We start from the raw sequence: 72,089 nt of genomic DNA, 5'->3' as shown, positions 1-72,089 counted from the left end.
TTTAACCCTTTCACTACTATAGGATTAATAATGGATAAGCATCTTATTGACGCCTCTCCATTATTAACCGGGCTTAATGTCACATTGACATGTGATATTAACCCCTTATTACCCCATATCCCACAGCTACTCGGGAGTGGGAAGAGAGGGGCTAAGTGCCGGAATTGACGTATCTTACTGATGCACTATTTCTGGGGCAGCTGTAGGCTGGTATTTGTAGCCAGGGAGGTGGGAAGTAATTGATTGCAGCTATTTATTCCAAATGATATGCAGCCAAATATTAAGCTGACGGTGCCAACAATTTTGTCTGGCCCATTTTGGGGGATCTGTGTGAAATTATAACCAATTTGCTTTTTTTCTCTGTTTTTTTTGTGTTTGTTCCAATACACAAGAATTAAATAAACATGTATGTGACAAAACGTGAGATTGCAATAATTTTCTGGGAGAAATACTTTCTTTTCTTGAGCAATTTTAAGTTTGCTAAAACTTTTTGCCATGCCTGTATACTGACAGTACTGTGGTTCTGGTGCAGTTTTCATGCTCTGCTATTGGTTTTGATTGTGTACACATGTACAATCGGTAACTTTGCAGATAATGAAATTCATATTAATTATGTTGCCATCTGACAAGTTAAAGATTATTATTTCTGTATTGATTTTACCAGCATCAATAATAAAATTACGCACTGTAGCATGCTAAATACTGACAATGTTTCATTTACTCACTGTCAGGATTTGGCTCTGCTTGCCATTTCCAGTACTAGTCACATGACCACTAGCGATGAACGAATAGTGAAATATTCGGATTCGGGAATAACAAATCCAATGCAAATCAATGGGAATGCCAAATATTTTTCTGCTGGACCAAACAAACAGGTCCGGGGGCCTGAGAAAAAAGCTGAAATGGATGGGAAAGAGCTAAAATTAAACGGAAACAGCATGGAAAAGATGCTTGCATGCCTTTCTGACTCACTTTTGGTATATGGGAATAATGTTGTCAGACTATCGTGCCAGTTTAATGGATTTATAAGAAGACCTACGAAACGAAACCTAAAATTTTTTTTTAAAGGGAAAAATGCTAATAAACCCTTTTTCCTTCATAATCACATTTATATAACACAAAATAAAAAAAAGTAAAAAAAAATTATGCCTCACCTTTAGCATATGTTCACATGGAGCGTTTTGGCTTTAGTTTTTCCTTTAACATTTGTGAGAGCTCTCACTCCTACATTTGGGAGGTCCCTCCTTCATTCCAAATTGTTAGCTAGATAGTGGACTACAAACTGTATTCCCCATCACTTTACAATGCCAGCTTAAACATGTCCATTTGAATCTTGGGCTTCACCAGCCGCTGTGTGCTGGGGCAATGAACTGGATGTGGTTGCTGACTGTTGTGTATGTGCAACTTCAGGTTGTGGGCACTCATTCCTGGAGAGCAGATTGGGAATGGCGTAACACAGGGAAAGTGCCAGTGGTTTCACCCTCAGACACAGATTTTGTACCCAGGCATTCCTCCCACCTACTGGGGTGCTGCGTATGTGACCAGTATATGGCGTATGCTAACAGAGGTATTATGTCGAATTTCACTTTATAAAGGAATGTGTGGGTAAGATTTTCAAACTAGCAGTTTATATATATACTAGACTGTGGCCCGATTCTAATGCATCGGGTATTCTAGAATATGCATGTCCCCGTAGTATATGGACAATGATGATTCCAGAATTCACAGCAGACTGTGCCCGTCGCTGATTGGTCGAGGCAACCTTTATGACATCATCGTCGCCATGGCAACCATTATGACATCTACGTCGATACTGTGCCCGTCGCTGATTGGTCGAGGCGAATTCACGGCAGACTGTGCCCGTCACTGATTGGTAGAGGCAACCTTTATGACATCATCGTCGCCATGCTGTGCCCGTCTCTGGCGACCTCGACCAATCAGAGACGCGGGATTTCCAGGACAGACAGACAGACAGACAGAAAGACAGACAGACAGACGGAAAAACCCTTAGACAATTATATATATAGATTGTTGTGAACTCTGTTTTTGGGCTCCTTCTTGTGGTCACAACTGGTACTGTGTGAGTGCTGTCTTTGGGCTCCCTCTGGTGGTTCTTTGTGTCATTCTGCAGGTCTGAGGCTGGATTAGCTGTCTCGTTATCTGTTAGCTGGTTCCTATTTAGTTCACCTGGACTCTCAGTTGTTGCCTGCTGTCACTGTCAATGTCCTCAGTGCTATTTTGGAGCTCTCCTGCAGTCCTTCGTTATCAGTCTCTTCAAGAGAAGCTGAGTTTTGCTTGGTTCATTTTTTGACCATCAGTGGTCATATGTATCTTGGTTTATTTTTGTTTCTTGTCCAGCTTGCTAATATGTGATTTCCTTGCTTGCTGGTAGCTCTAGGGGGCTGAGTTTCTCCCCTCACACCGTTAGTTGGTGTGGGGGTTCTTGTATTCTCAGCGTGGATATTTTGCATAGGGTTTTTTACTGACCGCACAGTTCCTTATCTGTCTTCTGCTATCTAGTATTAGCGGGCCTCATTTGCTGAATCTGTTTTCATTCTACGTTTGTGTTTTCCCCTTACCTCACCATTATTATTTGTTGGGGGCTTCCTATATATTTGGGGTGATTTCTCTTGAGGCAAGTGAGGTCTTACTTTCCCTCCAGGAGCAGATAGTTTCTCAGGCTGCGTGGAGACGTCCAGGATTTTTAGGTACGTTCACCGGCTACCTTTAGTGTGTTGGTTAGGATCAGGTTTGCGGTCAGTCCAGTTACCACCTCCCTAGAGCTCGTGTCTATGTTCATTAACTTAGCTAGTCCGTTTGGTGATCCTCAGCCACTAGGATCATAACAGTACAGCAGGCCAGAAGTGTTTAATGCATCGCAGAAGTGGGATAAGAGAAGCCCTGAGTACAATTTTTTTTTTCCTCTCTATCTTTGCTGCAGTCTGACCAGCTTCTCTCATCCCCTTAATCTCTGGGTGGTTTTGTGTTCAGCTGCAGACATGGATATTCAGAGTCTGACTTCTAGTGTGGATCATCTTGCTGCAAGGGTGCAAAGCATTCAGGATTTTGTTGTTCATAGCCCTATGTCAGAGCCAAAAATACCTATTCCTGAGTTGTTTTCTGGAGAAAGATCTAGGTTCCTGAATTTTAAGAATAATTGTAAATTATTTCTATCTTTGAGACCTCGTTCCTCTGATGATTCCGCTGAGCAAGTTAAAATTGTTATCTCCTTGTTACGTGGCGACCCTCAAAATTGGGCTTTCTCTCTGGTGCCAGGAGATCCTGCATTGCTGAATGTGGATGCGTTTTTTCTGGCACTTGGACTGCTTTATGAGGAACCTAATCTTGAGAACCAGGCAGAAAAGGCCTTGCTGGCTCTTTCTCAGGGCCAGGATGAAGCTGAGGTGTATTGTCAAAAATTTCGGAAATGGTCGGTGCTTACTCAATGGAATGAGTGTGCCCTGGCTGCAAATTTCAGAGAAGGTCTTTCTGAAGCCATTAAGAATGTTATGGTGGGGTTCCCAACGCCTGCAAGTCTGAATGACTCAATGGCTTTGGCCATTCAGATTGATCGGCGTTTGCGGGAGCGCAAATCTGCGCACCATCTGGCGGTGTTTTCTGAACAGAGACCTGAGTCTATGCAATGTGACCGAGTTCTGACCAGAATTGAGCGGCAAAATCATAGACGTCAAAATGGGTTGTGCTTTTACTGTGGTGATTCAACTCATGTTATCTCAGCATGCTCTAAGCGCGTTAAAAAAATCGCTAAACCTGTCACCATTGGTACTATACAGCCTAAATTCATTTTGTCTGTTACTTTAATTTGTTCTTTGTCATCCTACTCGGTTATGGCTTTTGTGGATTCGGGTGCTGCCCTGAATCTGATGGATTTGTTGTTTGCCAGGCGCTGTGGTTTTGTCCTGGAGCCTTTGGAATTCCCTATTCCACTAAGGGGAATTGATGCTACACCATTGGCTGAGAATAAGCCTTAATATTGGACTCAAGTGACCATGTGCATGACTCCTGTGCATCAGGAGGTGATTCGCTTTCTTGTGCTGCATAATTTGCATGATGTTGTTGTGTTGGGTCTGCCATGGCTGCCGGCCCATAATCCAGTTCTGGATTGGAAAGCTATGTCTGTGTCAAGTTGGGGTTGCCAGGGGATTCATGGCGATGCTCCTTTGGTATCAATTGTTTCTTCCACTCCTTCTGAGGTCCCTGAGTTTTTGTCGGACTACCAGGATGTATTTGATGAGCCCAGATCCGGTGCCCTGCCTCCTCACAGGGATTGTGATTGTGCTATAAATTTGATTCCTGGTAGTAAGTTCCCTAAGGGACGACTTTTTAATTTGTCTGTACCAGAACATGCCGCAATGCGGAGCTATATAAAGGAGTCTTTAGAGAAGGGACATATTCGCCCGTCCTCCTTCCCTCTTGGTGCAGGATTCTTTTTTGTGGCCAAGAAGGATGGTTCTCTGAGACCTTGTATAGATTATCATCTTCTAAATAAAATCACGGTCAAATTTCAGTATCCTTTGCCATTGTTGTCTGATCTGTTTGCTCAGATTAAGGGGTCCAGTTGGTTCACCAAGATAGATCTTCGTGGTGCATATAACCTTGTGCGCATTAAGCAGGGGGATGAATGGAAAACAGCATTTAATACGCCCGAAGGCCATTTTGAGTACTTGGTGATGCCTTTTGGACTCTCTAATGCTCCTTCTGTGTTCCAGTCCTTCATGCATGACATCTTCCGAGAATATCTGGATAAATTTATGATTGTGTATCTGGATGACATTTTGGTCTTTTCTGAGGACTGGGAGTCCCATGTGAAGCAGGTCAGGATGGTATTTCAGGTCCTGCGTGCTAATGCCTTATTTGTGAAGGGCTCAAAATTTCTCTTCGGAGTACAGAAGGTTTCCTTTTTGGGTTTTATTTTTTCTCCTTCTACTATTGAGATGGACCCAGTCAAGGTCCAGGCTATTCATGACTGGACTCAGCCTACATCTGTTAAGAGTCTTCAGAAGTTCTTGGGTTTTGCTAATTTTTACCGTCGCTTCATTGCTAATTTTTCTGGCGTGGTTAAACCCTTGACGGATTTGACCAAGAAGGGTTCTGATGTGACTAATTGGTCTCCGGCGGCCGTGGAAGCCTTTCGGGAGCTGAAGCGCCGGTTTTCTTCGGCTCCAGTTTTGTGTCAACCTGATGTCTCTCTTCATTTTCAGGTCGAGGTTGATGCTTCTGAGATTGGAGCAGGGGCTGTTTTGTCGCAGAGAAGCTCTGATTGCTCTGTGATGAAGCCTTGTGCTTTCTTTTCAAGAAAGTTTTCGCCTGCCGAGTGGAATTATGATGTTGGTAATCGGGAGTTGTGGGCTATGAAGTGGGCATTTGAGGAGTGGCGACATTGGCTCGAGGGAGCTAAGCATCGTGTAGTGGTCTCAACTGATCACAAAAATCTGATTTATCTCGAGTCTGCCAAGCGGCTGAATCCTAGACAGGCTCGTTGGTCGTTGTTTTTCTCCCGTTTCGATTTCGTGGTCTCGTACCTGCCTGGTTCGAAGAACGTGAAGGCTGATGCTCTTTCTAGGAGTTTTGTGCCTGACTCTCCGGGAGTTTCAGAGGCGGCTGGTATCCTCAGAGAGGGAGTGATTTTGTCTGCCATTTCCCCAGATTTGCGACGAGTGCTGCAGAAATTTCAGGCGGATAGACCTGACCGTTGCCCACCAGAGAGACTGTTTGTCCCAGATAGATGGACCAGCAGAGTTATTTCCGAGGTTCATCCTTCGGTGTTGGCAGGCCATCCTGGGATTTTTGGTACCAGAGATTTGGTGGCTAGGTCCTTCTGGTGGCCTTCCTTGTCGCGGGATGTGCGTTCCTTTGTGCAGTCCTGTGGGATTTGTGCTCGGGCTAAGCCTTGCTGTTCTCGTGCCAGTGGTTTGCTTTTGCCTTTGCCTGTCCCGAAGAGGCCTTGGACGCACATTTCCATGGATTTTATTTCGGATCTTCCAGTCTCTCAGAGAATGTCTGTCATCTGGGTGGTGTGTGATCGTTTTTCCAAAATGGTCCATTTGGTGCCCTTGCCTAAGTTGCCTTCCTCCTCCGATTTGGTTCCTCTATTTTTTCAGAATGTGGTTCGCTTGCACGGCATCCCTGAAAATATTGTGTCTGACAGAGGATCCCAGTTTGTGTCCAGATTTTTGCGGATCTTTTGTGCTAAGATGGGCATTGATTTGTCTTTTTCGTCGGCCTTCCATCCTCAGACGAATGGCCAAACCGAGCGAACTAATCAGACCTTGGAAACTTATTTAAGATATTTTGTTTCTGCTGATCAGGATGATTGGGTGACTTTTTTGCCATTGGCCGAGTTTGCCCTTAATAATCGGGCTAGTTCTGCTACTTTGGTTTCGCCTTTTTTTCTGCAATTCTGGTTTTCATCCTCGGTTTTCCTCGGGTCAGGTTGAGCCTTCTGACTGTCCTGGGGTGGATTCTGTGGTGGATAGGTTGCAACAGATTTGGAGCCATGTGGTGGACAATTTGAAGTTGTCACAGGAGAAGGCTCAGCGCTTTGCCAACAGCCGTCGCGGTGTGGGTCCCCGACTTCGTGTTGGGGATTTGGTATGGCTGTCTTCTCGGTATGTTCCTATGAAGGTTTCCTCTCCTAAATTCAAGCCTCGCTTCATCGGTCCTTATAAGATTTTTGAAATCCTTAACCCGGTGTCATTTCTTTTGGACCTCCCAGCGTCGTTTGCCATTCATAACGTGTTCCATAGGTCTTTGTTGCGGAGGTATGTGGTGCCTGTGGTTCCTTCTGTTGAACCCCCTGCTCCAGTGCTGGTTGAGGGCGAATTGGAGTACGTGGTGGAGAAGATCTTGGACTCTCGTAAGTGGAAGGGCTATGGTCAGGAGGATAATTCCTGTGTTGTCGCCTCTGATGTTCATGCGGCCGATTTGGTTCATGCCTTCCATGTGGCTCATCCTGATCGCCCTGGGGGTTTTGATGAGGGTTCGGTGACCCCTCCTCAAGGGGGGGTACTGTTGTGAACTCTGTTTTTGGGCTCCCTCTTGTGGTCACAACTGGTACTGTGTGAGTGCTGTCTTTGGGCTCCCTCTGGTGGTTCTTTGTGTCATTCTGCAGGTCTGAGGCTGGATCAGCTGTCTCGTTATCTGTTAGCTGGTTCCTATTTAGTTCACCTGGACTCTCAGTTGTTGCCTGCTGTCAATGTCCTCAGTGCTATTTTGGAGCTCTCCTGCAGTCCTTCGTTATCAGTCTCTTCAAGAGAAGCTAAGTTTTGCTTGGTTCATTTTTTGACCATCAGTGGTCATATGTATCTTGGTTTATTTTTGTTTCGTGTCCATCTTGCTAATATGTGATTTCCTTGCTTGCTGGTAGCTCTAGGGGGGTGAGTTTCTCCCCTCACACCGTTAGTTGGTGTGGGGGTTCTTGTATTCTCAGCGTGGATATTTTGCATAGGGTTTTTTACTGACCGCACAGTTCCTTATCTGTCTTCTGCTATCTAGTATTAGCGGGCCTCATTTGCTGAATCTGTTTTCATTCTACGTTTGTGTTTTCCCCTTACCTCACCATTATTATTTGTTGGGGGCTTCCTATACCTTTGGGGTGATTTCTCTTGAGGCAAGTGAGGTCTTACTTTCCCTCCAGGAGTAGATAGTTTCTCAGGCTGCGTCGAGACGTCCAGGATTTTTAGGTACGTTCACCGGCTACCCTTAGTGTGTTGGTTAGGATCAGGTTTGCGGTCAGTCCAGTTACCACCTCCCTAGAGCTCGTGTCTATGTTCATTAACTTAGCTAGTCCGTTTGGTGATCCTCAGCCACTAGCATGTTTGATTACTAATATTATTATTCTGTGTCAGGCTGAAATCTGAATAAGTGTGTGTAGTGTCATGGTTCCCAATGGCAAGGGAACGTCAGAGAACATAAATAACAGAACAGCTCTTGGGTGATGGAATCTCGAGCTGACCGTGAGCTAAACCTACCACACAACTAACAGTGGCCGGGTGCCGTACCTACGTTTTATCCCTAGACGCCTAGCGCCAGCCGGAGGACTAACTAACCCTAATAGAGGAAAAGACAGACCTGGCTTACCTCTAGGGAAATTCCCCCAAAAAGGAGACAGAGGCCCCCCACATATATTGACGGTGAGTTCAGAGGAAAAGACATACGCAGTATGAAGGTAGGTTCAGCAAAGCGAGGTCCGCTTACTAGATAGCAAGAAGATACAATAGGGAACTTCACGGTCAGCTGAAAACCCTATTAAAATACCATCCCGAAATTACTTTAAGACTCATGTGTCAACTCATGACACCGGAGTGGCAATTTCGGCCCACAAGAGCTTCCAGCTACAGAAAAATAACATAACTGTGAACTGGAACAAAAATGCAAAACAAACTTAGGACTAAGAGTCCAACTTAGCTGATAGTAGTCTAGAAGCAGGAACATGCAACAGAAAGGCTCTGGTTACATTGATGGCCGGCACTAGAATAACTGAGCAGCAAGGCTAAATAGGATACTCCCATATCCTGATGGAAACAGGTGAACAGAGGAAGTGAAGCACACAAGTCCAGTACCACCAGTGACCACCGGGGGAGCCCAAAAACCAAATTCACAACAGTACCCCCCCCCCTCAAGGAGGGGGCACCGAACCCTCACAAGAACCACCAGGGCGATCAGGATGAGCCCTATGAAAGGCACGGACCAAATCAGAGGCATGAACATCAGAGGCTGTCACCCAAGAATTATCCTCCTGACCGTAGCCCTTCCACTTGACCAGATACTGAAGTTTCCGTCTGGAAACACGGGAGTCCAAGATCTTCTCCACAACGTACTCCAATTCACCCTCAACCAACACCGGAGCGGGAGGCTCAACGGAAGGCACAACCGGTACCTCATACCTGCGCAATAATGACCGATGGAAGACATTATGGATAGAAAAAGATGCTGGGAGGTCCAATCGAAAGGACACGGGGTTAAGAATCTCCAAAATCTTATACGGGCTGATGAACTGAGGCTTAAACTTAGGAGAAGAAACCCTCATAGGAACAAAACGAGAAGACAACCACACCAAGTCCCCAACACGAAAACGAGGACCAACACGACGACGGCGGTTAGCAAAATGCCGAGTCTTTTCCTGGGACAACTCCAAATTGTCCACCACCTGTCCCCAAATCCGATGAAACCTATCCACCACAGTATCCACTCCAGGACAATCCGAAGACTCCACCTGACCGGAAGAAAAACGAGGATGAAACCCCGAATTGCAAAAGAAAGGAGAAACCAAAGTGGCAGAACTAGCCCGATTATTGAGAGCAAACTCCGCCAACGGCAAAAAGGCAACCCAGTCATCCTGATCCGCAGACACAAAACACCTCAAATAAGTCTCCAAGGTCTGATTAGTTCGCTCAGTCTGGCCATTAGTCTGAGGATGGAACGCAGACGAAAAAGACAAATCAATGCCTATCCTAGCACAGAACGCCCGCCAAAATCTAGACACGAACTGGGTCCCCCTGTCAGAAACGATATTCTCCGGAATACCATGCAAGCGAACCACATTTTGAAAAAACAGAGGAACCAACTCGGATGAGGAAGGCAACTTAGGCAAAAGCACCAAATGAACCATCTTTGAAAAACGGTCACACACCACCCAGATGACAGACATTTTCTGAGAAACAGGGAGATCAGAAATAAAATCCATAGAGATGTGAGTCCAAGGCCTCTTCGGAATAGGCAAAGATAACAACAATCCGCTAGCCCGAGAACAACAAGGTTTGGCCCGAGCACAAACATCACAAGACTGCACAAAAACTCGTACATCTCGAGACAGGGAAGGCCACCAGAAGGACCTAGCCACCAAATCCCTGGTACCAAAGATCCCGGGATGACCTGCCAACACAGAAGAATGAACCTCCGAGATGACTCTACTGGTCCAATCATCAGGAACAAACAGTCTACCAGGCGGGCAACGATCAGGTCTATCCGCCTGAAACTCCTGCAAAGCCCGTCGCAGGTCTGGGGAAACAGCAGATAATATCACCCCATCCTTAAGGATACCTGTAGGTTCAGAATCACCAGGGGAATCAGGCTCAAAACTCCTAGAAAGGGCATCCGCCTTCACATTTTTAGAACCTGGTAAGTATGAGACCACAAAATTAAACCGAGAGAAAAACAACGACCAGCGCGCCTGTCTAGGATTCAGGCGCCTGGCAGACTCAAGATAAATCAAATTCTTGTGATCGGTCAATACCACCACCTGATGTCTAGCCCCCTCAAGCCAATGACGCCACTCCTCAAAAGCCCACTTCATAGCCAAAAGCTCCCGATTACCAATATCATAATTTCGCTCGGCGGGCGAAAATTTTCGAGAAAAGAACGCACAAGGTCTCATCACGGAGCAGTCGGAACTTTTCTGCGACAAGACCGCCCCAGCTCCGATCTCGGAAGCATCGACCTCAACCTGAAAAGGAAGAGTAACATCAGGCTGACGCAACACAGGGGCGGAAGAAAAGCGGCGCTTAAGCTCCCGAAAGGCCTCCACAGCAGCAGGGGACCAATCAGCAACATCAGCACTCTTTTTGGTCAAATCAGTCAAAGGTTTAGCAACATCAGAAAAACCAGTTAAAAATCGACGATAAAAATTAGCAAAGCCCAAAAATTTCTGAAGGCTCTTAAGAGAAGAAGGTTGCGTCCAATCACAAATAGCCCGAACCTTGACAGGATCCATCTCAATGGAAAAGGGGAAAAAATGTACCCCAAAAAAGAAATCTTTTGAACCCCAAAAATACACTTAGAACCCTTCACACACAAGGAATTAGCCCGCAAAACCTGAAAAACCCTCCTGACCTGTTGGACATGAGAATCCCAGTCATCCGAAAAAATCAAAATATCATCCAGATACACGATCATAAATTTATCCAAATATTCACGGAAAATGTCATGCATAAAGGACTGAAAGACTGAAGGGGCATTTGAAAGACCAAAAGGCATTACTAAATACTCAAAATGGCCCTCGGGCGTATTAAATGCGGTTTTCCACTCATCCCCCTGCTTAATTCGCACCAAATTATACGCCCCACGGAGATCAATCTTAGAGAACCACTTAGCCCCTTTTATTCGAGCAAACAAATCAGTAAGCAGTGGCAGAGGATACTGATATTTGACTGTAATTTTATTCAAGAGTCGATAATCAATACACGGCCTCAAAGAGCCATCTTTTTTAGATACAAAGAAAAAACCGGCTCCTAAGGGAGATGAAGAAGGACGAATATGTCCCTTTTCCAGGGACTCCTTAATATATTCTCGCATAGCAGCATGTTCAGGTACAGATAGATTAAATAAACGACCCTTTGGAAATTTACTGCCCGGAATCAGATCTATGGCACAATCGCAATCTCTGTGAGGAGGTAGTGAACCAAGCTTAGGCTCCTCAAAAACATCACGATAATCAGATAAAAATTCCGGAATCTCAGAGGGAATAGATGACGAAATGGAAACCAAAGGTACGTCCCCATGAGCCCCCTGACATCCCCAGCTTAACACAGACATTGCTTTCCAGTCAAGGACTGGGTTATGAGATTGTAACCATGGTAATCCGAGCACCAAAACGTCATGTAGATTGTACAACACAAGGAAGCGAATCATCTCCTGATGGTCTGGATTCATACGCATAGTCACTTGTGCCCAGTATTGTGGTTTATTACTAGCCAATGGTGTAGAGTCAATACCCTTCAGAGGTATAGGAACTTCCAGAGGCTCTAGATCAAACCCACAGCGCCTGGCAAAGGACCAATCCATTAGACTCAAAGCGGCGCCAGAGTCGACATAGGCATCCGCGGTAATTGACGATAATGAACAAATCAAGGTCACAGACAGAATAAACTTAGACTGTAAAGTGCCAATTGAAATAGACTTATCAACCTTTTTTGTACGTTTAGAGCATGCTGATATAACATGAGTTGAATCACCACAATAGAAGCACAACCCATTTTTTCGCCTAAAATTCTGCCGTTCGCTTCTGGACAGAATTCTATCACATTGCATATTTTCTGGAGCCTTCTCAGAAGACACCGCCAAATGGTGCACAGGTTTGCGCTCCCACAAACGCCGATCAATCTGAATAGCCATTGTCATGGACTCATTCAGACCTGTAGGTGCAGGGAACCCCACCATAACATCTTTAATGGCATCAGAGAGACCCTCTCTGAAATTCGCCGCCAGGGCGCACTCATTCCACTGAGTAAGCACAGACCATTTATGAAATTTTTGGCAGTATATTTCAGCTTCATCTTGCCCTTGAGATAGGGCCATCAAGGCTTTTTCAGCCTGAATCTCTAAGTTAGGTTCCTCATAAAGCAACCCCAAAGCCAGAAAAAACGCATCCACATTGAGCAACGCAGGATCCCCGGGTGCCAATGCAAATGCCCAGTCTTGAGGGTCACCCCGCAGCAAGGAAATTACTATCCTAACCTGCTGTGCGGGATCTCCAGCGGAGCGAGATCTCAGGGAAAGAAATAATTTACAATTATTTTTGAAATTCAGGAAAGGAGATCTATCCCCGGAGAAAAATTCTGGTATAGGAATTCTAGGTTCAGATATAGGAGCATGAATAACAAAATCCTGTAAATTTTGAACCTTCGTAGCAAGATTATTCAAACCTGTAGCCAAACTCTGAGGATCCATTTTAATCAGGTGAGATCAGAGCCATTCAAGGATTAGAAGGAGAGAGAGAGAGAGACAAAGGCTGCAATTAGAGCAGAAATGCAACTAAGTCAACTATAGAGCAAGCTCAGAGGAAAAAAAAAAAAAAAAATCTGCAGACTTCTTTTTCTCTCCTTTCTTCTGCCAACGGTTTTAACACTGGGCCGGCCATACTGTCATGGTTCCCAATGGCAAGGGAACGTCAGAGAACATAAATAACAGAACAGCTCTTGGGTGATGGAATCTCGAGCTGACCGTGAGCTAAACCTACCACACAACTAACAGTGGCCGGGTGGCGTACCTACGTTTTATCCCTAGACGCCTAGCGCCAGCCGGAGGACTAACTAACCCTAATAGAGGAAAAGACAGACCTGGCTTACCTCTAGGGAAATTCCCCCAAAAAGGAGACAGAAGCCCCCCACATATATTGACGGTGAGTTCAGAGGAAAAGACATACGCAGTATGAAGGTAGGTTCAGCAAAGCGAGGTCCGCTTACTAGATAGCAAGAAGATACAATAGGGAACTTCACGGTCAGCTGAAAACCCTATTAAAATACCATCCCGAAATTACTTTAAGACTCATGTGTCAACTCATGACACCAGAGTGGCAATTTCGGCCCACAAGAGCTTCCAGCTACAGAAAAATAACATAACTGTGAACTGGAACAAAAATGCAAAACAAACTTAGGACTAAGAGTCCAACTTAGCTGATAGTAGTCTAGAAGCAGGAACATGCAACAGAAAGGCTCTGGTTACATTGATGGCCGGCACTAGAATAACTGAGCAGCAAGGCTAAATAGGATACTCCCATATCCTGATGGAAACAGGTGAACAGAGGAAGTGAAGCACACAAGTCCAGTACCACCAGTGACCACCGGGGGAGCCCAAAAACCAAATTCACAACAGTGTAGCATATTAATGCACTGAGGTTCCACAATGTCCAAGTGCAGACCCAAAAATCAGCAGCAGGCTCACAGATCCACACTTAAAGAGACCGTGAGAGGCCGACCCGAGTATAAGCTGACCCCCCTAATTTTGCCACAAAAAACTGGGAAAACGTATTGACTCGAGTATAAGCCTAGGGTGGAAAATGCAGCAGCTACCGGTGAATTTAAAAAATAAAAATAGATGCTCCATACCATTCATTATGGCCCCATAGCTGTGCCATATAGTGCTCTGCACCATTCATTATTGCCCCATAGCTGTACCATAGAAAGCTGTGCCACATAGTGCTCTGCACCGTTCATTATTGCCCCATAGCTGTGCCATATAGTGCTCTGCACCGTTCATAATTGCCCCATAGCTGTGCCATAGAAAGCTGTGCACCGTTCATAATTGACCCATAGCTGTGCCATATAGTGCTCTGCACCGTTCATTATTGCCCCATAGCTGTGCCATATAGTGCTCTGCACCGTTTCTTATTGCCCCATAGCTGTGCCATATAGTGCTCTGCACCGTTCATTATTGCCCCATAGCTGTGCCATATAGTGCTCTGCACCGTTCATAATTGCCCCATAGCTGTGCCATATAGTGCTCTGCAACGTTCATAATTGCCCCATAGCTGTGCCATATAGTGCTCTGCACCGTTCATTACTGCCCCATAGCTGTGCCATATAGTGCTCTGCACCGTTCATAATTGCCCCATAGCTGTGCCATAAAGTGCTCTGCACCGTTCATTATTGCCCCATAGCTGTGCCATATAGTGCTCTGCACCGTTCATTACTGCCCCATAGCTGTGCCATATAGTGCTCTGCGCCGTTCATAATTGCCCCATAGCTGTGCCATATAGTGCTCTGCACCATTCATTATTGCCCCATAGCTGTGCCATATAGTGCTCTGCACCGTTCATTATTGCTCCATAGCTGTGCCATATAGTGCTCTGCACCGTTCATTACTGCCCCATAGCTGTGCCATATAGTGCTCTGCGCCGTTCATAATTGCCCCATAGCTGTGCCATATAGTGCTCTGCACCATTCATTATTGCCCCATAGCTGTGCCATATAGTGCTCTGCACCATTCATTATTGCCCCATAGCTGTGCCATATAGTGCTCTGCACCGTTCATTACTGCCCCATAGCTGTGCCATATAGTGCTCTGCACCGTTGCCCCATAGATGTGCCATAGAAAGCTGTGCCATAGAAAGCTGTGCTGCTGCTGCTGCAATAAAAATAATAAAATACATACTCACGTCTCTTGCTTGCAGCTCCTCAGCGTCCCGTCCCGGCATCTCTCTGCACTGACTGATCAGGCAGAGGGCGGCGCACACTATATGCGTCATCGCGCCCTCTGACCTGCAGTCAGTGCGGAGAGAGAGACGCCGGGAAGACAGAGTGGCGCCCGGCGTGTGGAACGCGGACGGGTGAATATGTAATACTTACCTGCTCCCGGCGTCCCGCTCCTTCCCCCGGACAGCTGGTCTTCGGTGCCGCAGCCTCTTCCTCTGTCAGCGGTCACCGGCACCGCTGATTAGAGAAATGAATAGGCGGCTCCGCCCCTATGGGAGTGGAGTCCATATTCATTTCTCTAATGAGCGGTCCCATGTGACCGCTGAACAGGGGAAGAGCTGCGGCACCCGGAGACCGTGGGACGGGCAGGGGGAGTGCCAGGAGCGCCGGAAGCTGGTAAGTATGCCTCAGCGCCCTCTCCCCCTCACCCGCCGACCCTGCCGCCGACCGTGTCTCGAGTATAAGCCGAGAGGGGCACTTTCAGCCCCAAAATTTGGGCTGAAAATCTCGGCTTATACTCGAGTATATACGGTATATAGAGATTGAGAGTACAAATCTGACCATTGCAAAATCTACAAAGGTTTCCAAAAATTACCCAAGGGGTCTGTATCATACAAGCTGAAAGAGACCGTGATGGGGACCAACAAGAAATAAGTAAAGCATGCTAGACACTTCAGATCAACAAATGTATCAAATGGATGGCAAAAAATTAACAACTGCCAGCACAAGAAGATATTCTAGCAAATATTAAAATGCAAATTATTTTATTTAACAAAAAATATGTAAAATCAAAACATACATCGTCTAAAAAGGGTATGTAAAGAACCTCATAGGGGGAAGTGTAAATAAGCTGTATATATCTACTCCACAAATAATAAAGGAAATTGATCCTCTTCGTGCCACAAGAAATATTTACAATTTAAAAGGCCCTAAATTCAAAGCAATGTTGTAGTGCCTGACAGGAAAGCATCTCTGCAGGATAGCATCTAAAGGCTTAACATAACATAGTATTAAGTCACAAGCAGTGTAAACAATGACAACAGCCTAAATGCTTAAGTAATAAATCTGCTTGTGAAGCAATGTCTTCTAAAGTGCACAGAGTAAATGCATAGTATGTAGGCATTAAATAGAATAAGCTATGGTAACAAGTACATCACCTGGGTAGTTATAAGGGCAATGGAGACCAGATATAGATGAGATACAGCCACACTTCCGCAACCCCTATGCCGTTTTGCATAAAGCTTTTCCCGGGATGGGGGGTGTCTAAAGGCAGGGGGATAGAATACGAAGCACATTACAAATATTTCATAGAGATATAAAACACCAACATAATATACTACTATATATCACAAAATCATAATCCTAACCCCCCTTTTGGTTAACCTTATAGAGCGTTACAGATGTCTTCTTATGCAAAGATGATTTTCACATAAATCGGATAGGTTTCTCTCAGAGACTGCCGGAAAGGAAGCATCTGCTTGCTGACACCAAAATACCAGATAAATACTACAAACATAAAAATAAAAATAAAATTCCGAACACAGTAAGTAAAAAAATATTAATATAGGTTAAAATATTATTATAAAAAAAAACCCTAATTAAATCAAGAAGCTAAGTAACCAAAATAAATAAAGAACATAATGATCTGCATCTCAAGACTACAAAAAGGACCCAAAGTCATTGGGTACCCAAACGAAAGATCCACCTACTTTCCAATTGAGCCAATAACTTGCCCAAATCCTCACCCTTTGGCACCCCTGAGTATGCCGATACCCCATATGTGGGGGAAAGCCACTGTTTGGGTGCATGGCAGGGCTCAGAAGGGAGGGAGCACCATTTGACTTTTTGAACGCAAATTTGTCTGGAATCAATGGCGGGCGCCATGTCACTTTTGGAAATCCCCTAATGTACCTAAACAGTAGAAAGTCCCCAATTCTAACTCCAATCCTAACACAGCCTTATTCTAAACCCTAACCCCAACACAAGGCCTATCACAGTGATCAAAATGAACCAGTAGGAAAAATCTCCTGTTTTTGCAGGGTGCCCCAGCCAGCAGATCTCAGTGGAGCACTGCACATGCTCCTGCCATTTTTTTTATGGAAGAAGATGCCGAGGGCAGGGGCACAGGATCGGGGGATGCAGGAGGTGCCAGAGGTACCGGGGGAGCTCAGGGGACCCCATTTCTCTCTCCTCTGATGTGCTAGATCATATCAGAGGAGAGAGAAATAAATGGGAAATCAGACTTTTTTGTTTTGCAACAATAGGGATGTTAAAAATCAACCCGAATCATGTTCTCTCGAGTCTCTGCTACCTCCGATACCCAAGACCCCAGAGATTTTCCGAGGTTGGGGGTGCTATACCCTTATTTCTCAGTGCCGTTAAAAAGCGGCGCTGAGGAATAAGTTAACTGCCGCCGTTAAAAGGAGCATCAATGGTCATTGAGGGGTTAAGGGTAAATGCAAGTACCAGTTTTTACACATAGTTTCCCGTCAATTACATTTACAATTACTGTTAGTAAGAGATTCAGGAAGAAAAAATCTTCGCTTCCATCATCTACTGGACAATCATTGACGTTTGTATTCCTGACAAGCTTGTTTCATTTCTATTGCAACCACAATTATGTTGTGTATAAACCATACAATTATATTGTGTATAACATGAACATTTATATTGAGAAAATATTTTCATTATTATCTATCTTGCAAGTTTCCAGCATATAGTGACAGTCTTGAAGATAACTGCAAGTACAAGTTTTTACATTTAGATTTCTGTCAATTACATTTACAATTATCTTTAGTGAGGGACTCAGGAAAATAAATCTCTTATTCTATCATGCAGTGAGTGAGTGAAATCTTTATTGTAATGCAATGTGGATTGCATATTAAACATAGGTACTAAAAAACCTTTTATACCAGATATGTCTATCACTATCATTTAGTATCTATCATCAGGAGTTTAAATAGTGACATACCTCTCATGAATGAAAATGCCATAGATAAGTGCCCAGTGTCTGATTGGTCCTCTACACCAGCCCATTTGTCTCATGATGATACACAGAAGATCAATTGAGATCTAGGCTGATCAGACTACAAAGCTCCCTCCAGAAACTAGACGTGAACTGGAGACCCTGGTCACTGACAATCTTGTCAGGCATCCCATGAAGGCAGAATACATACTTGACAAACAATACCGCCAGAGCCTGTGCAGATTGTATACGGGGAAAAGGAACCAAGTGTACTATGTTTGAAAAATGATCAGTGATGACTCAAATGACCTGCTTATTATGGGACTTAGGCAGGTCCACTATAAAGTCCATCCCGACTATCTCCCAGGGCCTATCTGCCACAGGAAACGAATAGAGCAAGTCCCCGGGGTCTCTGCCTGGAGGGCCAATTCCTGGCAGACAAGACACAGGCTTGCACGTAATCCTTGACATCTCGTGCCTTCCGAGGTCACCAATAAGACCTCTTTAGAAGTTCAGTGGTCCTTTTGATGCCAAAAGGACCACCCAATTTGGAAGTGTGTGCCCACGAGAGAACCTCCGGCTGCAGATTAGGTGATACATAAAATTTACCCAAAGGTACCTCCTCTAGAGACACCGGAGACACCATTTGAAGGCTATCTGAAGGGATGAGACTACTGAACAGGACAGGGCATTGGCACATAAATTCTTCTCCCCGGACAAAAACTGGATGGAAAAATTGAACCATGGTAAGAATAAGGACCCCCTGGCCAGGCGAGAATTCAGCCGTTGGGCAGTTTAAAGGTATAGGGGATTTTTGTGGTCCGTAAAGACTTTAAAGGGATGTCGAGCTCCTTCCATGAGATGTCTTCACTCTGAAAAAGCCAATGGAATAATTCCTCTCTGCTGATGAAAAGGTCTTAGAGAAAAAGAAACATGGATATCTCTGACATTGAGCATCCCTTTGATACAGGATTGCCCCAGCTCCAACGGAAGAGGCATTTACCTCCATGATGAAAGGCTTATCAACATCAAGCTGAAGCAGATGTTGTAGAACTGGCGCCCTAGTGAAATGGGTCTTCATGGAGGTAAAGGCCTTGGAGACCTCCCCAGACCACTGCCTAGGTTTAGCTCCCTTCTTGATGAGGGCTACCAACGGTGCTGCTAATGTGCAGAAGTGGTGAATGAACTGGCGGTAATAATTGATGATACTCATAAAGCGCTGTACCGCTTTAAGAGAATGAAGCTCCTGCCAGTTCAACACCGACTCCAGTTTGACAGGTTCCATAGCTAAACCCTTGTCCGAAACAATGTACCCAAGAAATGGTAGGGACTCCTGCTCAAACATGCACTTCTCCAGTTTGGCAAAAAGAGAATTGGCATGTAAGAGCTCAAAGGCTCTACACACATCTTTATGGTGAGTGTCAACATCTGGGGTATAGATGAGTATGTCATCTAGATATGTTACCACAGATGTGAATAACAATTCCCAGAAGATGTCATTTACGAAGTCCTGAAAGACTGCAGGGGCATTACAAAGACCGAATGGCATGACCAAGTACTCATAATGACCATCACGGGTTTTAAAGGTGGTCTTCCATTCGTCCCCTTCTCGTTTACGAATAAGATTATAGGCCTCACGCAAGTCCAACTTCGCAAATATCTTAGCTCCCCGCAGTCTATCAAAGAGCTCGGAGATTAATGGCAGAGTATATTTGTTCTTAATAGTGGATGTGTTCAAAACTCCTATAGTCAATGAAAGAACATAATTCTCCATTCTTCTTTTGAACAAAGAAGACACCAGCCCCAGCAGAAGGCACTGACTTCCTGATAAAACCCCTTGCCAAATTCTCCCTGAAGTATTCAGACATAGCTTCCATCTCTGGGAGAGACAGAAGGTAGACATGTCCTCGAGGAGGCTCTGCCCCGGAATGAGGTATATAGGGCAATCATAGGGGTGATGAGGAGGAATAGTCTCCGCGGCCATTTTGGAGAATACGTCAGCATACTGCCAGTAGTGCCTTGGTAATGAGGTTAGGTCAGTTGTGACCTCAGGCGACAAAATCAGAACTTGGGCCCTAAGACATTGTCCCTCACATGAACTACTCCATCCCTGTATGCTCTCTGCTGCCCAATCGATACGGGGTGAATGGTGATGCAACCACGGTATGCCCAGAAGTACCTCATCCATGCCCTCAGAGATTACAATAAAAGAGATTATCTCCTGATGTTTTGGAGACATCATGAGGGTAAGAGGTATAGTCTGATGAGTAATTTGAGTAGGAAGGATGGACCCATTAACCACCCGGATGGTGACTTTCTTTGGGAGCCTCACTAAGGTGAGGTGCCATTGGTGAAAGTGGAAGACCAAAAATTGCCCTCAGCCCCAGAATCCACGCAGGCCTCTGTAGCGAGGGTAGCAGAACCATATGACAGGGAGACCTTAAAGGTTAACTTGGAGGACACATGTACCGTGTCTTGTGGCTCCACCAATAGCCACTAGATGCAGTTGATTCCCTGACGCCTGGGACACTTATTGGCGTAATAGCCAGCCTGCCTACAGACAAACCAGGTCGGTTGTGGATGTACTAGACGGGTGATAGATTCTGCTCGAGAGACTTCCTTAGACTCCACATGATCTCTCATCAGAGCCAGAGATTTTAAAGGATTAATAAAGTTTGGGGCTAAGGGTACCGTCTCACTATACGATTTACCAACCATCACGACCTGCGATACGACCTGGCCGTGATCGTTGGTAAGTCGTTGTGTGGTCGCTGGGGAGCTGTCACACAGACCGCTCTCCAGCGACCAACGATGCCGAGGTTCGCTGGTAACCAGGGTAAACATCGGGTTACTAAGCGCAGGGCCGCGCTTAGTAACCCGATGTTTACCGTGGTAACCAGCGTAAAAGTAAAAAAAAAAAAAACGTACATACTCACCATCTGATGTCCGTCAGGTCCCTTGCCGTCCGCTTCCTGCTCTGACTGAGATCCGGCCGTACAGTGAGAGCAGAGTGCAGCAGTGACATCACCGCTGTGATCTGCTCTCACTTTCCGGCCGGCAGACAGTCAGAGCGGGAAGCAGACGGCAAGGGACCTGACGGACATCAGATGGTGAGTATGAACGTTTTTTTTTTTTTTACTTTTACGCTGGTAACCACAGTAAACATCGGGTTACTAAGCGCGGCCCTGCGCTTAGTAACCCGATGTTTACCCTGGTTACAAGCGAACGCATCACTGGATCGCTGTCACACACAACGATCCAGCGATGACAGCGGGAGATCCAGCGACGAAAGAAAGTTTAAAACGATCTGCTATGACGTACGATTCTCAGCAGGGTCCCTGATCGCTGCTGCGTGTCAGACACTGCGAGATCGTAACTATATCGCTAGAACGTCACGAATTGTGCCGTCGTAGCGATAAAAATGCCACTGTGTGACGGTACCCTAAGCGAATCCTATGTCAACAGGGGACTCGCTCTAATCTTTGCTTAGCGTGTCGAAGATTGATGCAAGTGGACACAGAAATTAAGTCCTCCAGAGTAGTCGGAATCTTCCTAGTGGACAACTCATCCTTTGCATGGTCAGCAAGGCCACTACAAAAAAAGAGGATCAGGACCTTTCCTGACCACTTCAGCTCGGAAGCTAAAGTCTGGAACTGGATGGCAAACTGACTGACCACGGCCCTGGGTTAATGTCAAGAGTTGGAGAGTGGCATCATGGGCAATCCGAGGTCCCAGAAAGACCTGCTGCAGAGCACTCAGAAAATGAAAGGCACTCTGGACCACCTGATCAGTGCTGCCATAACAGAGTAGCCCACTCCAATGCCCTGTCAGTCAAGAGGGACACCACAAATCCCACCTTGGCCTGCTTGGATGGGAATCATGAGGCCAGTAGCTCCAGCTTAATTGAGCACTGATTCATGAATCCCCTGCTAAGACTTGCTGTCCCCTGATGACAATGAGAAAATGAGAAAACATTGAGACAGATGTTGCAACTGAGACCATAGCCGCAGCTTTGCTGGCTGCTTGTGCTGTCACTGCAGTAATATCCACAGCTGTAGTCATCCGCTCGAGAGTGGACAACCTGCCCACTAGCTGCCAGACCCTGGCGCTAATGTACTGTTAGGTTTGGCGAATTGCACTAAATAACATATAAAATAATGTGCAAGTGCAGCGCCCCAGAGTCTGGTCATTGCAGTAACGTCGCTCTTCCACCAGGGGGAGTGATGGTACATCTGATTGTGCTAAAGGAGTTCACCTTGCCAGGTATCACAGTCACACATTACACTTCACACTCCGGCCACCAGGGAGAAAAAGGTCCTATCTACTAGGCCACTCCTCACACATGGGTAAAACTGGGGGTTGGATAGGAAGTTAGTCAGAAAGCAGCCTGGGAGAGTTCCAGGGAGGACCTGTCAGGTTTGGGATCCCGACAGCGGCCTAGCACAGGTAAATCGTTACGGAGCCATGCCTGCACCTCATTGCGGCGGCATCCTAAGAAAGGACACAAAGCGAAGTAGATTGTGGAGAAGTGAGAAACAAGATCACAGCACAAAGGAGATAGAACCAGAAGGAACCCTGCCATAAGATCGGTAACATCCTTCTGAGGCGCGTAGCCGGTGGCCGGAACACCGAGGGAGTACTGACTTCACGCATTACTCTAAACAGCGGCAGGGCAGTTAACTATAGTTTGGCTGTCTCACCTTTACACCCAACGAAGACAACGGAGGCAATTGTGGGAGAGGGGCATCTCTAGGGTAACCAATAAAATAACTCCAGGCCTACCCCGTTATACGGGTGCGTCCTATCCATACCATCTGGAGGACGGAGAGAGAGAACAGAAACATACACGACAGTTGCGAGGACTATCCCGTGGTGCTCAGCAGGGAGGTACTACAACACACAGGCGCTAGTAGGAAGGCTACTGATTTCCACCTGCAAAGAGAACTCTGGATGTGCCTTCGGACCGGCCGGTCTCAGCCAGCCCTGTTAGCAGTGCTCTGGATTGTGAATGCCAAAGCCTTCAGTAAAAAGGTAAAGAGACTGCAACCCTGTGTCCTCGTCATTTACTGCGACCTACACCATCACCATCTACTCATCAAGGGAAGCCCTGGGGACATACTTCACCTGTGGGAAGTTACACCATCTAGCTGTCATTCCATCACCCCAGCGGACACCTAGAAGCGTCGGTCACCCTGACCGAATACCATAGTTGGCGTCACGAACACTTGACAAACTCTCACCTACACCTTTAATTGGGCGCCCCTTAGCAGGGCCACGGACCGGGTCGGGCCATCGTGACACCCCTAGAACCGAGACCGAGGGACCCGGTACCGAGTACCTCGCTGCCCTGCATTTGGGGGCCGCTCCACAATCGCAACCCGGGGTCCACCGTGCAGAGATGAACCTGCTGGTAGTGTGAACAATGACGGAACAAAACTGCAAGCATTACCTTAAACACACTGTGTTAGCGCCACACAGTGTGATCGAAACACTGACTACCAAGCTCAGTTACTTCACAGAAAGGTACTGCACTAATAATGCTAAGTACTATACCCTGTTAACATGACAGGGATGTTAACACGTGGATTGAGCAACTAAACTGTGCTAACCACACTGTGATGCAGTGACCCCTGTTACAGCTAGGGGGTGCTGCATGTGCTCCTCAGGATATGCATGGAGGTATACCTGTGGTTGAAATGGTTGAACTAGCCACACACACCTCCCACCTATGGGAGTGGCTACAAGTATATAATGTGACCATGTGGGTCACATGGGAAAAGATAGATGGACCTGAGTGGTCTGTGTGCCACATCCTGGAGGACCTCTGTGTTGGGAGGTCCTGGGAGTAGAACTAGATCCCTGAAGAGCACATGGGGGAGGCCTTGGACTTGGGGGCCTGTCATGATCTCCATGGCCAGAGAACTAGCATAAGCCTCTATAGGAACAAGCTCTTGGAAGATGTAACTGTACTGACCATGAACTAAACCTACCGCATCATCTAGAAGTAGCCAGGTAGCATGTCCTACTTTTTATCCCTATATGCCCAGCGCCGGCCGGAGAACTAAATAATGCTAGCAGAGGGAAATATAAGACCTGACTCACCTCTAGAGAAATGCCCAAAAAAAAAGAGACAGAGGCCCCCCACATATATTGGCGGTGATATGAGATGAAACAACAAACGCAGCAGGAAAATAGTTTTAGCAAATTTGAGGTCCGCTTTCTAGATAGCAGAAGACAGAAAGCATACTTTCATGGTCAGTAGAAAACCCTAACAAAACACATCCAGAAATTACTTTAGGACTCTGGCATTAACTCATAATACCAGAGTGGCAATTCCTGATCAACAAGAGCTTTCCAGACACAGTAACGAAACTGCAGCTGTGAACTGGAACCAAAATACAAAAACAAAACATGGACGAATGTCCAACTTATCTAGTAGATGTCTGGGAGCAGGAACAAGCACAGAGAGGCTTCTGATAACATTGTTGACCGGCAAGCATCTAACAGAGAAGCCAGGTTATATAGCGACACCCAGATCTAATCAGAACAGGTGAACAGGGAAGATGATGTCACAAGTTCAATTCCACCAGTAGCCACCGGGGGAGCCCAGAATCCAAATTCACAACAGTACCCCCCCCTCAAGGAGGGGGCACCGAACCCTCACCAGAACCACCAGGGCGATCAGGATGGGCCCTATGAAAGGCACGAACCAGATCAGAGGCATGAACATCAGATGCAGTGACCCAAGAATTATCCTCCTGGCCATATCCCTTCCACTTGACCAGATACTGGAGTCTCCGTCTGGAAACACGGGAGTCTAGGATTTTTTCCACAACGTACTCCAACTCACCCTCAACCAACACCGGAGCAGGAGGCTCAACGGAAGGCACAACCGGTGCCTCATACCTGCGCAATAACGACCGATGAAAAACGTTATGAATAGAAAAGGATGCAGGGAGGTCCAAACGGAAGGAAACAGGGTTAAGAATCTCCAATATTTTATACGGACCGATGAACCGAGGCTTAAACTTAGGAGATGAGACCCTCATAGGGACAAAACGAGAAGACAACCACACCAAATCTCCAACACAAAGCCGAGGACCAACACGACGGTGACGGTTGGCAAAAAGCTGAGTCTTCTCCTGGGACAACTTTAAATTGTCCATCACCTGCCCCCAGATATGATGCAATCTCTCCACCACCGCATCCACTCCAGGACAATCCGAGGATTCAATCTGACCGGAGGAAAATCGAGGATGGAACCCCGAATTACAGAAAAACGGGGAAACCAAGGTGGCAGAGCTGGCCCGATTATTGAGGGCGAACTCCGCCAATGGCAAAAAAGCAACCCAATCATCCTGGTCAGCAGACACAAAACACCTCAGATATGTCTCCAGGGTCTGATTAGTCCGCTCGGTCTGGCCATTAGTCTGAGGGTGAAAAGCAGACGAAAAAGACAAATCTATGCCCATCCTAGCACAAAATGCCCGCCAAAATCTAGACACAAATTGGGTTCCTCTGTCAGAAACGATATTCTCAGGAATACCATGCAAACGAACAACATTTTGAAAAAACAGGGGCACCAACTCGGAAGAAGAAGGCAATTTGGGCAGGGGAACCAAATGAACCATCTTAGAAAAACGGTCACACACCACCCAGATGACAGACATCTTCTGAGAAACAGGCAGATCTGAAATAAAATCCATCGAGATGTGTGTCCAAGGCCTCTTAGGAATAGGCAAGGGCAACAATAATCCACTAGCCCGAGAACAACAAGGCTTGGCCCGAGCACAAACGTCACAAGACTGCACAAAGCCTCGCACATCTCGTGACAGGGAAGGCCACCAGAAGGATCTTGCCACCAAATCCCTGGTACCAAAAATTCCAGGATGACCTGCCAACGCAGAAGAATGCACCTCAGAGATGACTTTACTGGTCCAATCATCAGGAACAAACAGCCTATCAGGCGGACAACGATCCGGTCTATCCGCCTGAAACTCCTGCAAGGCCCGCCGCAGGTCTGGAGAAACGGCTGACAAGATAACTCCCTCCTTAAGAATACCTGTGGGGTCAGAGTTGCCAGGTGAATCAGGCTCAAAACTCCTAGAAAGGGCATCCGCCTTAACATTCTTAGAACCTGGTAGGTACGATACCACAAAATTAAACCGAGAAAAAAATAATGACCAGCGCGCCTGTCTAGGATTCAGGCGCCTGGCGGTCTCAAGATAGATCAAATTTTTGTGGTCAGTCAATACCACCACCTGATGTCTGGCCCCCTCGAGCCAATGGCGCCACTCCTCAAACGCCCACTTCATGGCCAAAAGCTCCCGATTCCCAACATCATAATTCCGCTCAGCGGGCGAAAATTTACGGGAAAAGAAGGCACAAGGCCTCATCACGGCGCAGTCAGAACTTTTCTGCGACAACACTGCCCCAGCTCCGATCTCAGAAGCGTCGACCTCAACCTGAAAAGGAAGAGTCACATCAGGCTGACGCAACACAGGGGCAGAAGAAAAACAGCGCTTAAGCTCCTGAAAGGCCTCCACAGCATCAGGGGACCAATTAGCAACATCAGCACCCTGTCTAGTCAAATCGGTCAATGGCTTAACGACATCCGAAAAACCAGAAATAAATCGACGATAAAAGTTGGCAAAGCCCAAAAATTTCTGAAGACTTTTAAGAGAAGAGGGCTGCGTCCAATCACAAATAGCTTGAACCTTGACAGGATCCATCTCAATGGAAGAGGGAGAAAAAATATATCCCAAAAAGGAAATTCTCTGAACCCCAAAAACGCACTTAGAACCCTTGACACACAGAGAATTAGACCGCAAAACCTGAAAAACCCTCTTAACTTGCCGGACATGAGAGTCCCAGTCATCCGAAAAAATCAGAATATCATCCAGATACACTATCATAAATTTATCCAAAAAATCGCGGAAAATATCATGCATAAAGGACTGGAAGACTGAAGGGGCATTAGAAAGACCAAAAGGCATCACCAAATACTCAAAGTGGCCCTCGGGCGTATTAAATGCGGTTTTCCACTCATCCCCCTGCCTGATCCGCACCAAATTATACGCCCCACGGAGATCAATCTTAGAGAACCACTTGGCCCCCTTTATGCGAGCAAACAAATCAGTCAGCAACGGCAATGGGTATTGATATTTAACCGTGATTTTATTCAAAAGCCGATAATCAATACATGGTCTCAAAGAGCCGTCTTTTTTTGACACAAAGAAAAAACCGGCTCCTAAGGGAGATGACGATGGACGAATATGTCCCTTTTCCAAGGACTCCTTTATATATTCTCGCATAGCAGCGTGTTCAGGCACAGACAGATTAAATAAACGACCCTTTGGGTATTTACTACCCGGAATTAAATCTATAGCACAATCGCACTCACGGTGCGGAGGTAGTGAACCCAGCTTGGGTTCTTCAAAGACGTCACGATAATCAGACAGGAACTCAGGGATTTCAGAGGGAATAGATGATGAAATGGACACCAAAGGTACGTCCCCATGAGTCCCCTTACATCCCCAGCTCAACACAGACATAGCTCTCCAGTCAAGGACTGGGTTGTGAGACTGCAGCCATGGCAATCCCAGCACCAAATCATCATGTAGATTATACAGCACCAGAAAACGAATAGTCTCCTGGTGATCTGGATTAATACACATAGTCACTTGTGTCCAGTATTGTGGTTTATTATTAGCCAATGGGGTGGAGTCAATCCCCTTCAGAGGAATAAGAGTTTCCAAAGGCTCTAAATCATACCCACAACGATTGGCAAAGGACCAATCCATAAGACTCAAAGCGGCGCCAGAGTCGATATAGGCGTCAGTAGTAATAGATGACAAAGAGCAAATCAGGGTCACAGACAAAATAAATTTAGACTGTAAAGTGCCAATGGAAACGGATTTATCAAGCTTTTTAGTACGCTTAGAGCATGCTGATATAACATGAGTAGAATCCCCACAATAGAAACACAACCCATTTTTCCGTCTAAAATTCTGCCGCTCGCTTCTGGACAGAATTCTATCACACTGCATGCTTTCTGGCGTCTTCTCAGTGGACACCGCCAGATGGTGCACTGGTTTGCGCTCCCGCAGACGCCTATCGATCTGAATGGCCATTGTCATGGACTCATTCAGACCCGCAGGCACAGGGAACCCCACCATAACATCCTTAATGGCATCAGAGAGACCCTCTCTGAAAGTAGCCGCCAAGGCACACTCATTCCACTGAGTAAGCACAGACCATTTACGGAATCTTTGGCAGTAAATTTCAGCTTCATCTTGCCCCTGCGATAGGGACATCAAAGTTTTTTCTGCCTGAAGTTCCAAATGAGGTTCCTCATACAGCAAGCCCAAGGCCAAAAAAAACGCATCCACATTGCGCAACGCAGGATCCCCTGGTGCCAATGCAAAAGCCCAGTCTTGAGGGTCGCCGCGGAGCAAGGAAATCACAATCCCAACCTGCTGTGCAGAGTCTCCAGCAGAACGAGATTTCAGGGACAAAAATAGCTTACAATTATTTCTAAAATTCTGAAAGCTAGATCTATTCCCTGAGAAGAATTCCGGCAAAGGAATTCTCGGCTCAGATACCGGAGCATGAATAATAAAATCTTGCAAATTTTGTACTTTCGTGGTGAGATTATTCAAACCTGCAGTTACACTCTGAAGATCCATTATTAACAGGTGAACACAAAGCCATTCAAAGATTATAAGGAGAGAGAAAAAAAAGAAAGACTGCAGCATAGACAGACTGGCAAGTGATCCAATTAAGAGCACAGAGAAAAAAAAAAAAAAAAAACTCTCAGCAGACTTCTTATTTCTCTCCTTTCTCAGCCAAGGATTTTAACCCTTTAGTGGGCCGGTCAAACTGTCATGATCTCCATGGCCAGAGAACTAGCATAAGCCTCTATAGGAACAAGCTCTTGGAAGATGTAACTGTACTGACCATGAACTAAACCTACCGCATCATCTAGAAGTAGCCAGGTAGCATGTCCTACTTTTTATCCCTATATGCCCAGCGCCGGCCGGAGAACTAAATAATGCTAGCAGAGGGAAATATAAGACCTGACTCACCTCTAGAGAAATGCCCCAAAAAAAAGAGACAGAGGCCCCCCACATATATTGGCGGTGATATGAGATGAAACAACAAACGCAGCAGGAAAATAGTTTTAGCAAATTTGAGGTCCGCTTTCTAGATAGCAGAAGACAGAAAGCATACTTTCATGGTCAGTAGAAAACCCTAACAAAACACATCCAGAAATTACTTTAGGACTCTGGCATTAACTCATAATACCAGAGTGGCAATTCCTGATCAACAAGAGCTTTCCAGACACAGTAACGAAACTGCAGCTGTGAACTGGAACCAAAATACAAAAACAAAACATGGACGAATGTCCAACTTATCTAGTAGATGTCTGGGAGCAGGAACAAGCACAGAGAGGCTTCTGATAACATTGTTGACCGGCAAGCATCTAACAGAGAAGCCAGGTTATATAGCGACACCCAGATCTAATCAGAACAGGTGAACAGGGAAGATGATGTCACAAGTTCAATTCCACCAGTAGCCACCGGGGGAGCCCAGAATCCAAATTCACAACAGGGGCCTGTGTGTTGGACCAGATGGGGATGGGCGTCCTGAATAGCGCACAGAGAGGATGTGTGTGCAGAATCCGTGATGGCATTGCATTTTTGGGGAAGCTATAGCCCATCTGAGGATCCGGACTGTCAGGTGGCCTGGTGAGCAAGGCATTGCCCAGGATGGTGATCCCAGTTTGGCAGCTTCCCTGAGAGAGAAAGTACTGACAGGAATCAGCGTATGGAGCATGAGCTCCTAGAAGGTAACCCTGCATATGGGGTGCTGTGCGGTCACCCACGGCAACTGGTCAGATGAGGACCAGCGTGTTTAGAGATCGCGACCCAATGTCATGTGCACTATATGACTAGGGACATTGATGAACTGTTCGGTGTATGGACACCCATGGTGACTGGTAGGGTTGAGCGACTTTCATTTTTGCAAAACCCGACTTTGTCCAGAGTCGAGTCGAGTGCAGTCGGCCGATTATCGCTAAAAGTCGGGGATCGACCGAAACACAAAACCCAATGCAAGTCAATGGGGAAGCATAGTCGGCAGTGAGTGGAGGCTGTTATGACCCCAATGGCGAGGGTCTCAGAGGAACGTGGAAGTCTGCAGAATACAAAAATCCAGCTCATAGGGCAGTGGTAACTGGGTTGACCATATATCTACTCCTAACGCCAACACTAGAAGTAGCCGGGGATCATTCCTACGTTGATTCTAGATGACACGCGCCAGCCGGAGAATCTAGCTACCCCTAGTAGAGGAAAACAAAGACCTTTCTTGCCTCCAGAGAAGGGGACCCCAAAGCTGGATAGAAGCCCCCCACAAATAATGACGGTGAGGTAAGAGGAAATGACAAACACAGAAATGAACCAGGTTTAGCACAGAGAGGCCCGCTTACTGATAGCAGAATAAAGAAAGGTAACTTATATGGTCAACAAAAACCCTATCAAAATCCACACTGGAAATTAAAGAACCCCCGAACCGTCTAACGGTCCGGGGGGAGAACACCCGTCCCCTAGAGCTTCCAGCAAAGGTCAGGATATAGATTTGCAACAAGCTGGACAAAAATACAAAACCAAAACAAATAGCAAAAAGCAAAAGGCAGACTTAGCTGATATAACTGGAACCAGGATCAGTAGACAAGAGCACAGCAGACTAGCTCTGATAACTACGTTGCCAGGCATAGAACTGAAGGTCCAGGGAGCTTATATAGCAACACCCCTAACTAACGACCCAGGTGCGGATAAAAGGAATGACAGAAAAACCAGAGTCAAAAAACTAGTAACCACTAGAGGGAGCAAAAAGCAAATTCACAACAGTACCCCCCCCCTTAGTGAGGGGTCACCGAACCCTCACCACGACCACCAGGGCGATCAGGATGAGCGGCATGAAAGGCACGAACTAAATCGGCCGCATGAACATCAGAGGCGACCACCCAGGAATTATCCTCCTGACCATAGCCCTTCCACTTGACCAGGTACTGAAGCCTCCGCCTGGAGAGGCGAGAATCCAAGATCTTCTCCACCACGTACTCCAACTCGCCCTCAACCAACACCGGAGCAGGAGGCTCAGCAGAAGGAACTACAGGCACAATGTACCGCCGCAACAAGGACCTATGAAATACATTGTGAATAGCAAACGACACAGGAAGATCCAGACGAAAAGATACAGGATTAAGGATTTCCAATATCTTGTAAGGCCCAATAAAACGAGGTTTAAATTTGGGAGAGGAGACCTTCATAGGAACAAAGCGGGAAGAAAGCCACACCAAATCCCCAACGCGTAGTCGGGGACCCACACCGCGGCGGCGGTTGGCAAAGCGCTGAGCCTTCTCCTGTGACAACTTCAAGTTGTCCACCACATGATTCCAAATCTGCTGCAACCTATCCACCACAGAATCCACCCCAGGACAGTCAGAAGGCTCCACATGACCCGAAGAAAAGCGAGGATGGAAACCGGAGTTGCAGAAAAAAGGCGAAACCAAGGTGGCGGAACTAGCCCGATTATTAAGGGCAAACTCAGCCAACGGCAAGAATGTCACCCAATCGTCCTGATCAGCAGAGACAAAACACCTCAAATAAGCCTCCAAAGTCTGATTGGTTCGCTCCGTCTGTCCATTAGTCTGAGGATGGAAAGCAGACAAAAACGACAAATCAATGCCCATCCTACTACAAAAGGATCGCCAGAACCTGGAAACGAACTGGGATCCTCTGTCTGACACAATATTCTCAGGGATGCCGTGCAAACGAACCACGTTCTGGAAAAACACAGGAACCAGATCGGAAGAGGAAGGCAGCTTAGGCCAAGGAACCAAATGGACCATCTTGGAGAAGCGATCACATATCACCCAGATAACGGACATGCCCTGAGATAGCGGAAGATCAGAAATGAAATCCATGGAGATATGTGTCCAAGGTCTCTTCGGGATAGGCAAGGGCAAGAGCAAACCGCTGGCACGAGAACAGCAAGGCTTAGCTCGAGCACAAGTCCCACAGGACTGCACAAATGACCGCACATCCCTTGACAAGGAAGGCCACCAAAAGGACCTGGCCACCAGATCTCTGGTGCCAAAAATTCCCGGGTGACCTGCCAACACCGAGGAATGAACCTCGGAAATGACTCTGCTGGTCCACTTATCCGGGACAAACAGTCTGTCAGGTGGACAAGACTCAGGCCTATCAGCCTGAAATCTCTGCAACACACGTCGCAGATCCGGAGAAATAGCTGACAAGATAACTCCATCTTTAAGAATACCAACAGGATCAGCGACTCCAGGAGCATCAGGCACAAAGCTCCTAGAAAGAGCATCGGCCTTCACATTCTTTGAACCTGGTAAATACGAGACAACAAAATCAAAGCGGGAGAAAAGCAATGACCAGCGGGCCTGTCTCGGATTAAGGCATTTAGCAGACTCGAGATACATCAGATTTTTGTGATCAGTCAAGACCACCACACGATGCTTAGCACCCTCGAGCCAATGACGCCACTCCTCAAATGCCCATTTCATGGCCAACAACTCCCGATTGCCCACATCATAATTTCGCTCGGCAGGCGAAAACTTCCTAGAGAAAAAGGCACAAGGTTTCATAACAGAGCAACCAGGGCCTCTCTGCGACAAAACGGCCCCTGCCCCAATCTCCGAAGCATCCACCTCAACCTGAAAGGGAAGTGAGACGTCAGGCTGGCACAAAACAGGCGCCGAAGTAAACCGGCGTTTCAACTCCTGGAAAGCCTCCACGGCAGCAGGAGCCCAGCTAGCCACATCGGAGCCCTTCTTGGTCATATCCGTCAAAGGTTTCACAATGCTAGAAAAATTAGCGATAAAACGACGGTAGAAGTTAGCGAAGCCCAAGAACTTCTGAAGACTCTTAACTGACGAGGGCTGAGTCCAATCAAGAATAGCTCGGACCTTGACTGGGTCCATCTCCACAGCAGAAGGGGAAAAAATGAACCCCAAAAAGGGAACCTTCTGTACACCAAAGAGACACTTTGAGCCCTTGACAAACAAAGAATTTTCACGCAAAATTTTAAAGACCAACCTGACCTGCTCCACATGCGAATCCCAATTATCAGAAAAAACCAAAATATCATCCAGATAAACAATCAAAAATTTATCCAGATACTTCCGGAAAATGTCATGCATAAAGGACTGAAAAACTGAAGGCGCATTGGAGAGCCCAAAAGGCATCACCAAGTACTCAAAATGACCTTCGGGCGTATTGAATGCGGTTTTCCATTCATCACCTTGCTTAATGCGCACAAGGTTGTACGCACCACGAAGGTCTATCTTGGTGAACCACTTGGCACCCTTAATCCGGGCAAACAAGTCAGACAACAGCGGTAAAGGATACTGAAATTTGACAGTGATCTTATTTAAAAGCCGATAATCAATACAAGGTCTCAAAGATCCGTCCTTTTTAGCCACAAAAAAGAATCCCGCACCAAGAGGGGAAGAAGACGGACGAATATGTCCTTTTTCCAGAGACTCCTTGATATATGAACGCATAGCGGTATGTTCAGGTACCGACAGATTAAACAGTCTTCCCTTAGGAAATTTACTGCCTGGGATCAAATCTATAGCACAGTCACAGTCCCTATGAGGAGGCAGTGCACTGGACTCAGACTCACTGAAGACATCCTGATAATCAGACAAATACTCCGGAACTTCCGAAGGCGTAGAAGAAGCAATAGACACAGGCAGGGAATCCTCATGAATACCACGACAGCCCCAACTTGAGACTGACATAGCCTTCCAGTCCAGGACTGGATTATGGGTCTGTAACCATGGCAGCCCTAAAACGACCAAATCATGCATTTTATGTAAAACCAGGAAACGTATCACCTCGCGGTGTTCAGGAGTCATGCACATGGTAACCTGAGTCCAATACTGCGGTTTATTTGCTGCCAATGGTGTAGCATCAATACCCCTAAGAGGAATAGGATTTTCTAATGGTTCAAGAGTAAATCCACAGCGCTTAGCAAATGAGAGATCCATGAGACTCAGGGCAGCACCTGAATCTACAAACGCCATGACAGGATAAGATGACAGTGAGCAAATCAAAGTTACAGACAGAATAAATTTAGGTTGCAAATTACCAACGGTGACAGGACTAACAACCTTAGCTATACGTTTAGAGCATGCTGAGATAACATGTGTAGAATCACCACAGTAGTAGCACAAGCCATTCCGGCGTCTATGAATTTTCCGCTCATTTCTAGTCAGGATTCTATCACATTGCATTAAATCAGGTGTCTGTTCAGACAACACCATGAGGGAATTTGCGGTTTTTCTATCACATTGCACCGAATTAGGTGTCTGTTCAGACAACACCATGAGGGAATTTGCGGTTTTGCGCTCCCGCAACCGCCGGTCAATTTGAATAGCCAGTGCCATAGTATCATTCAGACCTGTGGGAATGGGAAAACCCACCATAACATTCTTAATGGCTTCAGAAAGGCCATTTCTAAAATTAGCGGCCAGTGCACACTCGTTCCAATGTGTCAGCACGGACCATTTCCGAAATTTTTGGCAATACACTTCAGCCTCGTCCTGCCCCTGAGACATAGACAGCAAGGCCTTTTCTGCCTGAATCTCAAGATTGGGTTCCTCATAAAGTAAACCGAGCGCCAGAAAAAACGCATCAAGATCAGCCAATGCCGGATCTCCTGGCGCCAGCGAAAAAGCCCAATCCTGAGGGTCGCCCCGTAAGAACGAAATAACAATTTTTACTTGCTGAGCAGAATCTCCTGATGAACAGGGTCTCAGGGACAAAAACAATTTACAATTATTCACGAAATTCCTAAACTTAAACCTGTCTCCGGAAAACAGTTCAGGAATCGGTATTTTAGGTTCTGACCTAGGATTTCTGATAACATAGTCTTGTATGCCCTGCACACGAGTAGCCAGCTGGTCCACACTTGTAATCAAGGTCTGGACATTCATGTCTGCAGCAAGCATAGCCACTCTGAGGTAAAGGGGAAGAAGAAAAAAAAAAAAAACTCAGAATCTTCTTTCTTATAATCCCTCTTCTGCAATGCATTAAACATTTAATACTGGCCTGGCAAACTGTTATGACCCCAATGGCGAGGGTCTCAGAGGAACGTGGAAGTCTGCAGAATACAAAAATCCAGCTCATAGGGCAGTGGTAACTGGGTTGACCATATATCTACTCCTAACGCCAACACTAGAAGTAGCCGGGGATCATTCCTACGTTGATTCTAGATGACACGCGCCAGCCGGAGAATCTAGCTACCCCTAGTAGAGGAAAACAAAGACCTTTCTTGCCTCCAGAGAAGGGGACCCCAAAGCTGGATAGAAGCCCCCCACAAATAATGACGGTGAGGTAAGAGGAAATGACAAACACAGAAATGAACCAGGTTTAGCACAGAGAGGCCCGCTTACTGATAGCAGAATAAAGAAAGGTAACTTATATGGTCAACAAAAACCCTATCAAAATCCACACTGGAAATTAAAGAACCCCCGAACCGTCTAACGGTCCGGGGGGAGAACACCCGTCCCCTAGAGCTTCCAGCAAAGGTCAGGATATAGATTTGCAACAAGCTGGACAAAAATACAAAACCAAAACAAATAGCAAAAAGCAAAAGGCAGACTTAGCTGATATAACTGGAACCAGGATCAGTAGACAAGAGCACAGCAGACTAGCTCTGATAACTACGTTGCCAGGCATAGAACTGAAGGTCCAGGGAGCTTATATAGCAACACCCCTAACTAACGACCCAGGTGCGGATAAAAGGAATGACAGAAAAACCAGAGTCAAAAAACTAGTAACCACTAGAGGGAGCAAAAAGCAAATTCACAACAGGAGGCCAGGAAAACACCTACAGTGCCCATTTTAATGCCAAAAACATCCATTCTTGTTTCTGAAGCTTGTCAATCTTAATTAACTTTATAATAATAGTTGTTCATTGGAACTTGGGGGTCATTTGGCAAAAGTTGTGGGGGGTAGGGCTGGTTCAAGGTTTTAGTGGGCCCAGGAAACGTGGACTATGTCACGGCGGTGGAGCAGTGAGAGGTAAGTATGTCAAGTGCTGTGATCCTAAGCAAGCAGGGGGGGCCCACTTGTTGGCATTGGCTCTGGCACAGGGCCCCTCAAAGTACAGCGGTGTGTTTGCACGGCGGGGGCGCCTCCCACCAGCAGTGACACTTTTGCGTACTCTGAGGGGCCCTGTGCCAGTGACGTCGCCAACGAGTATGCCCCCCACCTGATGAAGGAACCTGCACTTTCATCTGCATTTTCCTATTTGTCCCTGTGTAAGGTGGTATAACATGCGGGAAGGGGAACCTTACTTTCAGCAGGGTCAGATTCTGGCTGTGTAGAGTGCAAGGGGAATGTAGTGGTCTAGGTCAATGTACCAGCAGACTCATCTAGCAGTGGCTGGGCAATGGGCAGGATGAGGAGGAAACACAGATATAGGGCCAAAGAATAAAGTAGGCTAAATGCAGTTCAAAATTGGTAACAGGACTAAACAGGCGGCATTGCTTTGTTCAGTGGAGTAGCAAACCCAGGAGCAGCAGACACTGTTTTAAGGGCCCAACCACACTAGTAGGCCAAATGCAGTTTAATATCTGCTACTATAGGCCAAAAGCCTAAAGACTGAAGCTCAGCTTTATACAGTGGAGGACAACACCATTGAGCGGCAGACACCGTTAGTAGGCCCTAACCACCAATTTTTTAAAAAACAGCACTTAATGAGAGCCAGAAGGTTGAAGCTCAGCTTTATACAGTTGAGGACAAACACCAGGGAGCGGCAGACAGAGTTATTAGGCCCCAACCACCAATTTTTTTTAAAAAAGCACTTAAGGAGAGCCAGAAGGTTGAAGCTCAGCTTTATACAGTTGAGGACAAACACCAGGGAGCGGCAGACACCGTTAGTAGGCCGTAACCAAAGTTGAAGGCCAAATGCAGTTTAATATCTGATACTATAGGCCGAAAGCCAGAAGGTTGAAGCTCAGCTTTATACAGTTGAGGACAAACACCAGGGAGCGGCAGACAGAGTTATTAGGCCCCAACCACCAATTTTTTTTTAAAAAAGCACTTAAGGAGAGCCAGAAGGTTGAAGCTCAGCTTTATACAGTTGAGGACAAACACCAGGGAGCGGCAGACACCGTTAGTAGGCCGCAACCAAAGTTGAATGCCAAATGCTGTTTAATATCTGATACTATAGGCCGAAAGCCAGAAGGTTGAAGCTCAGCTTTATACAGTTGAGGACAAACAACAGTGAGCGGCAAACAGAGGTATTAGGCCCCAACCACCAATTTTTTTTAAAAAAGCACTTAAGGAGAGCCAGAAGGTTGAAGCTCAGATTTAGACAGTGGAGGACAATTTGAATTAGGGACTGCAGACAGACTTAGTAGGCTGTCCCCTGTGGACCATGCATCCACCACATTAACCCATTGCGCCGTAATGGACACGTAACCTTCCGTGGCCATGCCTACAGGTCCATGCGTCTGTTGTCAGGTGCACCTTTGTACTCACAGATTGCCAGAGTGCATGGACAATGCGGTATTTTACATGCTGGTGGAGGGTTGGGATGGCTTTTCTCGCAAAAGAAGTGTCGACTGGTTAGCTTGTAGCGTGGTACAGCGTAGTCCATCATGGCTTTATTAATATTAAATAAAATATATAAATAGGCTCTATGAACTTTTAAATAGGTTCCAGGGGTACACGGGCAGCATTGGTGTGGTCAGCGGAAGAGGATTGCAAGGAGGGCCCGCAGACAGGCTAACGAAGGCCTAAAATAACAAAAAATAGGCTCAAGGCAGTTTAAAATCGGTTACACGGATACACAGGCAGCATTGTGGTCAGTGGAGGAGTATTGCAAGGAGGGATCGCAGACAGGCTAACGAAGGCCTAAAATAACAAAAAATAGGCTCAGGGCAGTTTAAAATCGGTTACATGGATACACAGGCAGCATTGTGGTCAGTGGAGGAGTATTGCAAGGAGGGACCGCAGACAGGCTAACGAAGGCCTAAAATAACAAAAAATAGGCTCAAGGCAGTTTAAAATCGGTTACATGGATACACAGGCAGCATTGTGGTCAGTGGAGGAGTATTGCAAGGAGGGACCGCAGACAGGCTAACGAAGGCCTAAAATAACAAAAAGTAGGCTCAAGGCAGTTTTAAATCGGTTACATGGATACACAGGCAGCATTGTGGTCAGTGGAGGAGTATTGCAAGTAGGGACCGCAGACAGGCTAATGAAGGCCTAAAATAAATAAAAATAGGCTCAAGGCAGTTTAAAATCGGTTACATGGATACACAGGCAGCATTGTGGTCAGTGGAGGAGTATTGCAAGGAGGGACCGCAGACAGGCTAACGAAGACCTAAAATAAATAAAAATAGGCTCAAGGCAGTTTAAAATCGGTTACATGGATACACAGGCAGCATTGTGGTCAGTGGAGGAGTATTGCAAGGAGGGACCGCAGACAGGCTAACGAAGGCCTAAAATAAATAAAAATAGGCTCAAGGCAGTTTAAAATCAGTTACACGGATACACAGGCAGCATTGTGGTCAGTGGAGGAGTATTGCAAGTAGGGACCGCAGACAGGCTAACGAAGGCCTAAAATAAAAAAAAATAGGCTCAAGGCAGTTTAAAATCGGTTACATGGATACACAGGCAGCATTGTGGTCAGTGGAGGAGTATTGCAAGGAGGGACCACAGACAGGCTAACAAAGGCCTAAAATAAATAAAAATAGGCTCAAGGCAGTTTAAAATCGGTTACATGGATACACAGGCAGCATTGTGGTCAGTGGAGGAGTATTGCAAGGAGGGACCGCAGACAGGCTAACGAAGGCCTAAAATAACAAAAAATAGGCTCAAGGCAGTTTTAAATCGGTTACATGGATACACAGGCAGCATTGTGGTCAGCGGAGGAGGATTGCAAGGAGTGTCTGACACAGTTAGTACTCACAAAAAATAAATAGATGTTAATGTCTCACAAAACAACAAAAAAAAAGTGTGGCATACTTAGGTACAGGGGTGGGCTCATCTGCTGAGTTTCTGACAAAGTAATTTGGCAGTAAGTATTTACTGGTGTCAATATAGGACACTGACCCAGACTACTTTAACTAGCATCATAGATGTCAACAAATTGGTATTGTCAGTGCCAGGCATTGAATGATGTCAGCGCATAGACTAAACATTGGTGGAGCTGTGCGAGATAATTTTGCACGTGGTAGAGCACAGTTTGAGCTGGGGGGGGGAACTCTCTTGTGGCCGGCGGTACCGTCCCAGGGCCCCTCATGTTACAACGGTGTGTCTGACGTTGGGTGCGCACCACCACCACCAGAGACACTTCATTGTACTATGAGGGACCCAGTGGCAGTGCCGTCGACCAAAAGCGGGCACACCCACCTCTTCAGACAAACAGCACTGTAACGGGTGCTTGCGCCAAGTGGCGAGACCACGGCCCCGTGGGGGGAATTTTCCCATTGAGGGAGGTGTAAACATGTCGTATGCTGGACAAACAGCTGCTGCAAATTAAGAGATTGGAACACTCAGTAAGACCAGTCCACAAGCAAGACCTTTTTATAGGAAAGCTAGGTGTCAGCCGGGAAAGGTGGGGCAAAATATTTTGAAATCCAGGAGTGGTTCATTTTAATGAAGGTGAGATCATCCACATTTTGGGTAGCCAGACGAGTCCTTTTTTCGGTTAATATTGAACCAGCAGCACTGAATACTCTTTCTGATAGCACACTAGCTGCTGGGCAAGCAAGCTCCTGCAATGCATATTCTGCCAATTCAGGCCAGGTGTCTAATTTGGATGCCCAGTAATCAAATGAGAATGACGGTTGAGGGAGAACATCGATAAGGGATGAAAAATAGTTAGTAACCATACTGGACAAATGTTGTCTCCTGTCACTTTGAATAGATGCTGCAGTACCTGTCCTGTCTGCGGTCTGTTGTGAAATTGGATTTTGGGCTCCCCCGGTGGCCACTGGTGGAATTGAACTGGTGTGCATCATCCCCTCTGTTCACCTGTTTCCATCAGGATGTGGGAGTCGCTATTTAGCCTTGCTCCTCTGTCACTTCCATGCCGGTCAACATTGTAATCAGAAGCCTTTCTGTGCATGTTCCTGCTGCTAGACAACTTCCAGCTAAGTTGGACTTTAGTCCTCGTTTGTTTTTGCATTTTGTTCCAGTTCACAGCTGTAGTTTCGTTTCTGTGTCTGGAAAGCTCTTGTGATCTGAAATTGCCACTCTGATGTTATGAGTTAATACTAGAGTCTTAAAGTAATTTCAGGATGTGTTTTGATAGGGTTTTCAGCTGACCATGAAAGTGCCCTTTCTGTCTTCCTGCTATTTAGTAAGCGGACCTCAATTTTGCTAAACCTATTTTCATACTACGTTTGTCATTTCATCTTAAATCACCGCCAATATATGTGGGGGCCTCTGTCTGCCTTTCGGGGAAATTTCTCTAGAGGTGAGCCAGGACTATATTTTCCTCTGCCAGGATTAGTTAGTCCTCCGGCCGGCGCTGGGCGTCTAGGGATAAAACGCAGGCAACGCTACCCGGCTACTGTTAGTTGTGCGGCAGGTTTAGTTCATGGTCAGTTTAGTTTCCATCCTTCCAAGAGCTAGTTCTTATGTTTGCTGGGCTATGTTCTCTTGCCATTGAGAACCATAACAGTTTGACCGGCCAAAAGGGTTAAATTAATTGACAGAGAAAGGAGAGTAAAGAGAAGTCTGCTGAAGATTTTTTTTTTTTTTTTTTCCCTTCAGTTCTGAGTGTGCTTGTAATTGAATCTCTTGCAAGTCTGCCTATATTGCAGCCTTTCTCTCTCTCTCTCCTTCTAATCCTGGAATGGCTCTGTGTTCACCTGTTTAAAATGGATATTCAGAGTTTAGCTGCAGGTTTGAATAATCTCACCACGAAAGTTCAAAATTTACAAGATTTTGTTGTTCAGGTTCCTATATCTGAACCTAGAATTCCTTTGCCTGAATTTTTCTCGGGGAATAGATCTTGCTTTCAAAATTTCAAAAATAATTGCAAGTTGTTTTTGTCCCTGAAATCTTGCTCTGCTGGAGATCCTGCTCAGCAGGTCAGGATTGTGATTTCCTTGCTCCGGGGCGACCCTCAGGATTGGGCTTTTGCATTGGCTCCAGGGGATCCTGCGTTGCTCAATGTGGATGCGTTTTTTCTGGCCTTGGGGTTGCTTTATGAGGAACCCCAGTTAGAACTTCAGGCGGAAAAGGCCTTGATGTCCCTATCTCAGGGGCAAGACGAAGCTGAAATATACTGCCAGAAATTTCGTAAATGGGCTGTGCTTACTCAGTGGAATGAGTGCGCCCTGGCGGCGAATTTCAGAGAGGGTCTCTCTGATGCCATTAAGGATGTTATGGTGGGGTTCCCTGTGCCTGCGGGTCTGAATGAGTCCATGACAATGGCTATCCAGATCGATAGGCGTCTGCGGGAGCGCAAACCTGTGCACCATTTGGCGGTGTCTACTGAGAAGACGCCAGAGAATATGCAATGTGATAGAATTCTGTCCAGAAGTGAACGGCAGAATTTTAGACGAAAAAATGGGTTGTGCTTCTATTGCGGTGATTCAACTCATGTTATATCAGCATGCTCTAAGCGTACTAAGAAGCTTGATAAGTCTGTTTCAATTGGCACTTTACAGTCTAAGTTTATTCTATCTGTGACCCTGATTTGTTCTTTATCATCTATTACCGCGGATGCCTATGTTGACTCTGGCGCCGCTTTGAGTCTTATGGATTGGTCCTTTGCCAAACGCTGTGGGTATGATTTGGAGCCTCTTGAAACTCCTATACCCCTGAAGGGGATTGACTCCACCCCATTGGCTAGCAATAAACCACAATACTGGACACAAGTAACTATGCGGATTAATCCGGATCACCAGGAGATTATTCGCTTTCTTGTGCTGTATAACCTACATGATGTGTTGGTGCTTGGATTGCCATGGCTGCAATCTCATAACCCAGTCCTTGACTGGAAAGCTATGTCTGTGTTAAGCTGGGGATGTAAGGGGACGCATGGGGACGTACCTGTGGTTTCCATTTCATCATCTATTCCCTCTGAGATTCCTGAATTCTTGACTGAATATCGTGACGTTTTTGAAGAACCTAAGCTTGGTTCATTACCTCCGCACCGGGAGTGCGATTGTGCCATAGATTTGATTCCGGGTAGTAAATACCCTAAGGGTCGTTTATTTAATCTGTCTGTGCCTGAACATGCTGCTATGCGAGAATATGTAAAGGAGTCCTTGGAAAAGGGACATATTCGTCCTTCGTCATCTCCCTTAGGAGCCGGTTTTTTCTTTGTGGCTAAGAAAGATGGCTCTTTGAGGCCGTGTATTGATTATCGGCTTTTGAATAAAATCACGGTTAAATATCAATATCCGTTGCCACTGCTGACTGATTTGTTTGCTCGCATAAAGGGGGCCAAGTGGTTCTCTAAGATAGATCTCCGTGGGGCGTATAATTTGGTGCGAATTAAGCAGGGGGATGAGTGGAAAACCGCATTTAATACGCCCGAGGGCCACTTTGAGTATTTGGTGATGCCTTTTGGTCTTTCAAATGCCCCTTCAGTCTTTCAGTCCTTTATGCATGACATTTTCCGTGATTATTTGGATAAATTTATGATTGTGTATCTGGATGATATTTTGATTTTTTCGGATGACTGGGACTCTCATGTCCAGCAGGTTAGGAGGGTTTTTCAGGTTTTGCGGTCTAATTCCTTGTGTGTGAAGGGTTCTAAGTGCGTTTTTGGGGTTCAAAAGATTTCCTTTTTGGGATATATTTTTTCCCCCTCTTCCATCGAGATGGATCCTGTCAAGGTTCAGGTTATTTGTGATTGGACGCAACCCTCTTCTCTTAAGAGTCTTCAGAAATTTTTGGGCTTTGCTAACTTTTATCGTCGATTTATTGCTGGTTTTTCTGATGTTGTTAAACCATTGACTGATTTGACTAAGAAGGGTGCTGATGTTGCTGATTGGTCCCCTGCTGCTGTGGAGGCCTTTCGGGAGCTTAAGCGCCGCTTTTCTTCCGCCCCTGTGTTGCGTCAGCCTGATGTTGCTCTTCCTTTTCAGGTTGAGGTCGACGCTTCTGAAATCGGAGCTGGGGCGGTTTTGTCGCAGAGAAGTTCCGATTGCTCCGTGATGAGACCTTGTGCTTTTTTCTCGCGTAAATTTTCGCCCGCCGAGCGGAATTATGATGTTGGGAATCGGGAGCTTTTGGCCATGAAGTGGGCTTTTGAGGAGTGGCGTCATTGGCTTGAGGGGGCTAGACATCAGGTGGTGGTATTGACTGACCACAAAAATCTAATTTATCTTGAGTCCGCCAGACGCCTGAATCCTAGACAGGCGCGCTGGTCGTTGTTTTTCTCTCGGTTTAATTTTGTGGTGTCCTACCTGCCGGGTTCTAAGAATGTTAAGGCGGATGCCCTTTCTAGGAGTTTTGAGCCTGACTCCCCATGTAATTCTGAACCTACAGGTATCCTTAAGGATGGAGTGATATTGTCTGCCGTTTCTCCAGACCTGCGGCGGGCCTTGCAGGAGTTTCAGGCGGATAGACCTGATCGTTGCCCACCTGGTAGACTGTTTGTTCCTGATGATTGGACCAGTAAAGTCATTTCTGAGGTTCATTCTTCTGCGTTGGCAGGTCATCCTGGAATCTTTGGTACCAGGGAATTGGTGGCAAGGTCCTTCTGGTGGCCTTCCCTGTCTCGAGATGTGCGAGGCTTCGTGCAGTCTTGTGACGTTTGTGCTTGGGCCAAGCCTTGTTGTTCTCGGGCTAGTGGATTGTTGTTGCCCTTGCCTATTCCGAAGAGGCCCTGGACGCACATCTCGATGGATTTTATTTCGGATCTTCCTGTTTCTCAGAAGATGTCTGTCATTTGGGTGGTGTGTGATCGTTTCTCTAAGATGGTCCATTTGGTTCCCCTGCCTAAGTTGCCTTCTTCTTCCGAGTTGGTTCCTCTGTTTTTTCAAAATGAGGTCCGTTTGCATGGTATTCCGGAGAATATCGTTTCTGACAGAGGTACCCAATTCGTGTCTAGATTTTGGCGAGCATTCTGTGCTAGGATGGGCATAGATTTGTCTTTCTCGTCTGCTTTCCATCCTCAGACTAATGGCCAGACCGAGCGGACGAATCAGACCTTGGAGACATATTTGAGGTGTTTTGTGTCTGCAGATCAGGATGATTGGGTTGCTTTTTTGCCTTTAGCGGAGTTTGCCCTCAATAATCGGGCCAGCTCTGCCACCTTGGTGTCTCCCTTTTTCTGTAATTCGGGGTTTCATCCTCGATTTTCTTCTGGTCAGGTGGAGTCTTCGGATTGTCCTGGAGTGGATGCTGTGGTGGAGAGGTTGCATCAGATTTGGGGGCAGGTAGTGGACAATTTGAAGTTGTCCCAGGAGAAGACTCAGCTTTTTGCCAACCGCCGGCGTCGGGTTGGTCCTCGGCTTTGTGTTGGGGACTTGGTGTGGTTGTCTTCTCGTTTTGTCCCTATGAGGGTTTCTTCTCCCAAGTTTAAGCCTCGGTTCATCGGCCCGTACAAGATATTGGAGATTCTTAACCCTGTGTCCTTCCGTTTGGACCTCCCTGCATCTTTTTCTATTCATAATGTTTTTCATCGGTCATTATTGCGCAGGTATGAGGTACCGGTTGTGCCTTCCGTTGAGCCTCCTGCTCCGGTGTTGGTTGAGGGCGAGTTGGAGTACGTTGTGGAAAAAATCTTGGACTCCCGTGTTTCCAGACGGAAACTCCAGTATCTGGTCAAATGGAAGGGATACGGTCAGGAGGATAATTCTTGGGTGACTGCCTCTGATGTTCATGCCTCCGATCTGGTCCGTGCCTTTCATAGGGCTCATCCTGATCGCCCTGGTGGTTCTGGTGAGGGTTCGGTGCCCCCTCTTTGAGGGGGGGGTACTGTTGTGAAATTGGATTTTGGGCTCCCCCGGTGGCCACTGGTGGAATTGAACTGGTGTGCATCATCCCCTCTGTTCACCTGTTTCCATCAGGATGTGGGAGTCGCTATTTAGCCTTGCTCCTCTGTCACTTCCATGCCGGTCAACATTGTAATCAGAAGCCTTTCTGTGCATGTTCCTGCTGCTAGACAACTTCCAGCTAAGTTGGACTTTAGTCCTCGTTTGTTTTTGCATTTTGTTCCAGTTCACAGCTGTAGTTTCGTTTCTGTGTCTGGAAAGCTCTTGTGATCTGAAATTGCCACTCTGATGTTATGAGTTAATACTAGAGTCTTAAAGTAATTTCAGGATGTGTTTTGATAGGGTTTTCAGCTGACCATGAAAGTGCCCTTTCTGTCTTCCTGCTATTTAGTAAGCGGACCTCAATTTTGCTAAACCTATTTTCATACTACGTTTGTCATTTCATCTTAAATCACCGCCAATATATGTGGGGGCCTCTGTCTGCCTTTCGGGGAAATTTCTCTAGAGGTGAGCCAGGACTATATTTTCCTCTGCCAGGATTAGTTAGTCCTCCGGCCGGCGCTGGGCGTCTAGGGATAAAACGCAGGCAACGCTACCCGGCTACTGTTAGTTGTGCGGCAGGTTTAGTTCATGGTCAGTTTAGTTTCCATCCTTCCAAGAGCTAGTTCTTATGTTTGCTGGGCTATGTTCTCTTGCCATTGAGAACCATAACAGCGGTCATTGCGAAATCACTCCACAACCTGGTCAGAAAACCCCTCTGTCCAACGCCACTTCTGATCTGTGCACCTCTAACACCTCTGCCCTGTAGCCCCCTGCAGCTTGTGTGAGAACCATCACCGGCACTGTGTGCTGGGAATGCCTGAATCAAACGGTCTACAAGAGTAGCTTGTTTGGTTGCTAATATTTGTTCGAGGTTCTCATGTGGCATAATTTTTTGCAATTTGCCTTTATAGCGAGGGTCAAGGATGCAGGCCAACCAGTAATCGTCATCGCTCATCATTTTAATAATGCGTGGGTCCCTTTTGAGGATACGTAAGGCATAATCCGCCATGTGGGCGAAAGTTCCAGTTGTCAAATCTGCGGTTGTGGTGGTTTGAGGGGCAGTTACAGGCAAATCTACGTCACTTGTCTCCCTTAAAAAAACAGAACCCGGCCTTGCAACGCCACTAATTTCTGTTGGCCCAGGAGAAGCTTCCTCATTAAAAAAGTACTCATCGCCATCATCCTCCTCCTCCTCTTCGCCCGCTACCGCGTCCTCTACACGGCACTGACCAGACAATGGCTGACTGTCATCAAGGCTTTCCTCTTCCTCGGCTGCAGACGCCTGCTCCTTTATGTGCGTCAAACTTTGCATCAGCAGACGCATTAGGGGGATGCGCATGCTTATTATGGCGTTGTCTGCACTAACCAGCCGTGTGCATTCCTCAAAACACTGAAGGACTTGACACAGGTCTTGTAGCTTCGACCACTGCACACCTGACAACTCCATGTCTGCCATCCAACTGCCTGCCCGTGTATCCTCCCACAAATACATAACAGCACGCCTCTGTTCGCACACTCTCTGAAGCATGTGCAATGTGGAGTTCCACCTTGTTGCAACGTCTATGATTAGGCGATGCTGAGGAAGGTTCAAAGAACGCTGATAGTTCTGCATACGGCTGGAGTGTACGGGCGAACGGCGGATATGCGAGCAAAGTCTGCGCACTTTGAGGAGCAGGTCGGGTAACCCCGGCTAACTTTTCAGGAAGCACTGCACCACCAGGTTTAAGGTGTTAGCCAGGCAAGGAATGTGTTTCAGTTGGGAAAGGGCTATGGCAGCCATGAAATTCCTTCCGTTATCACTCACTACCTTGCCTGCCTCAAGATGGACAGTGCCCAGCCATGACTGAGTTTCTTTCTGCAAGAACTCGGACAGAACTTCCGTGGTGTGTCTGTTGTCGCCCAAACACTTCATTGCCAATACAGCCTGCTGATGCTTGCCACTAGCTGTCCCATAATGGCACACCTGGTGTGCAACAGTGGCAGCTGCGGATGGAGTGGATGTGCGACTGCGGTCTGTGGACGAGCTCTCGCTTCTGCAGGAGGAGGAGGAAGAGGAGGAGGGGGGGCGAACGCCTACAGCCAACTCTTTCCTTGACCGTGGGCTAGGCAGAACTGTCCCAATATTGCTGTCCCCTGTAGACCCTGCATCCACCACATTCACCCAGTGTGCCGTGATGGACACGTAACATCCCTGGCCATGCCTACTGGTCCATGCATCTGTTGTCAGGTGCACCTTTGCAGTCACAGACTGCCTGAGTGCATGGACGATGCGGTCTTTAACATGCTGTTGGAGGGCTGGGATGGCTTTTCTAGAAAAGAAGTGCCGACTGGGTAGCTCGTAGCGTGGTACAGCGTAGTCCATCAGCGCTTTGAAAGCTTCGCTTTCAACTAACCGGTAGGGCATCATCTCTAATGAGATTAGTCTAGCAATGTGGGCGTTCAAACCCTGTGTACGCGGATGCGAGGATGAGTACTTCCTTTTCCAACAATAGTCTCATGTAGGGTGAGCTGGACTGGAGAGCTGGAGATCGTGGAACTAGCGGTGGTGCCGATGGACATGGGTGACTGAGAGAGGGTTGGAGATGGTATTCTTGCCGGTGCCCTACATGCAGTGTTTCCTACTACGAACCTGGTGATTCCCTGACTGCTTTGGCCTGGAGACAAAAGCTGCACAGATACTGCAGGTGGCATGGGAAATGGTGGGCTTACAGGGAGGGAAGGGATGTAGCGTTGCTGACTAGCTTCATTGGCCGAGGGTGCTGCAACCTTTAGGGACGTTTGGTAGTTAGTCCAGGTTTGCAAATGCATGGTGGATAAATGTCTATGCATGCAACTTGTATTTAGACTTTTAAGATTCTGACCTCTGCTTAAGGTAGTTGAACATTTTTGACAGATGACTTTGCGCTGATCATTTGGATGTTGTTTAAAAAAATGCCAGACTGCACTCTTTCTACTATCGGATACCTTTTCAGGCATTGCAGACTGAGCTTCTTTAACCGGATGGCCACGCTGTCCTCCAACTGGTTTTGGTTTTGCCACGCGTTTTTGGCCAGATACGGGCCCGGCAGATGGAACCTGTTGTGATGTTGATGCCTGCTGCGACTCCTCCTCCTCCGCTTCAGAACTACTGCCGCCTGCACCCTGTTCCCCTAATGGCTGCCAATCGGGGTCAACAACTGGGTCATCTATGACCTCTTCTTCTATGTCGTGTGCAACTTCGTCTGTGTCACCGTGTAAGCCGGTGGTATTGCGTTCGTGACGGGGCACCATAGTCTCCGCTGGGTTTGATTCTGCCTCAGTACACTGCGAGGGCAATGTTCTGGTCTGAGTCAAAGGAACAGCATAGTAATCTGGCTGTGGCTGTGCATCTGTGCACTCCATGTCCGATTCAACTTCGAATGGGCATGGCCTGTTAACTGTTTCACTGTCTAACCCAGGAACGGTATGTGTAAAGAGCTCCATGGAGTATCCTGTTCTGTCGACTGACGCATCCTTCACTGTTGTTCTGGGTGAAGGACACAAGGAAGCGACTTGTTCCTGACCGGGAGCATCCACTGACGATGCACTGCTGACATTTGGCACTTTCCGAGGAGGAGGCGAAAGAGCTAGAGGCAGAGTCAGCAATGAAAGCCAATACTTGTTCCTCCTGCTCCAGCTTCAAAAGTGGTTTTCCTACTCCCAGAAAAGAGAGCGTTCGAGGCCTTGTGTAGCCAGACTACGAACCTGGCTCAACAACTCGAGACTTAGGTGCTGTGCTGCTTTTACCACGACCACCTGATGCTCCACCACCACTACCATCATTACCAGCTGACAATGACCGCCCACGGCCACGACCTCTTCCACTAGACTTCCTCATTGTTTGCAAAATGTAACCAAAGTAACGGTATTTGTTGCTGTAAAACAACTTATAAGGTGAACTCAAACTTCTGTAGGATTTATATATACCTTTATAGGTGCCTGACACTGAAAAGAAAATCAGGCTCAATGTTACACACTAGGTTTTCTGTGCCCCAATAATTTGAGACAGATGCCACACACAGGACTGGCACAGAGGCAGACTTGCTAATCTTTATCTCCCACTAATTATTTTTTTTTTTACAGGGAGAATTTACCCCCAAAAAATAAATGGCCAAGTATTACACAGTGGTTTTCGGTGGCACACAATGAGAGACAGATGCCACACACAGGACTGGCACAGAGGCAGACTTGCCAATCTTTATCTCCCACTAATTATTTTTTTTTTAAAAGGGAGAATTTACCCCCCCAAAAAAAAAAATGGCCAAGTATTACACAGTGGTTTTCGGTGGCACACAATGAGAGACAGATGCCACACACAGGACTGGCACAGAGGCAGACTTGCCAATCTTTATCTCCCACTAATTATTTTTTTTTAAAAGGGAGAATTTAGAAAAAAAAAATATATATTACACACTAGGTTTTCTGTGGCACACAATGAGAGACAGATGCCACACACAGGACTGGCACAGAGGCAGACTTGCCAATCTTTATCTCCCACTAATTATTTTTTTTTTACAGGGAGAATTTACCCCCAAAAATTAAATGGCCAAGTTTTACACAGTGGTTTTTGGTGGCACACAATGAGAGACAGATGCCACACACAGGACTGGCACAGAGGCAGACTTGCCAATCTTTATCTCCCACTAATTATTTTTTTTTAAAAGGGAGAATTTACCCCCCCCAAAAAAATGGCCAAGTATTACACAGTGGTTTTTGGTGGCACACAATGAGAGACAGATGCCACACACAGGACTGGCACAGAGGCAGACTTGCCAATCTTTATCTCCCACTAATTATTTTTTTTTTTAAAGGGAGAATTTACCCCCCCAAAAAATGGCCAAGTATTACACAGTGGTTTTCGGTGGCACACAATGAGAGACAGATGCCACACACAGGACTGGCACAGAGGCAGACTTGCCAATCTTTATCTCCCTGCAGTAATCTCAGAAAAGTATGGCAGGCAGCTATAAAAAGGACTGCTGCACACAAAAGTGTGGACAAACAAACAAGATAGCTGTGCAGAAAGGAAGGAACAACAGGATTTGTGCTTTGAAAAAAGCAGTTGGTTTGCACAGCGGCGTACACACACAGCAACGCAGCTATCAGGGAGCCTTCTAGGGCAGCCCAATGAGCTACAGTGCTGAGGCAAAAAAAAATGTAGCTTCCACTGTCCCTGCAAACAAAAGGTGGTGTTGGACAGTGGAAATTGCTACAGCACAAGCGGTTTGTGGCTTTATGTACTCTGCCTATCACTATCCCTGCTTCTGAAGAAGCGGCAGCAACCTCTCCCTACACTCAGATCAGCAGCAGTAAGATGGCGGTCGGCGGGAACGCCCCTTTATAGCCCCTGTGATGCGGCAGAAATCAAGCCAATTACTGCAATGCCCTTCTCTAAGATGGTGGGGACTGAGATCTATGTCATCACGCTGCCCACACTCTGCGTCCACCTTCAATGGCTGAGAAATGGCGCTTTTAGCGTCATTGAAACGCGACTTTGATGCGAAAGTCGCGTACCGCATGGCAGACCCCACACAGGGATCGGGTCGGTTGCATGAGACGCCGACTTTGCCAAAATTCGGCGACTTATGAAAATGAACGATCCGTTTCGCTCAACCCTAGTGACTGGACGAAGTGAGAGGTCCAACATGTTTAGTGTCCGTGAGGTAAAGCCGAAAATGAAGTGTCCAGAGATAAAGCTGCAACTTAATGTTACCGGCTGGTGACTATTGAGTTCTATGAAGTGTATATGATGAACTGTGCATAATCAGGCTTATGATGCCACAATAAACCGTGTGGAGTGTTTAAGTAGAAAAACCATGCCTAAGTGCTTGAATCCCGTGCCAAGCCAGTGTCCCCCAATACACTCAGTAAGCGCAATCTTTCTACACATACAAATGAAGCAGATGCTGTGCCAAAAGAAGGAACTCTTATGACGCTAGGTACAATACCCTGTCGCCTTCACTGAGAGGAAGCATAAGGGTTGAGCTTACTCTGTAACTGAACTGTGCTAACTGCACACATGAACAAAGCAGATGCTAAGCCAAGTGGCTAGTTACCCCAGTCCTAACGCTACTGAACTTGTGCCTGACCGGCACCCTAAGCATGTAGCTGACTAGAGACTCAGGCATTGAGCCATGGGTACGAAACCGTATAAGTGTGCTACCTGCTTGCCATCATGTACAGTCTTTGAACTTAGACAGACACACAAATGTGCAGACAGAGTAGTGAAGTAACAACCAACACCCACACCAAAACATAAATGTCACTGGCGTGCCTGCGTGCACCGCTGAGAGCCTTTTATATGCTAGGTTCCACCCCAAACACTCATGCCCAGTCGGTCGAGACATCGCCCGTGGGCCAATCCATTGTTGCCACATCACCAGAGCAGCTACCGCCTGACCACCAATAAGAATCAAAAACGAAGAAAGCAGATTGGACTATAAAAAGGCCCGCACAACCACATGATATAGAAAATTGACAAAACATTTATTAAACACCACAGCAAGACATATAAAAACAAATAAAATACAACCAGTGTAGACATAACACCCCTATTCCAGTATAATAAATCTGCAAAAAGTAGAAAAATACAGTATGGCATGTAGTGAACCGGGCTAGCATTAATGTATACCCCTACAAATATAATAGAGAATATTAATGTAAAGCTCACCATATATAGCTCGCAAGTGGAGTGTGGATACGATGCAAAGAAAAAGTATATATCTATGCAAAGCAATGGGAGCAATAACATGCCATGAATGTTCAGCTGGCTGAAGAGGGGAGGCGGCTAAAGCCCAAAGGTATTCTGGCCCTCAGAGGCCATGCAGATGTCCGTGCCCTGGATAGCCGGCAATAGGACAGAATGGGGTGTATGAGAGAAACCCACGCGTATCGCCGCCACAGCGGCTTCGTCAGGGAAAGTGGGTTCAGTGGTGAGAGACTTACGTTTAAATACAAGCAGTAATCATCTATAATGGAAGCAGCCGCGTAGTCCAAGGGTGGTCGGCATGGACCGGAAGGCGCGCATAGGTAAGTAACAGGCTTTTTGGGTAGTTGATCCATTTTATGGATGTGGTTTCACATTCAACATTTCTATTATTGTTTTCTTCTCTTTAGCCGTCTATTGGGATCGATTGGATACGTCCCAGCACCCATTGGCTATACAAGATATCGAATGTCGGATGTCTTATTCTCCTGTACATGACCTGCCCTTGACCTCTTATTTGGGACAACCATGCAAATTGAAGGGTTCGACTTTAGACCGGTTTGAGTCTGTGGATTCTGGAACTGGACCTGTATTGGCACCTGTGGACTTTATACAAGAAAATTGGTCATCGGATGTTTTATTTTCCTACACATGTTCTGCCATATTTCTGGACAGTGTGGCAATGAACTGTTTACTGGTTTGAGTCTGTAGATTCCGGAATATGACCCTCTGACACGCGTCGAGTTTTTCCTCCCACTGCTTCATAGGGGGTTAAATGGAAGATCGAAGATGGACAATTTTCTGGATGTGTCACATAACTTGTGACATCTTGTCCTCTTCCCCTTTGCTTCATGTCTGTCATGTTCTGCAGATTTCACCAGCAAATGGACTTCTGGACGCGGGCCATGAATAATTTATCTACTCTTTGCTTCAAGAACCATTTGTTTTTTGCTTGTATATATGTATATAATTTATAAATCATTTATTTTGGCTCTGCAGATAGCGATTTATGCATATACCGCTGCATTAATGACATATTTTTCCCTCAGATTTTCCTTTTATTTGTGTTCTCATACTCTTCCGTTGCTTATACGCCCGATGGTAATGCTCTATAAGTGTCTATCGTTATGTGCACTTTTCACCTCAAGCATTCTTGTATGCTTCTTGCCTTGGCCCTCCCGGACGCTTGCGCAGTGCGGCTCAATTTTGAGGCGCATCTGCGCATGCGCCACCTGTCTCCATGGAGAACTTCCACACTTCCTTCCGCTCTGTCGCCTCTTTACTTACCTATGCGCGCCTTCCGGTCCATGCCGACCACCCTTGGACTACGCAGCTGCTTCCATTATAGATGATTACTGCTTGTATTTAAACGTAAGTCTCTCACCACTGAACCCACTTTCCCTGACGAAGCCGCTGCGGCGGCGATACGCGTGGGTTTCTCTCATACACCCCATTCTGTCCTATTGCCGGCTATTCAGGGCACGGACATCTGCATGGCCTCTTAGGGCCAGAATACCTTTGGGCTTTAGCCGCCTCCCCTCTTCAGCCAGCTGAACATTCATGGCATGTTATTGCTCCCATTGCTTTACATAGATATATACTTTTTCTTTGCATCGTATCCACACTCCACTTGCGAGCTATATATGGTGAGCTTTACATTAATATTCTCTATTATATTTGTAGGGGTATACATTAATGCTAGCCCGGTTCACTACATGCCATACTGTATTTTTCTACTTTTTGTAGATTTATTATACTGGAATAGGGGTGTTATGTCTACACTGGTTGTATTTTTATTGTTTTTATATGTCTTGCTGTGGTGTTTAATAAACGTTTTGTCAATTTTCTATATCATGTGGTTGTGCGGGCCTTTTTATAGTCCAATCTGCTTTCTTCGTTTTTGATTATTCATACTATTGGACCAGGCTCGGCACCCTCCTCTTCTTACCTTAGAGTCATATCCAGCTTGAGTGCACCCTTCTTCATTGCTTATGACCACCAATAAGAAGACGCTACATCAGGAACATGCTCAGTAAGGTGATCTCTGGACTTAGACTCCAGAGTACAAGGCTGCATCTGCATATCACTGGTTACCATACACTTGGCTAAAGAGCCTGCAGCAACCAAACACATACCACAAGCCTGAGCAAGACGCTGGAACTGACATCTGTGCTGAGCAACAATTGCAGCTGCCATACCTGAATGGGAGACCTTAGTAGAAGATAATGCTCGGGATTTATCCCGCGCAATGGCTGAATCCTGACGCCTAACATATTCTAGTTTTAAAATCCTGTAGAATGTCCTGATTGTTCTCAGAATTATATTATTTAATTTACTCTGTATACCTCTACAATTCCTCTCGGAATTTTACTGTACTTCACAAATCCTGTAAAACTCTATTAATGTTCTTCAAAATCAACTTTAGATTAAAAATCCTGTATAACTCTCCCATTTTTCTTCGAATGTTATTGTTACTGAAATTACTCTCTCATTTTAAAAATGCTGTAAAAATCCCCCATTATTCTCGGAATTTTGCGGTAGTTTTAAAAACCTTTAGTACTTTCCCATTTTTCTCTTAAATAGTATTGTTGTTTAAATTGCTCTGTAGAAGTCACCCATTGTTTTTGAAATACTACTTCAGTAGCGCACAGTCTCAGCCACCAGCTTCCTGCTGCTACCAGCGTTCATGTGTGTCAATACTTAAGAGAAATGAATATTCAGAATATTCATTTCTCTTAAGTTTAAGCACACGTGACCGCCAGTTGCAGCAGGAAGGCTCCGGCTGACACTGTGTGCTACAGAAGGGAAATGAATACTCACTGCTCTCTGCGATGAACGCTCCTGGTGAGTATTCCAGCAGCTATGCTCTGCTTGTGAGCAGCACATGAGGTCCCTGCCATAATGCATAATACAGCTGCTGGCTATGGAGCAGGATGCTGCAATCGAGCAGAGGAAGGTAAGTGTAATGCGTTTTTTTCATCTTTTCTGATGGGACCATGCATACCAGAACTGGGATGGGGCCAATCATACCAGGATAAGGATGGGGCCATGCATACCAGGACTGGGATAGGGCCAATCATACCAGAATAAGGATGGAGCCATGCATACAAGGACTGGGATGGGGACCCTGCATACCAGTATAGGGATGAGGGTGATCATTCCTGTCAGGATAAGGATGAGGGGACCATTCCTACCATTAAATGGATAAGGGGACCATGCATACCAGAATAGGGATTAGGGAGCCATGCATACCAGGATAGGGATGAGGGGCTCTGTGTATCAGGGTGGGGATGAGGGGACCATATTTACCAGGATAGAGGATATTAAGTATAGAATTGACCACATTTTTTGCTTCAGTGTTTTTCTAGGTGCATCTTATGGTCCGGTGCGTCTTAAAGTCCAAAAAAATACGGTACCCGGAATGGTACTGTTAATTAAATTACTTTGCAGAACTCTACCATTGTACTCAGAACTCTATTGTAGTTTAAAAATCCTGTTGAACTGAAACATTGTTCTCAGGATGTTATTGTTACTTAATTTACTCTGCAGAAATCTCTATTTGTTCTTAAGATTGTATTGTTATTGTTACTTAAATGACTTTGTAGAATTCTACCATTTTTCTTGGAATTTTACTCTAGTGTAAAAATCCTTTAGAACTCTCTCATTATTCTTGAAATTTTACTGTAGTTTAAAAATCCTGTTGAAATGTCCCTTTGTTCTTGGATTTTTATTGTTATTTAAGTTACTTTGTAGAATTCTCCAATTTTTCTCGGAATTTTACTGTACTTTAAAAATCCTGTACAACTCTCCCACTGTTTTCAGAATTCTAGTGTAGTTTAAAAATTCTGTAGAACACTCTCATTGTTCTCAGAATTGAAATGTAGCTTAAAAATCCTGTAGATCTCTTCCATTGTTCTTGGAATGTTATTGTTATTTAAATTACTTTGTAAAATTATCCCATTGTGATCGGAATTTTACTCTAGTTTAAAAATTCTGTAGAACTATCCCATTATTCTTGAAATTTTACCTTAGTTTAAAAATCCTGTTGAACTCCCCTTTGTTCTCGAATTGTTATTGCCATTTAAATTACTTTTTAAAGTTCTCCCATTGTTCTCAGAATGTTACACAAAATCCTGTAGAATGCTTTAATTCTTCTCAGAATTGAACTGTAGCTTAAAAATCCTGTAGATTTCTTCCATTGTTCTCAAAATGTTATTGTTATTTAAATTACTCTGTAGAACTCTCCCATTGTTCTTGGAATTCTACTGTAGTTTAAAAATTCTTTTGAATTCTACCATTGTTCTCGGACTGTTATTGTTATTTAAATTCTGAATGAGTACTGAATGAGATAGCAGAAGAAATTTTTGAACCACTCTCCACAATCTTTGAAAATTGTTGGAGAACAGGAGAAGTCCCAGAAGACTGGAGAAGAGCAAATGTTGTTCCTATCTTCAAATAGGGGAAGAAGGTGGACCCAGGGAACTGTAAGCCGGTGAGTCTGACTTCCATACCAGGAAAGATCTTTGAATAAATTATTAAACAACATGTATGTAAGTACCCGGATAAGAATTAAGTGATTAACTAGAGTCAGCATGAGTTTGTAACTAATAAGTCATGTCAGACTAACTAAATTTCCTTCTATGACAGTATCACTGACTGGGTGGATCAGGGAAATGCCGTAGATATAGTAAATATTAACTTCAGCAAAGCATTTGACAAAGTATCTCACACCATCCTTATGGAAAAAATAACTAAGTATGGAATGGACAAGGCAACTGTAAGGTGGATTCATAACTGGCTTAGTGAATGGACCCAAAGAGTGGTCGTAAATGGCTGCAAATCCAGTTGGAAGTATTTCTCAAGAGGGGTACCACAGGGTTCTGTCCTGGGCTCTGTATTGTTCAACATCTTTATCAATAATTTAGATGAAGGAATTGAGGGTGCATTGATTAAATTTGCTGATGACACAAAGCTTGGAGGGATAGCTAATACAAGAGAAGAGAGAGAAGATTCAAATAGATATAAATAAACTGGAGCAGTGGGCAGTAACTAATAGAATGGTTTTTAACAGGGAAAAATGCAAAGTACTACATCTGGGCAAAAAAATGAAAAAAGCATATACAGAATGGAAGAAATAGGGCTAGGCAACAGCACATGTGAAAAAGACTTGGGTATAATAATAGATCATAAGCTGAACATGAGTCAACAGTGTGAGGCATCAGCAAAAAAGGCAAATGAAATTCTGGGATGCATTGACAGAAGCATACAGTCTAGATCACGCAAAGTCATTATTGCCCCTCTACTCCTCTTTGGTCAGACCTCATCTGGAATTGTGTCCTGTTTTGAGCACCACATTTTAACCCCTTAATGACGGCCGATACGCCTTTTAACGGCGGTCATTAAGGGTACTTAAACCACAGCGCCGTTAATTAACGGCGCTGTGGAAAAAGTAAATAGCGCACCCCACAGTCCGATTTTCTCCGGGGTCTCGGCTGCCGGGGGTAGCCGAGACCCCAGAGAACATGATTCGGGTCAGTTTTTACCGACCCCGCTTTTGCGATCGCCGGTAATTAACTGTTTACCGGCGATCGCAAAAAAAAAAATCCGGACTTGCGTTTTCTTTCTCTCCCCTCTAATGTGATCGCACATTAGAGGGGAGAGAAATAGGGTCCCCCAAGCCCCCCATGGTACCTTATGTACTGAAAAAGGTGCCCCCCGGTCCCCGACCCTCCTCCTCCTTCCTAGGGCTCCAAAATGGCCGGCGCATGTGCAGATGCGCCCGCCAAAACATAGCTGCGGCCACCAAAACATAGTGTCCCCCGCAGTCTTTACAGATCCCCGGGGTTGCGATCGCTCCATATAGTGTGTAAAAAAAAAAAAAAAGTTTGCTTTGCATTTCTCTCCCCTCTGATGTGATTGCACATCAGAAGGGAGAGAAATGGAGTCCCCCGAGACCCCACCATACTTCTGGCAGTGTCCCCGGTCCAAGGTCCCCGGTCCAAAGTCCCCAGCCCACAGCTCCCAGCCCCCCTTCTTCTCTGCTGGAAGAAAATGGCGGGCGCATGCGCAGTGCGCCTGCCATGATCTGCCAGCAGAGACCCAGCAACCTGTGAGAATTTTCTCATAGGCTGCTGGGTTTTGATTACTGTGATATGTCCTATCACAGTGACCAAAACCCCAAATGTTTTATAAACATGGCAGCACTTGGGCTGTACCTCTCTCTTCTCTCCTTGTAGTTGTTCTAGGAGAGAAGAGAGAGAGACTACATTTCAAGTGCTGCCCTGTCAGTTACAAAAACAGATTTCTATATCCGCCAGCATCCAATTTACCCACCCCGTTCTCTGTAATCCCTGCATCATCAGCAGAGGATTATAAAAAAAAAATAAAAAAATAAAAAAATAAATTATAATTTTTTTAATTTTTTTTTTAGGGTTAGGGGTAGGGTTAGGGTTAGGGTTGGAAATAAATAAAATGGCCCGCAGAACTTTCAGCGCGGAGCAAGCTTACAGCCTGCTTTGCTCCGGCAGCTCCTGCAGTGAAACAGAATCTGCCTCTGAAGCTGAGCAGTTTTCAGACAGTGATGACGACTCTTCCTCCACGGGATCCCCCAGCCCGGTGGTAGCGGAGTCGGTCGTCACTGCTGAAGCTTCAGAGGCAGGACCAAGTACCGCAGTCCCCCCACCGCTGTGGTATAATGACACCTCATTTTCCCCTCAAATTCCCCCTTTTTCTGCAGTCCCTGGAATAAAAGTAAATGTCGCCAATTTTACCCCCATTGATTTTTTTGAAATTTTCATTAGCCCCGAAGTCCTGCAATTAATCGTCCACCAAACCAACCTATATGCCCGCCAGTATATTTCCCAAAAACCCACTTCCTTTCATTCCCGTTCCTGGATCCCCACAAATGTCCCCGAAATTAAAAAATTCTTAGGCCTCACCCTGAATATGGGTATAGTAAAAAAAACCACTCTCCGCTCTTACTGGGCAACAAAAGCTGTCCACAGCACCCCTGTATTTGCAGCCGTCATGACCCGAGTCCGTTACGAAGCCCTGATGAGATTCCTCCACTTCAGTGACAATTCCCAAGCTCTCCCAAGAACTAACCCCAACTACGATCGGCTAAATAAATTAAGTATCAAACAAAAAAGAGAAAAAAAGCCAGCTGACCGATAGATGCAAGAGGCACGGAACTTCGTCCTGACACGACGTAGTAGAATCCCAACAACACAGCTGTGACAAAGACCGCAAGGTCGAAACGCGTAGCTCTCTTCACATGTGCCATGGCATTGTCCCAGGAGTGTGTCCTTTTCTATTTTAATATGTTGGATTAAAGTATCAAATTTTATGAAGAAGCTGGAACAATTTTTCTTTGTTGTTAAATAAATTAAGACCCCTAATTTCCCTCCTAAAAACTTCCTTTGTAAATTCCTATACCCCAGAGCAAAATGTGGCAGTCGACGAGTCCTTGATGAGCTACAAGGGCCGTCTGTTATTCCGCCAATTTATTCCCTCCAAAAGAGCCAAATATGGTGTAAAATTATACAAAGCTTGCGAGAGCTCATCAGGGTACACGTCAGCCTTCTTAATTTATGAAGGTAGGGACCGCCAAATAAACCCCCCAAACTGCCCCCAGACAATTGGTATCCCAGGCAAAATTGTCTGGGAGCTAATGATGCCCTTTCTATATCAAGGGTACCACGTGTATACTGACAAATACTACACGAGCATCCCCCTATACAAATCCCTACATGCTGCAAATACAGGGGCCTGTGGGACAGTGAGGAAAAACAGAGTGGGGCTTCCGTCACAGTTGGTGTCCAGATGCTTGGAGAGGGGGGCGTCATTCTCACTTGCAAGCGACCAACTTCTTGCAGTAAAGTGGAAAGTCAGGAAGGACGTCTACATGCTTTCCACACTGCATACGGACACCACTGTGACGGTCAGAGAGAGGGGTGCCACCAGGGACGAAGAAAAACCTGTCTGCGTCACAGACTATAACAAACATGGGTGGCGTAGACCTGTCAGACCAGGTTCTGCAACCATACCTGGTCAAGAGGAAGACCAGGGCGTGGTATAAAAAGGTGGCAATCTATCTCATTCAAACTGCCACATATAACAGCTTTGTCCTATAAAAAAAATCCCAAGGACCACTTACGTTCCTGCACTTTCAGGAAAAAGTTGTAGAGATCCTCATATTTGAGTCCATGGCACCGGGGGAAGCCTTCGACTCTGAGGATTCCCGGAGACTTTCAGAACGCCATTTTCCTCACCCTGTCCCTGTCACTCCCACCCAAAGGTATCCTCAAAAAAGGTGCCGAGTTTGCAGAAAGCATGGCAGACGGAGTGATTCCCGATTCTATTGCCCCACATGCCCATCTCAACCAGGCCTTTGTATCTCCCCCTGTTTTGAGACCTACCACACCACCTACAATTATTAGTTTGTTTTTTTTCAATAATTTTTATTTTCTGCTTAGTGGCCCAAGTAGTACAATTTGGAACAATTGATAAAGAATATTTTAATTAGTAGATCCCATTTTACCCCATTTCACAATTAATTCCAGAACTTGATCAATCCCATACCAAACTACTATCCCAACAAATTCTCGTCCACGTACCCACGTCTGTACGCTCTAGAGTGTGGACCCCACAAATGTTCTTGCAAAGTCAGGTCATCTGAAAATTTTAGGACTCGATCAATCCCATACCAAACTACTATCCCAACAAATTCTCGTCCACGTACCTATGTCAATAAGCGTTAGAATGTGGACCCCAGAAATGATCTTGAAAAGTCAGATCATCTGAAAATGAATTCTAGGACTTGATTACTCACAAACCTTTTTGACCATTTATCTAACTTTGACTGTTTTTATGACTGTCTTGCTACACAAAACTTTGGCTTCCATTTATATTACTTATATTTATGTTGATGATACGGGCATGATCATTTTATTGTAGGATTTCTAAAAAAATTAGGAAATCCGTACTTATACACTATGGGCTTTACATTATGGTTCTTGCCGAACCTCTGGTACCAGACAATACTTTCTATAGAGAACTGGTTGTTTTGTGCATATAGCGGTTCTGACCTTGGCGGGTGGGAGCTTGCTATGGTGTACCACGTCTATTGGCACATTTGTCCTCATATAGGGATTGATGGAGCTAAAAGGACGTTGTACGACCAGTCTCTGAAAGTGTCTGCTCTGCCATTCTAACCCTGATGGTGTTCTTTCATCTTTGGAACAAACTCCGCTTTGCCACATAGTTGGCTGAATTTTCCTACACATTTTGCCCTTCATTCCAGTACAGTTTATTCTTCCTGCTACAATATACGCAAATGCGGGACAACTGTTTTGTTAGCAAGACCAATTTTATAGTCAGCCAATGTGTTTTAGGAGCATGCCTCCCTCTGTGAGTAATAATTCCTGAAAGGATTTTCTTTTTTGCTCAATGTCTCTAGAAGCTTTGAATGGGTCCTGGATCTGCAATTTCAAATAAAGCCAAATTTGTCACATTGTGCCCCTTTCTGTCCAAGCCCTGCCATTTGTCCAAACAGAACTTTTTGACTACATATGGGATATCGCTGCGCTCATAATAAAGTGGGTAACGAATTGTGGGGTCCACTTTTTGATGTTATTTCTGAAAAAGTGAGACATTCAGGTCTAAAACAAGATTCTCGTGGAAAAAAATGAATTTTTCAATATGACGACCTAATGTTATCAAACTCTGTGTCGTACATGTGGGTTCAAATTGCTCAATATACCCATGATTAAAATCTTTGAGGGGTGTAGTTTCCAAAACGGGGTCAGTTGTGGGGGGTTTCTGCTGTTAGGCACATCTACAAACCAAAAATGGCGTCCGCTCTCATAATTAAGAGATTAAAAATTCAAACGGCGCTCCTTCCCTTCCAAGCTCCGCAGTGGTTTACCCCCACATACGGGGTATCGACATACTCAGGACAAATTGCACAACAACTTTTGGGAACCAATTTCTTTTGCTACCCTTGGGAAAATAAAAAATTGGGGGTGAAAAGATCATTCTTGTGAAAAAAAAAATATTTTTAATTTTTTTGGCTCTACGTTATAAACTTGTGTGAAGCACTTGGGGGTTCAAAGTGTTGACCACATGCCTATATAAGTTCCTTAGGGGGTCTAGTTTCCAAAATGGGGTCACTTGTGGGGGGTTTCCACTGTTTAGGCACATCAGCGCCTCTCCAAACGCGACATGGTGTCCGATCTCAATTCCAGGGAATTCTATGTTGAAAAAGCCAAATGGCGCTCCTTCCCTTCTGAGCTCTACTGTGCACCCAAACAGAGGTTTACCCCCACATATGGCATATCGACATACTCAGGACAAATTGCACAACAACTTTTGGGAACCAATTTCTCTTGCTACCCTTGGGAAAATAAAAAATTTGTGGTGAAAAGATCATTCTTGTGAAAATAAAATGATTTTGAATTTTTTTGGCTCTACGTTATAAACTTGTATGCAGCACTTGGGGGTTCAAAGTGTTGACCACATGCCTAGATAAGTTCCGTAGGGGGTCTAGTTTCCAAAATGGGGTCACTTGTGGGGGATTTCCACTGTTTAGGCACATCAGCGCCTCTCCAAACGCGACATGGTGTCCGATCTCAATTCCAGGGAATTCTATGTTGAAAAAGCCAAATGGCGCTCCTTCCCTTCTGAGCTCTACTGTGCACCCAAACAGAGGTTTACCCCCACATACGGGGTATCGACATACTCAGGACAAATTGCACAACAACTTCTGGGAACCAATTTGTCTTGCTACCCTTGGGAAAATAAAAAATTGGGGGTGAAAAGATCATTTTTGTGAAAAAAAATGATTTTTAACTTTTTCGGCTCTACGTTATAAACTTGTGTGAAGCACTTGGGGTTCAAAGTGTTGACCACACACCTAGATAAGTTCCTTACGGGGTCTAGTTTCCAAAATGGGGTCACTTGTGGGGGGTTTCCACTGTTTAGGCACATCAGCGGCTCTCCAAACGCGACATGATGTTCGATCTCAATTCCAGGGAATTCTGTGTTGAAAAAGTCAAATGGCGCTCCTTCCCTTCGGAGCTCTGCTGTGCACCCAAACAGTGGTCCCCCCCCACATATGGCATATCGGCATTCTCCGGACAAATTGCACAACAAATTATGTGGTTCATTTTCTTTTTTTACACTTGTGAAAATAAAAAAAATTGGTTCTGAAATAAAATGTTTGTGAAAAAAAGTAAAATGTTCATTTTTTCCTTCCACATTGCTTCAGTTCCTGTGCAGCAACTGAATGGTTAATAAACTTCTTGAATGTGGTTTTGCTCACCTTGAGGGGTGCAGTTTTTAGAATGGTGTCACTTTTGGGCATTTTCTGCCACATAGACCCCTCAAACTGACTTCAAATGTGAGGTGGTCCCTAAAAAAAATGGTTTTGTAAATTTTGCTGTAAAAATAAGAAATTGCTGGTCAAATTTTAACCCTTATAACTCCCTAATATAAAAAAATTGTTTTCCAAAATTGTGCTGATGTAAAGTAGACATATGGGCAATGTTATTTATTGACCATTTTGTGTGACATATCTCTCTGATGTAAGGGAATAAAAATTCAAATTTTGAAAATTGCAAAATTTTCAAAATTTTCGCCATATTTCCATTTTTTTAATAAATAAACGCAAAAAATATTGAATAAATGTTACCACTAACATGAAGTACAATATGTCACGAAAAAACACACTCAGAATCAGCAGGATCTGTTGAAGCGTTCCCGCGTTATAACCTCATAAAGTGACAGTGGTCAGAATTGTAAAAATTGGCTCGGTCATTAAGTACCAAATTGGCTCTGTCACTAAGGGGTTAAAAAAGACATCAACAAACTGGGGCAAATTCAGAGAAAAGTGACCAGTATGGTGATGGGTCTGCAAGCCATGTCCTACAAGAAACGGTTGCGGGATCTGGGAATGTTTAGCTTGCAAAAAAGAAGACTGAGAGGAGACTTAATAGATGTCTACAAATATCTCAAGGGCTGTCACATTGTAGAAGGATCATCTTTATTCTCATTTGCACAAGGAAAGACTCTAAGCAATGGGATGAAACTGAATGGGAGGAGACACAGATTACATATTGGAAAAAACTTATTGACAGTTAGGGTGATGAATGAGTGGAACAGGCTGCCATGAGAGGTGGTGAGTTCTCCTTCCAAGGAAGTTTTCAGAGGCTGGACAGACATCTGTCAGGGATGATTTAGGGAATCCTGCTTTGAGCAGGGGGTTGGACCAGATGACCCAGGAGGTCCCTTCCAACTCTGCCATTCTATAATTCTAAATTACTCTATAGAACTCTCTTTTTGTTCTCTGAATTCTATTGTAGTTTAAAAATCCTGTAGAACTCTCCCATGTTTCTCAGAATGCTGTTGTTATTTAAATTACTTTGGAGAATGTTTCCATTGTTTTTGGATTTTTACTCTAGTTTAAAATTCTAACAGAACTCTCTTTTTGTTCTCGGAATGTTATTGTTATTTAAATTACTATGTAGAACACTCCCATTGTTTTTGGAATTCTACAGAAGTTTCGAAATCCTGTGAAACTCTCCTACTGTTCTTAGAATTCAATTGTAGTTTAAAAATCCTGTAAAAGTCCTATTTTTCCGGAATTCTATAGTACTTTGAGAATCCTGTAGAACTCTCCTACTTTTCTCGGATATTTATTGCTATTAAAATTACTTTTTAAAACTCCCCCATTGTTCTCAAAATTCTACTGTAGTTTAAAAATACTGTAGAACTCTCCTAATGTTCTCGTAATTGTAATTTAAAAATTCTTTAAAACACTGCCATTGTTCTCAGAATTGAGCTTTAGCTTAAAAATTCTGTACATCTATCCCATTGTTATTGGAATTCTACTGTGCTTCAAAAATCCTGTAGTGCTCTCCCATTGATCTCGTAATTCTACTGTCTTTTTAAAAATCCTGTAGAACTCTCCTAATGTTCTTGTAATTGTAGTTTAAAAATTCTTTAAAACACTCCCATTGTTCTTGAAACTGAGCTGTAGCTTAAAATTATGCAGATCTCTCCCATTGTTCTCAGATTTCTACTGTAAAAAAATGGCTCCATTTTTCGAGACCTGTAGAATCTCTATTTTTCGTGACCTGTAGCTAGGTGAGGGTTTACTTTTTGAGTGCCGAGTAGTGTTGAGCGATACCGTCCGATACTTGAAAGTATCGGTATCGGAAAGTATCGGCCGATACCGGCAAAGTATCGGATCTAATCCGATACCGATACCCGATACCAATACAAGTCAATGGGACACCAAGTATCGGATGGTATCCTGTATGGTTCCCAGGGTCTGAAGGAGAGGAAACTCTCCTTCAGGCCCTGGGATCCATATCAATGTGTAAAAGAAAGAATTAAAATAAAAAATAGGGATATACTCACCCTCCGACGCAGCCTGGACTTTACCGCCGTAACCGGCAGGCCTTTGTACCTAAGAATGCGCGCTTGAAGGGCCTTAGATGAGGTCATGCTCTGATTGGTCCGTAGCGGTCGCGTGACCGCTACATGACCAATCACAAAGCCGTGACGTCACCTAAGGTCCTTCAAGCGCTTGAAATACCTTAGAAGACGTCCGCAGCTTCTGATTGGTCGCGTAGCGGTCACGTGACCAATCACAAAGCAGTGACGTCACCTAAGGTCTTTCAAGCGCTTGAAAGACCTTAGGTGACGTCACTGCTTTGTGATTGGTCCGTATCGGTCACGCGACCGCTACGGACGAATCAGAGCGCCGTGACGTCATCTAAGGCCCTTCAAGCGCGCATTTTTAGGTACAACGGCTCCCGGTTACGGCGGTAAAGTCCAGGCTGCGTCGGAGAGGTGAGTATATCCCTATTTTTTATTTTAATTCTTTCTTTTACACATTGATATTAATCCCGATACCGATTCCCGATACCACAAAAGTATCGGATCTCGGTATCGGAATTCCGATACCCGCAAGTATCGGCCGATACCCGATACTTGCGGTATCGGAATGCTCAACACTTGTGCTGAGCTGACATTTTTATTGATACCATTTTGGTGTAGATATGATCTTTTGGCCGCCGGTTATTGCATTTTATTGCAATGAAGCAAAGACCAAAAAAACGTAATTCTGACGTTTTTATTTTTTTCTCGTTTTGCTGTTTAGCGATTGGGGTTATTTCTTTTTTTATATTGATAGATCGAGCAATTCTGAATGTAGCGATACCAAATATATGTACATTTGATTTTTTTATTGTTTTATTTTGAATGGGGGGGTCATTTGATCTTTTATATTTTTGCATTTTTTAAAATATTTTTAATACTATTTTTTTACTTTTTGTAGGCTTCAATAGTCTCCATGAGAGACTAGAAGCTGCAATACTCTGGTCACCTCTGCTACACACAGGCGATGATCAGATCACCTGTGTGTAGCAGCAATCTGGCTATGACAACCATAGAGTTCTGGAGGAGACCTCTATTTATCATGTCAACCCATCAGTGACTCGCGATCACGTGACTGGTCACCGATGGGCTGGATTTCCATCTCGCTTCCGGTAAGCGCAAGTTAAATGCCGCTGTCAGAGATTGAAAGAAGCATTTAGCAGGTTAACAGCCTGAGAATAAACCTATACTAGAATCTTCATGCAAGTCTCTGCAATAAAGTTGAAGCTAACTGATGAAGTTTCTGGTGCAATACAGACATCCATTAAAATGTTGCCTCAAGAGCTCCACACTTGCAGCCTAGTTATGAATTCAGAATAGTGATTGTATCTAATTGTATCAAGCAGGCAGCATGCAGTCCAGCAAGTGGCACATTGCTGCAGAGTCTCAGCCTCTAGATCGGAGGTTCCCAACATTTCTGACCTTGAGAGCCACATTCAGCTCTGAGAGAGGGTCACGAGCCACGTCCAGTCTCAAAATAGGGTCACGATCAACATTCAGCTCCCGCCCCCTCACAATAGTGGCAACCAAAGCCCCCATTACAGGCATAATGGTAACCAAAGCTTTTCCACAAAAATCAATCACCCTAAAGCAGTATACAAAGCAGTATACAAAGATCCAGGGATTCCCACAATACCCCCTTTCAGTATTCTCCTATAAAGGACTTCCAAGACACTATGACATCCAGCTTCAAACACCTCCCCTGACAGGTGGTGTCATCTTGTCTCCAGCGTACCATACTTAAATCATCTCAAAATCCCAAAGACCAGTATATGTGCATCCAAATCTGCTCTTCTGTGCAGGGCTGCTCACTAAATTCACCATTTTCAGATGTGCTCTTCATATTTGTTTGCTATAACTGGAGCTAATGCACCAAGCTGACAGGCAGCCGCGAGCCACAATTTATGTGACTGCGAGCCACATGTGGCTCCCGAGCTACAGATTGGGAACACTTGCTCTAGATCATGCTGCTCTCTGATGTTATTTTGGTGGTAGCTATGCAACCTCTTTATTTTCAGACTTTTGCTAATTTCATGGAGGCTCCTATGCGGCAGTAATATGTACTGTATATTATTATGGCATAAAATCTGCACATTTTTAATAAATGTATGGTATTTTAATTGCACACCATGAGATAGTCAACAGAAGAAATTTAGAAGAATGACTGGAATTACATTTTAAGTTTTGACACATTATATATCAAAACCCCATTACAAATTTCTGTCTTTAGATGTAATGTTTTCTTCTAATGTTCAGCAAAGCAATAGGGGAAAAAGAATTGATTAGAGTATTATATGAAAATAAAGTCTTAAATTACTTTATTATGGGATAAAATACAACACTAGTGTTGAGCATTTCAATACCGCAAGTATCGGGTATCAGCCGATACTTGCGGTATCGGAATTCCGATACCGAGATCCGATACTTTTGTGGTATCGGGAATCGGAAGTTCCCAGTGTATGGTTCCCAGGGTCTGAAGGAGAGGAAACTCTCCTTCAGGCCCTGGGATCCATATCCATGTAAAAAATAAAGAATTAAAATAAAAAATATTGATATACTCACCTCTCCGACTCAGCCTGGACCTTACCGCTGTGAACCGGCAGCCTGCTTTGCTTAAAATGAGCGCGTTCAGCACCTTCCATGACGTCACGGCTTCTGATTGGTTGCGTGCCGCTCATGTGACCACCACGTGACCAATCACAAGCCGCGACGTCATCCCTCAGGTCCTAAATTCCCTTCTAGGAATTTAGGACCTGAGGGATGACGTCACGGCTTCTGATTGGTCGCGTGGCGGTCACATGAGCGGCACGTGACCAATCAGAAGCCGTGACGTCATGGAAGGTACTGAACGCGCTCATTTTAAGCAAAGAAGGCTGCCGGTTCACAGCGGTAAGGTCCAGGCTGAGTCGGAGAGGTGAGTATATCAATATTTTTTATTTTAATTCTTTATTTTACACATTCATATGGATCCCAGGGCCTGAAGGAGAGTTTCCTCTCCTTCAGACCCTGGGAACCTTCAGGGATACCTTCCAATACTTGAGTCCCATTGACTTGTATTGGTATTGGGCATCGGTATCGGCGAGATCCGATACTTTGCCGGTATCGGCCGATACTTTCCGATACCGATACTATCAAGTATCGGACGGTATCGATCAACACTATACAACACAAAATAACAAAATCCCGAACATTCACAAAATTTTCCATACAGTAAACTTATTTTTTTCTGAAATGAAGTCATTCTCAGCATGGAGGATCTTTCAAATCCTCACTGCATTCATGCTGGCTGCTTATATAGAAGTCTAATGAAAGTCTAACACAATTAAACTCTCATTGGCTGTGTTAACATGTATTTCCTTGAATAATATCATTAACACATTGTCATTATTTTTTGTGGGGGGGGGGTAGAAACAAGTCTACCACACAAATAAGTAGTTTATTGTTTGTGACTTAAAAATTATGTGCACAGAATTCTCTCTTCTAGGATGATTGATCATTAAATGCTCTTAGCAAATATAGAGTCGTTTAGGGGACTAGGGAGAAAATTTGTTTTTGAAAGGCTAGCAATGGGTTATAATGCTTCCAAATTCCTCACCTGACTATGCTTTCAGCTTCAAACTTTAACATTGCTTTCAACCAACACAAATGCATTCACTGGGAAATGTCATTGTAACATTTAACAATCCTAGCTGGCCATGTTTTGTGTGACACATAAGGAGACACATCTTGTTTCATTTATGAAGGATGGACTCTTAAGGTCACAAAGCCTATTTTTAGAGGGCATCAGGCGGCATTACTATTCTTAAAGGGCCATTATTAAACAGTGGGTCTCCTATGCTGTTATTACCTATGCAGTGAGTGGCTGGGCTGCCAAGAATTATGACGCACCCCAATACCTCTTTCACGAGAGGTAAAGGAGGGCTTCCTGAAAAAATATTGCATTGAATGCAAGGCCTGCTATCAAGTCATAGGCACCCCAATAAGCCATTGAATCCAGGTACTGGATGGCCACAGGAAAATCCACTTCACATTATTAATTTTGTACTCCCATACTGTTTTCTTATGTATTGACTGCAAGACCCGCCCTGCTAATAAGTCATATGCACCCCAATAAGGCTTTGAACCCAGGTACTGGATGGCCACAGGAAAACCCACTTCACATTATTCATTTTGTAATCCCATACTGTATTCTTATGTATTAACGGCATGGCCTGCCCTGCTACCAAGTCATATGCACCCCAATAAGCCTTTGAACCCAGGAATTGGATGGCCACAGGAAAAAACACTTTACAGTATTCAGTTGATCCTGCCATGCTGTTTCCTTATGCATTGAGTGCAAGGGCCGCCTTGACCCAAATTTGCACGCAACACAATCCCCCCTTGGAGGAAACATGGAGGAGGGCCTCATAAAAAAAATGTCTTATTACAAAGGAGCCGGTCTCCTAGACTCTAAGTGCATGGGCTGACAAACATTTCCCCATGGGGGGTACATTTTTTTAAAATATTTTATGGGTATCATAGACACCCTTGCCAAAAATTGGACTGGCTGTAGCAGCATGGAACACATTAACCCTGGTGATCTAGTGGTGGAGAATGATGAGATGTTGAGGAAGGCCTCATTAAAAACTAGGCCCAATGTAAATTAGCGGATCTCCTAGACTTGTAATGCCCATACACTAAGTGCATGGGCTGACAAACATTACCCCATAGGGGGTACATTTGTTTTTAAATATTTTATGGGCATCATAGACACCCTTGCCAAAAATTGGACTGGCTGTAGCAGCATAGAACACGTTCACCCTGGTGTTCTAGTGGTGGTGGATGATGAGACGTTGATGAAGGCCTCATTAAAAACTAGGCCCAATGTAAATTAGCGTATCTCCTAGACTTGTAATGCCCATACACTAAGTGTATGGGCTGACAAACATTTCCCCGGGGGAGTAAAAATTTTTTTGGTTTAAAATTATTAACGGGTATCATAAAAACACCCTTGCACAAAAAAATGAGTGACTTTTGCATCACGGAATATCACCCTGGTGTTCATATGGATGTAGATGATGAGGACGAGGATAAGGAGGAGGATAACACCACACAGACCAAATCAAGAAGCGAATACCCATGTGTGGATGTGAAGAGGTGCATGAGAATACACTTTCACAAAAAAGACAATGTATTTGAGGTTATGTTTCACTGTTTTTATTTGGTGGTGTACAGAAGTCTTGCCCAATCCAGCCCTTGTTCATTTTTATAAGAGTCAGCCTGTCAGCATTTTCAGTTGACATGCGGATGTGCTTATCAGTTATAATTCCACCTGCGGCACTAAAAACCCGCTCTGACAGAACGCTAGCAGCAGGGCAGGCCAGGACCTCCAAGGCATAGAGAGCCAGTTCATGCCACGTGTCCAGCTTGGATACCCAATAATTAAAAGGCACAGAGGAATCACGGAGGACGTTTGTACAATCTGCAAGGTACTCCCTCAGCATCTTCCCAAACATTGCACTTCTTGTGACAGCACCCCTTGCCTCTGTCCCGGCACGATGGGAGGGTCTGAGAAAACTGTCCCAGAAGTTTGCCATTTTTCCCCTGCCTGAGCTGTATTGTACATCTGTCTCTCTCACTTGCACTCCTTGGTAGTACAACAAACTCTGATGTCTGCTGCCAGCATTCTCAGATTGGATTTTTTTTTAGCAATTCTGCTACAAGGGCCCTCTGGTACTGCAACATTTTAGTACACCTGTTTGTCTCTGGAAGAAAAGATTGAAAGTTCTCCTTGTAGTGTGGGTATAGAAGTGTCACCAACCAGTAATGAGTGTCACCAAAAATTTGAATAATGCAAAGGTCACGGGAAACAGAGCGCAACATAAAGTCAGCCATGCGTGCCAGACTGCTAACAGGCAAGACTTCCATGTCCTCACCAACAGGACGACTGACCATGCTGTCCTCCTCATCCTCATCCTCCTCCTCCCTGTCCTCAGGCCATCAATGCTGAACAGACGGTATGACAGCTGTGCTTGTAGTACCGTCTATAGCGCATGAAAGTAGCTTCTGTTCTTCCTCCTCCTCCTCTTCCTCATTGTCTACCAATCCACATTGGGACGACATGAGGCCGGGCTGAGTGTAATCACCCTGTTTTGTTCCTTTCTCCATGTCCTCGTGCTCCAACTGCAATGCATCCTCTTTAATTTTGAGCAGATAGGTTTTCAGAATGCAAAGAAGCAGGATGGTGATGTGTTGTGAATTCTGCTCTTGGGCTCCCTCCGGTGGTTGTTGGTGGTAGTGCAGTTGTCTTGGGGTTGTAATCCAGGGCAGGTGTTCCTGCTTATTGCAGCTCTATTAGGTATTTAGGTGTGCAGGATCCATGAGTCCGTGCCAGTTGTCCATTGTACTTGGAGGGATTGCATCTCTCTCTGGCTCCTCATGCCCTGCTGCCAATTCAGCTAAGATAAGTGTCTGATTTTTTTGTCTCTGTGCACACATGCAGTGTGCTTTGCAATTTAGTGCAATTCATTGTGTTTTTGTCCAGCTTAGACTTTGTTTGGATTTTTCAGTCATGCTGGATTCTCAGGAGATGCAGATATACTTTCTATGTCTTTAGTTAGATGTAGAATATTTGTATTATCTGCTGTGGATATTTTTAGGATTTTAATACTGACCGCTTAGAATTCTGTCCTATCCTTTTCTATTTAGCTAGAAGTCCCTCTTTTGCTAAATCCTGTTTTTCTGCCTGCGTGTGTTTTTCCTCTTATACTCACAGTCAATATTTGTGGGGGGCTGACTATCCTTTGGGGTTCTGCTGAGGCAAGATAGAATTCCCATTTCCATCTATAGGGGTATTTAGTCCTCCGGCTGTGTCGAGGTGTCTAGGACGTGTTAGGTACATCCCACGGCTACTTCTAGTTGCGGTGTTAGTTTAGGGTTTGCGGTCAGTACAGGTACCACCTACTCCTGACAAAGTCTCTCATGCGGCTC

Source organism: Ranitomeya variabilis, chromosome 5 (assembly GCF_051348905.1).
Source record: "Ranitomeya variabilis isolate aRanVar5 chromosome 5, aRanVar5.hap1, whole genome shotgun sequence".
NCBI lineage: Eukaryota > Metazoa > Chordata > Amphibia > Anura > Dendrobatidae > Ranitomeya > Ranitomeya variabilis.
The sequence above is the reverse complement of the archived record's forward strand: the minus strand, read 5'-3'. Positions refer to the sequence as shown.